The 60,948-nt window shown below is 41.7% G+C and overlaps 3 protein-coding genes and 1 long non-coding RNA gene across 7 annotated transcripts in view; 2 read left to right on the top strand and 2 right to left on the bottom strand.

Annotated features, from left to right (window-relative positions):
- Positions 1-9,262: 9,262 nt before the first annotated feature.
- IL21 (interleukin 21) lies at positions 9,263-17,749 on the bottom strand. 3 transcript variants are annotated; one of them, XM_042048597.1, is made up of 5 exons: positions 17,604-17,749; positions 17,440-17,475; positions 13,916-14,053; positions 13,401-13,481; positions 9,263-13,300 (listed from the first exon to the last, which is right to left on the bottom strand). In XM_042048597.1, exons 1-5 carry the CDS (start codon positions 17,736-17,738, stop codon positions 13,286-13,288), a joined length of 405 nt encoding a protein of 134 aa, XP_041904531.1. In that variant the 5' UTR covers positions 17,739-17,749; the 3' UTR covers positions 9,263-13,285. The 3 variants fall into 3 exon arrangements, with proteins under 3 accessions (XP_041904531.1, XP_041904530.1, XP_041904529.1); XM_042048596.1 differs by having other exon boundaries at positions 9,263-13,481; XM_042048595.1 differs by lacking the exons at positions 9,263-13,300; positions 13,401-13,481 and having other exon boundaries at positions 13,598-14,053.
- Positions 16,062-26,967, top strand: LOC121674332. The gene is made up of 4 exons (XR_006019553.1): positions 16,062-16,376; positions 24,967-25,098; positions 25,200-25,370; positions 25,747-26,967. It is a non-coding gene; the product is annotated as an uncharacterized LOC121674332 (long non-coding RNA).
- Positions 26,968-50,792: 23,825 nt separating this feature from the next.
- On the bottom strand, positions 50,793-55,365 carry LOC121674269 (caltractin). The gene is made up of 5 exons (XM_042048509.1): positions 55,278-55,365; positions 53,587-53,742; positions 52,561-52,689; positions 52,324-52,461; positions 50,793-52,135 (listed from the first exon to the last, which is right to left on the bottom strand). The coding sequence occupies exons 1-5, from the start codon at positions 55,278-55,280 to the stop codon at positions 52,046-52,048; spliced, it is 516 nt and encodes a 171-aa protein (XP_041904443.1). The 5' UTR covers positions 55,281-55,365; the 3' UTR covers positions 50,793-52,045.
- Positions 55,366-55,485: 120 nt separating this feature from the next.
- BBS12 (Bardet-Biedl syndrome 12) overlaps positions 55,486-60,948 on the top strand; it is a 6,354-nt gene continuing 891 nt past the window's right edge. The window contains exons 1-2 of one of the 2 annotated variants that reach the window (XM_042048496.1): positions 55,486-55,575; positions 56,902-59,033. In XM_042048496.1, coding sequence (XP_041904430.1) covers positions 56,918-59,033 — 2,116 coding nt within the window. In that variant the 5' untranslated portion in view covers positions 55,486-55,575; positions 56,902-56,917. Of the gene's footprint in view, positions 55,576-56,901; positions 60,457-60,948 lie in introns of those variants that run through there. The other variant, XM_042048497.1, reaches the window with a different exon arrangement.

The following is a 60,948-nucleotide window of genomic DNA, read 5'->3' as shown; positions in this document are numbered from 1 at the left end:
TCTGATTAGAGTTTATAGTCATGCTTGGTTTCTGAAATCTTAATAGAATAGAAGTCTATTAAACCACAGAGTACAAGTTTCAATTACACAGTTACAATGTGTTCTGGATGATTTGCTGCTTCAATAGCCAGATAGGAAGGTCAATAGAATGTACTGTGGAAAGCGAGGTTGAAATTCTAGTGCTGAGTTCTCACTTGGTGTCTGGACTTTCTTCATGACAAATTTGGCAATGGAAGCAAAAGCAATGGAGAAATTTGTTGGGTATTGGTCTTCCCACCGTTATTCAAATTACTGTACTTTTCATTTTCCATATCTTGCCGAAGGAAAGATTGACAGTGATTTATTGCTGGCAAGTGCATCATAGCAACTTCAGTCATATATTCCACAACCAAATGCATGAGAGAGTATGCATTTGGTCCCCCTGCGCTGTCCAAATCCCAGTTTAAAAATTTTAGTAATATAAAGGGTTTGATATCAGTGAACAGGAGCCAAGAAGTCCCTGAATGTGTCATTTTGTGCCTATTCAATTTCAAAGCTTTTTAGAAAAGCATCTTTTGGATTTGGCATATCAGAAGTACAGTGCATGACAAAGACTGGCTTCCATGAGGAAGAGTGGGGACCAGCGAATGTCTGATCAGTGAGAAGCTCCCTTTTTAAGCACAGAAAACGCCAACTGTGGAACCAAGTATGAAAATTACTGTGGTTTATTCTACTGTAATTGCCTAATTATGCTTCTGGACATGGAGCGACATTTGCATCCAAATGCTAAGGTGTTGCTTTCTGGAAGGGAAGAGACAAAGGTGGGAGAGGAGGATGGGATGGACCAAAGAAACCCATGTGAAAACAGGTAACATGTATGCACCTTCCACCTGGGGACAATAGAAAGCCAAGGATTTCAGTCTGCTGCAGAATGTAGCCCATGGATATCACAGAATATTCTCAGTTGCAAGGGACCCATCAGGATCGATTCCAACTCCTGGCAATGCACAGGACACCCCAGGAGTCACACCATGTGCCTGACAGCACTGGCCAGATGTTTCTTGAACTCTGTCAGGCTTGGTGCTGTGACCACTGCAGCCCTGGGGAGCCATTCCCAGTGCCCAGCCACCCTCCGGGTGAAAAACCTTTTCCTGAGACCCAACCTAAACCTTCTCTGGGTTCACTCAATGCCATTTCCTCAAGTGCTGTCCCTTGTCTTGAGAGTGAAGAGATCAGTGCCTGGGCCTCCACTGCCCCTTGTGAGGATGGTGAAGACCCCAATGAGGTCTCTCCTCTGTCTCTGCCAATACAAATAGGATGTAAATATCTTGGGACACTTGAGGATTTCCTGTAGGGAGAGTTACACCTTAGATGCTCAATACATGGAACTGCTACTATGCATTATCACAATAATAATAAAAGGACTTTTCAGTGTATTTATTTCAGATTTAGGCGACAGGAAGAAAAAAAAAGTGAACATGCAATTTTGTCATTATTTTGATTCTAGAAAACTATTTTATTTATGCTAAATTTATATAATTACTTCTTATTGCAAAACATTCTTTTTTCAGCCTTTAATGATGGCTCTAATGCAAGCCATCTGTTTTTAAATTGAGGTATAAAGATTTGAGCCAGATGCTGAAATAAAGTATCGGGTTTTTGTCACTGGTTCCTAATCCCTACTTTCCAGAAGCCTTTCCTGGTAATTAGCTTTCCATGCAGAATAGGAGCCTTTGATCAGCTTTTGAGTACCCCAGACAAAGCTCTATGTATTCCCAGAAGGAAATTAAATATTATTTCTCAGAAACATCTTGTATTCAAAAGATTTTGTGATTGTTTTGATGTAATATAATTTTTTTTTTCACATTTTGACATGCAGTTACCATCAGATTTTGAATATTGTTCTTCTAAAGAGATTTCGTGCTGATGGTTCTTCCTGATCCTATCAAGATAGCGTAATTAGTTATGGAGTATAAGCATTAGCCATTGTTAGCATGAGCATCTGAAAATTGAAGCTTATTGATCGAATGATATGAACTTTTGGTGATCTTTTTCCTTTTCTGGTGAGATGTTTTTGTTTTGGAATTCTGAGTTGGTAAAACACTTCATGTCTTAAAATTATATCCCCTGATGGCAGAGGCAAGTACACTTTGAAATACACACTTTGAAAAGGAGAGATGATATCAGCTGATAATATTAGACATTAAAATCTCTTAGAAATACTAAGAATTTAAGAAAATGAGAACATCTACTGCTGAATTAACTGACCAACTCTTTCCTAAAACAAAGAAGTAGAGGCAAGAAGCACACGTAATGGATAGAAAGGAGTTCATGGGAAGATGTCGCTTTTTAGGATGCCAACATCTAAGGATAGCAAGAGGATTCTCTGACTTTTTAAATCCAATAATCCGTTTCCTATTTTTTTAGTAGGCGTGAAAATGAGCCACTGAGTTTTATTGAGTTCTACTATACCTCTTCTCTTCTGTTTTTGTAGGTGTAATAGCAAAATTTTTACTGTGCTTTCTGCCAAAATCATCAGAAGTGACTGAGAAGTGATCAGAAGTCACGTTGGAACAACTGTGGTTTGGATTTATATGGAAAAGTACTCCACTGCTCTAGAAAACAGAGTAATAAGAGATGTACAGCCTTTTCTGAGGCATGTTGAGACATCAGTACAAAAGTTGCAAAAGGTTGTGGTTGATTGTTTGTTTACGTTTACTCCCAAACCAGAAATGTCACTCCTTAGAAAACGCTGGTCCAGGCTTAAAAATTCAGGAAAAGTTCCCTGCTTTTCCCTTCTTTAAACCTAGACTTGGGCTATATTGCCAGATTCATGGAAGAGCCCAATTATGTTGAGAAATTGTAGTTGATAAGGCACAGGGTAGTGGAAATGCAGAAATGGCACATAGTAGAGATTTGGATCAGATTTCAGGTGGAGTTTTTCAGCTTGAATCTTTCTGCACTTAAAATTGAGTGCATTTGTCTGTGAAATAAAAGATTGTGGCTTATCTCACGCTACTCAATGGCTGTAATTTCAGGAGGCTCATTTAGGAAGTGGATATGCATATGGGTGGTGTGTAATATAGGTAGCTCTAGTACAAGTAAAGATTTTGGGGGGTTTTGTTTGGTTTTTTGCACATTTATTATCCTTTGAGCAACCTGGTCTGGTGGAAGTTGTCCCTGCCCATGGCAAAGCGGTTGAAACTAGATGATCTTTAAGGTGCCTTCCAACCCAAAACCATCAGTGAGTCTATGTTCCTTGACCTAAACACCAAGAAAACCATCTGTTTAAAAGTTTGCTTCATTCCAAATACTTATTAGTGGAAATGTTAGGTTATCTTCCTGTGCCAAAACTAATCTCCCAGTATCTCACAATCTTAATGTGCAAAGCCTGTGTGATTGAGACAGATTTCTCTTAGAGCATGAGAAACAATAACAGTTCTGACCCCATTTCCTATCTTTTTAACGAAGAAAAAGTTAGGATACAGAATATCTTTTGTGGTTTGGATTATAATTTCATTATTAACAGATGTGATTCATAGGTAGAACATAGGGGTTTCCCCCTATGCTATGTAGTAGATCCTTGCTTGTGGTAATTCAGGGTTTTCCCTCTCCTGGTTTTTTTGCTGTTTTATATAGTCCTAATTCTTCCTGTTCTCCTAGATGACTGTATATTAATTTCTTCCTTTCTGCCCAATCCTGATGGGTTTTTGTAGGATTACCTAGTGTGGTAAAGCATGACCTTCAGCAGGGCTGTGGTTCAGAGGCTCCCATGTTGTCATTCTAGCTATGACACTGCCTCCCCCAGTGCCTGGGGAAGTTGCTGACTCTGCTTTAATCTTCATGAGTAAATGAGAGTGAAATTTCACTGCTGCATTTTTCAGGAACTTGGTGCCTCCTTCTGAATAATCCAGTGTTAATCCTGATCTCACAGAAACCAAGAAGTGATTTGCATTGATGAATTTCTTCATTTTAATGTACGGCTTTGAAGCACTTATACATTCTGTCTCTTGATTTTGGCTCGTTTTTCTCCCCCCAATGGAATTGGTGATAAAATAATTCACTTTGGCTTAATAATAGTAGTAAGGATGACACATAGTTCTGAAAAAACACATTCATCTCCAGAGCATATCTCCCTTCATTCCCAAAGTAATTTTATTACTATATTAAAATTAACTCCTCTATTGTCATGTAGCTAAATGATTTTTCCCTAATGCTGGTTTCTATATCCATATAAAATTTTATAAGTGGTTCTTTGGCTGGTATCTATGAAAATCTATACATTTCGATTCTACATTCAGAGAAACTAGGGGAATATTTTATGAGATATTTTGTGTTTTATCATGTATCTCATAGAACAGTATTATTACTGCCTCCAGAACTCTTAGCTATGTGTGGCTAAACAAAAATGTCAAAAGATTCCACTTAAATGCCTAAGGAAAAAACAGAGTGTGAAACCAAGATCTGTGGGAGAGAAATTTCTGATGTTAAACAGGAAGCACAAATATTCAGCAGAAATGTTAGCAGAGGCATCATTAATAACTCTACAGATGTACATGTGTTTGTTTTCTTACTCGTTTTACCCCAAGGATTATTATTTTATTTATGGGAAACTTAAAATTATTTAAGCCACTTAATTTAATAATTAAACTGGAAATTACATCAGTGAAAAGCAATAATAATAATCATCATCTTCGTGTGTGTTTGCTAAACAGCTGATAGGAATATCAACCAGTCTTGTATCCAGGTAGCTTAACCAATGTTAAAAAAAAAAGTTGTGTTTACTCTTTGACAACTTCAACACTAGTATTATATGAAGTTCGTGCTTTATGTGGAGTTTCTTATTCTTGATGTTCTGTAATAATACCCAACTCTTAAATATCAGTGTTAATTGGACAATTAGTAGTGGTTTTCTGGTTTTCCACATGTAGAATATGGACACAAAGATCCAAATATTCATTTTAAATCTATGTGTGCCTGGACTTCCTCTGCAAATCAGTAGGAGCAGAGAGGGGAAAAAATCAAACCAACAAACAACAAGTTCAAGATCATTGTATTTGGGAAAACTCCAGACGTGCTACGCAGTGCCCTGAAAATGAAAAGCATTTCCTTTGCTGCTATAGATAAAAGGATTGTGTGGGGCCTCTTGCACTGCACTACTCGTGAGAATCCTGAATTCTACGTAGAAGTGAAAGGACTTTTACTTGTGTTGAGAAACTAAGTTGATGTTTTTTTCCATTCAGAAAATGTTTGAAAGGTTGTAAGGACAAAACAACAAAAGAAAAAATCAGAGTAAGAATATGAGTAGGCCTTGACTCAATGTTTTATTATATTTAAAAAGTACAGGTGCATTAGTCATATTCTCTGAAGGATTTCTTGTAAAAGAACTTTGCTGTTTGTAGGCTTTTCCTGTGATTATTTTTTTAAAAAATAAAAGTGATTTTAAATTAGATGAATTGGTACTTTGGAAATTGATAATGATGAAAACTGAAATTATCTGCTCCTGACTTTCAGGGACACTTGAGTGCTGTGAGCAGTGTGCAGAGAGCTGTGCAGAGGAAGCTGTTTCTACCAGGGCTGGGCCAGTGTGTGGTTCTCAGGAAACCCCAGGAGGTGACACAGGACCTGTAGTGAGGCCCCATCTGCTGGTGCCTCCTCCTCTGGCTGCTGCCTGTGGCCATGTGTCAGGTACAAGGTGCAGTCTGTGCTCTCTTTGGGGTCACATCCCTCTGCTTTCAGTGAAGGGGACCTATTCTCACCATTTAAATCTTGCAGGATAAGGTAGGAATTAAAACCCGTGCAGTGCAAAATAAGGGAGAAGTATGGAGTAACAGGGAAGCTGGTTCCATGTTTGTTATGTTGCAAAGCAGCTAAACTACATCAAATCTGTGTAAATAATAATAAAGAGGTGGGCCACTCCCGGTATGATTTTGGGTATCAAAAGTTGGAGATCTAATCACTGTCAGACTCCTGTTAAGGTCATGTGGTAGAGCCCATCAACAATGGCCAATTTTTAGTTGGTCACCTTTAACAGCTGGCAGAATAGTTTTTTATATATAAGCAACATTCAAATAGAGCAACAGAAAGAAGTGGAATTTTTATCATAGTTTATGGTGACAATTATAAAGTAGTATTTTGCAAATGTATGGGGCTACATATCTGTATTAAACTTAGTTTAAAATATGTTTGTCGTATCTTTTAAGACATGGATCATTGTTCTTTAACTGAAAAACTGAGCATGAATTATCCAAAGCCATGTGACTGCTGATATCTGACTGTTGGTACAGAGCAGTTTCACTGCAGTGAAAGTGTTGGTGCTTTGTCTTGATGGAAAATAAGGAGATCTGTGAGGCCTGGGAAAGCACCCTGGGTGCTCTTGATTGTGAAATGGGTTATTGATGGATCAGTACTCATACAGAAACTTTCACTGAGGGAGAAGTTTTAAATGAAATTACTATCCATCTTTGTTCTCCCAGTGACTTTTCAACCTACGGTTTCTTTCATTCCACAGAGGGATTTACTGTTTGCTGTGTACCTCTGCTGCTCTTCATCTGACCTTTACTGCTCTGCTGCCCACTGAGTTGTTCTTAAAGCCTAAAAAAGGCTTATGTGTCAGATGGGGAAATTTGCCGGAGAATTGTCTCAAACACTGAGACAATCATATAAGAACCACATAGAACTAGCTAAAAAATACTTCCCGATCTCACAAAAGTGTCACGTTTTCAATTTTGATCTTTATCCCCCACTGTGTCACTCTGAAATGATGAAAACTTTCAGCTGTTTTAATAAAAAAGCAGTCAAAGAAGTGTGAGACTGATCCCATAGCCATCAGTAGCCACCTCTGGCACCTTGGTGGAGTGTGTCCAAATGGAAAGGCCAAATCAAGGAGAGCAGGGGTTGGAGCCCAACTCCAGTGGTCACTTCCCATTCCAAAAACCTGCCTTCTGCTCTGCTCTTACATGCTTTTGTTTTTAACAGAAATTCTGTCCTGGACCTGAGAAATGGTTTTTGCTTCAAGTTTTGTCAGACTGTTGCAGTGGAAGTCGTAAAGTTTCAGTTTCAACAAATCGTTATCCTCCAGTGGAAAAACTTGCGCTGAAAAATTCCCAACCCAGTCTGCTTCTGAGTTTGCCTTGTAACACATCTTTTTAAGGGAAGTCTTCTGATGCAGAAGTTATGCTTCAGGAGGATGTGTTTTAAAATGCAGAGAGACTGGGTCAGAGAACTGACCTAGAGCAAATATAATTTGCCTCCTCACCCTCTTACCCCCCAAAATGCAACTGTTGGGGACTGGTAGGGGGAAGAAGTGGGAATGGTTTAAGCCGGCCCTGTCCAGTGCAACAAGTGGAAAAGGAGCTCGAGGCAGTATTTTGTTCTTCAGTGCCATAAAAAATTCTTAATGCCAGTCAGGTTTTTGGGAATTTGTACTGCACCTTTCCCACCACCTCCAGCTGCACTGGGTGTTACCTGGTGTTTGTTCAGGTCTTTGTAGGGTGTAAAATAGGAAATGGAAAGAATTGATAAAAGTAAAATAGGACCCCCCAAAGCTATTTTTAACCAGAATTATTTCAGGTTTGAAGATGTGTTGCAGTTCAACCTGCCCAGCTGAGACTGTGAACCCAGGGAAGGGCTGGGATTGAGTGAGTCGGAAGAGTGGAGGAGGGTGGGGAAAGGAAGAAGAAGATACTCTCACCAAACAAAGCCTATTCATGTATGAGTGTCTAAAAGTATTCCTGTAAAGGTAGGGATGGAAAAAAATAGGTAATAAAGTATAGCAGCTGTCTAACAACATACAGGACACCTGAAGGGAGAGGCAGTAAGTCCATAAGGAATGCTTGGAACTGTTCATCTGCAGGTACTGGGTTAGCAATTTATAAATGAGCCAAGTGCTCCATGGCTAGAAGAGCAGCAGTGCTCCATGCTGAAGGGAAGTGTAAATCTTCCAGGAATAGCTCAGATCCTGTAAATTTTTTTGCTTGTTCTTTGTTTTCAGGTGAGGCTCCTCCTAATGGCACCTGTGAGATAAGGTGGGGCAAGATTTACCAGTGCTTGTCCTGTCTGGTGTTAATGCAAGAGTTGTCAGTGTCAGGCACAACTGAAGCGCCTTCCCTAAAGGAGAAAGGGAGGGTAGAAGGGAGTGAAAGGGAGTGAATGAGGACTAGATTGTTTGGGAAGGAACAGAATATAGGAAGAAGCAGAAATTACTGTGTAGATGGCATTTGAACCGTAAAAGAGAACACAGAAGTGGGAGTATTTTTAGTTAAGTCCCCTTTTTGAACAGTATTTCCCTACATTTGAGGGTTTGTAGATTAATTTCTTACGAACTGGGTGGGGCCAGGAGGAGGAGGAGGGAATGAAGATCTCCTTTTCTTTCTCAGCTGCCTGCTGCCCTCTTGTGCAATGATCTGCTTTTTACACTGATGCATTTCCTGGCCATCCCTAAAGGCTGTGATAAACTTGGATTTGCTTCTTGATTTCATAAAGTCCTGGACTTGGGGTGCCAACCTCACACACTTTTCAGTATTTGACCCCCAGCAGATCCTGTCTTCGTATCAGCTGGCTCTGGCCTTGACCCCTTTTTCATTCACTGTCTCTACAATTTTTAAAAGGATTTAAGGGAGGATGGAGAGAGCTGCTCTGTCATAGTGTTTGTCTGATCTTTTGTGATAAGCTTGGTGTGAAACATACTGTATCATCTGCTACAGCTGGTTTGTGAGGGCTTCTCTCACTTCTTTGGCTTAAAAGTGAAAATCTTTCTGACTTCCTTGTAGTCAGGATGTTCTCCTGTGGATGGTGAGGAATTAAACTTTATATGGGCCACTAGCATTATGTTCAACTCTTTTTCCATTTTAATGGAATTGTGCAGCTGATGATCATGCACCATCTGAGTGTCTGAAAACTCCCGGACAACAGGAAGGAAGCTGGAGGAAGTGTAAGAGAAGGAAGAAAAATGAACTGAAGTTGGGAGAACAAGTATGGGAAATTAGAATGGGAGGAAGATGGAGAAACAGGGGTGGGCATGGAGAGAGGACAGGAAACAGTTGAGAAGTTTAATAATAAAAAGTGAAAAGAGGTAAAAGTCAGGTGGTCCTTTACAAAGAATCTAAAAAGAGCCGGGGAATTCCTGATAGGTTGTTGGACAGTTAATGAAGGGACGGACACATGGACACAGTATCCATTTGTAAAGCCCCTTACAAAGGAAAAGGAGCTGCTGAAGAGCCTAACTGATGTGGTAAGGGATAGTTTTAAACATGCTCTTCATGATGTTACAACAGCAACACAATTGGACCTTCAGCTGTGTAAACAGGGAAAGGGAAAACTAAATGGGAAGTGGAGAACTTAGTTGTCATGTCTGTGTGGTATTTCAAAGCTCACTGTCATGACAATGATAGCTTGCTTGTTTAATGTCTGGAACTGCTTTGAATTTCCAAACTGCCGTCAAAAGGTGGCAGTACAGCAGTGGAGATCAGCAGCTTGGGCCAAAGGTGTTTGAGTAGGAAATGTTCTCTTTCACCTTTGCTCCTGTTACAGCATGGATCATCAGCACAAGTGCAAACAGAGAACACTGTAGGGAAGTTTTGTGGTTATCTGAGAGAGCTATTCCCTGTGGGTTTTCCACTGGATGGAGGGATCCCTCCTGTCTTTGGGAGGGATCACGTATGCTGGGGTTCATCCAGAATTAACTGTTAGTCAAGTCTGAGTCATCTGCTCACTCGGTGAGAAGCAGAAATACTCAGGAACAATTCACCCCACTCCAAAACAGGTATATGGTACAGGTGACTCGAAAACCCACTGGGAATATTTCTCACACACATAACTTCAAAAATAAGTTTTTAAAGAAAATAACAAGAGAAAATCGTGTTGGCTAAAATTGTTTAATATCACAGGCGTATAAATTAGTCAGACCACACAGTCCTTAGTACAAACATTCCCTTTACAGAAATGCAATAAATAATTAAATTAGATTAGTCAATTGGTATAAAAATAAAGAATCTTCTCAGGAAAAGTAAATATTATACAAAATCTTATATACCATGCTAAAACACATCTCAAAGTGCCTACAAAGGGCGCTTATGATCAAAATCATAAATATATTGTAAAGCCTCCCTGGGAGGTAATGAGCTTTTATGGCTTACACAATGTACTCTGTTAGTGAAACACACATTGTTTCTGCAGAGTGCACTTAGTACAAAGACAGTTCATCTCATGAAAGGAAATAAAGCAAGAGGGTGTACACATTTGGATTTGGTCCTTCCTAAGGTCACAGGTTCCTCCTTTGGGCATCTTCATTTTTCCTTCTGAGAACGCCGGTGCAGAAAAAGATGAGGTCTTCCTGAACACTGTTTTGTCCTGCACAGATTTCCTGTTCTTCATTCGTCCTGTTCTTCAGATAGCACACCCTGAATAATACACTCAGTCTTTGATAACTCTGACAAATCAAAGAGTGAGCATGAGGCCACACATCTTGTAAATCAAAGCATATTTGAAGCGGACAGAGTTGCCCTCTGTGATTGTGCTGACACTGCCCAGAGGTGTGATGTTGCCCAAAATCAGCTGTGCTAATTTTGTGATTAATATTCTCCACGCATAGCTGGACTGGATTATCAAATAATTTCAGTTTTCAGCAAGATCTCTGAGCAATTAACCCTCTAAAGTTACATTTGTTACTGTTTCTCACTAGTTTTTTGAATACTACAAATGAGCGTTTTAAATTAAGTTGTTCTGCAGGTACAAGAAATAGCTTCAATTAATAAACAAGCATATTATGTTTAAAACAAGAAAAAATAAGCCTTAGCACTATGCTTGGTGTGATAAGATTCATAGTTAAAAACAGTGAAGCAAGTCACTAAACAGAAATAGGTGCATTACTTCCTGCATTACATGCTGCCTCTTGGACAAAACCCAGACATTGCTGCAGTGTAGGCAGGAGTACCTAGTTAGCTTATGACATTTGTGTAGGGAATTGTTTTTCATTCATAAAATGTCCATCCCAGGTACAAAAGTTCCTTCTCAATGCTTTATAATGATTGCTAATAAATATGTAATACGCAATGTTGTCTTTGTCAGGGCATGCTAATCCCATTTCATCTGCGCAACAAGGATTTTAACAGGCTCTTTTAGAACAGGGATTTCGATGCACTTAGTTACTGGAAAAGACGTTTACAAATAAAGAAATACATACTGTATTCTTTGTACAAAAAAAAAGCTCTTTCTCTAAAACCCTGCACATGCAAATATTCCATGGAACTGCACGAGAAGTGCTGGTTTATTTGTTAGACTTCTAGGACTCACCTAAAAAGGCACTTAATTCATGATAAAGGCATTCAATTAAACCCCTCCATAAAAATATAAATGTAGAAACATCAGCAGGCACACTGCAACCACAGGACATGCTTCAATGTTTTCTCAGTTGCTTTTATCCAAATCTGGAATTGAATTTTACCCTGACTATTACTTCTGTAACTTTAAAATCTGTTGCAGTAGCAGCTTGCATATTGCTCACCAACTGGTGATGAAGGGACTTTATGGGTAGGTGAGTCAGAGAAATGGGGATAGAAGGTGCAGAAAGAACATCATGTAAACTCAGTACTTTGATTACTTACATATGAGTGGTAGTTCTTTTTTAGAATGTTAATTCTGATGCAATAATGTGGAAACATTGAGGTATGAGATAGAATGTTACACAGAGGAAAAGCGGGTTTTGAAACGGAAAAAGAGAAGGAGAAGAAAAAGACACTCTAAATCAAAATGGCCATGACCAGAAACAAGGAGAGTTCCCTTAGTTTGCTCTGCCCTGAGGATCTTCCTTCCTCTTTCTGATGTACATTTTTGAGGAGGTTTACATTTCAGGACAGTATAAATGTGGAGGCAGCAAAGCTTTTTGTATTAGTTTTCCTTTAGGCCGACGACATTGGTAGGAATGGAAATATTTTTAATACTACCTTATTATTTTTGGAGGTAACTAACCTTGTCATTTTCCATCCTAACATTAGATGCAGTTTTCCAGTTTCCTCTCTCTACCGCATTTCTACTAAGTAGAGAGAAAATTAGATGAAAAGTTAATTTTTACTGGAAGGTTCATGCTCTTTTCCAAGATCGGTTTCCTCATGTGGGGCTAATATCTGTTTGGGGTAAATTAGCAGTTACTGCTCAGATGGAAGAACCCAGAGGTTCAGAATCACTGCAAGCAGAATATGGTGGTATATAATTAAGCTGCTGAAACTAGTTTTAAGTGCTGTGATACTCACTTCCATTTAAAAAAATTTCTGCGATGTTTCTGGCCATAGTCCCACAGAAATGTTCAGGATTCAGTAGCTGTCCAGGAAGGTTTCCACATAATAAAAAACTTGACAGATTTTTAAAGCAAAAACGGCAAATAAAACTTAAACTGTTACAATCAATCAGGAGGAGAGACAATGAATAGTGTTAATGGTACATGAATATGAGGGTGCTGTCCTCTGAGAAAGAGCAATATGCATTAGGGCTGTTTCACTCTGACTAATCATCAATTACTCTACTTATTGAACATTTTGTAGTGGCTGGTTGTACCAGCCAGTCATGCCTCTGCTGCATCTCTCATGTTAGTCTGGGAGAGTGTAGATGAAATTCCATTTTCTGAAACAGGATTTTCCCCCCAGAATCCTGTATCTCCACTTAGAGCATGTGAGTTACATTTCTCCCTATTGAAACCCATGGCAAATGTGCCATTAACTTCAAGATGTTAATCACAGCCATACAGTATGATTTGTAAATGTTTTTTCCAGTACTTAGAAGACAGTTAAATACAGGATATTTTCCCATAGTTAGCTAAGATACAATCAAAGAACTTATAAATAAATCTCTGTGTGTGGTATCATTGTAAATAAGGAAATCAGTCCAAGTAGATCCCTTTGAGGCTTCAAAGCCTCTGATAATTTTTCTGTTGATTTTCTTAGAAAAGTTGCAGAAATCTTTGCATGGCATTCAGTTAAGATCAAAGCAAAAATACAGAAGTAACCATCTCATGTATTTCTAGTTCAGCAGAAGGTGACAGTTGAGTCCCTTACAAGAGCCTATTTTTGCGAAATTAGAATTTAATTTTCACTGTACGGTGGGGCTAGAATCACTTCGAAAACAGCATCCATCTTACGAATATCCATCCAAATACGACTCCTTAATATTTTGGGAGAAGCTTTCACTTACCACACACAGAGAACACATCATAATAGCACTGGAAAGTATTTACATTTTTCACATCTTAAATATAACATAGTGTCTGCTTTAAAGAGTAGATTTTCAGTAGCCTTCAGCTCTGGTGTGTCCTATTTTAGTTCTTGAATAGCTGTAAAAACAACACACTGTTAGTAAGGATGTAAAATAAAGATATCTGTGATGGTTTGCAAAATGTCAGGAAGCACCCAGGAGGAATCAACTCTGCTTACCATTTGCATTAGGTTTGCAAAGCCCCTCAAAAACTCTTTGGGGGTTTTCTTCTCATAAGATTCACATGTAGACTCACACTGCTGGAAGATAAAAAAGAATCATGGCACTTCTAAACAGCACATCACAATCCTAAATCAAAACTCAAGCTTTCTCACTGAAAAATCAAGAGGGTTGTAATCAATGCCTTTTCTAGCTGGAAAAGCTTAGACACAAACTCTTTCAAAAGGGAAGGAATTTAGTAATGACAGCTTTCATTCACATTGTTTTGCAGTGATCCCTGTCCTTCTGCCAGCACATCATGTGGTTGCCAAGAACATGCATGCGATTGACTAGGATCACAGGGAATGCCTCTCCCAAAAGTGCAAAAATTGGGCTTTTTTGTTTCCAAAGTAATGTAAGGCAGATTGCTTTTTTGAACAGATTTGCTTTCTACAATTCCCCCATTGCAGGGGGCATCTGCTAGAGAAAATAAGGAGCAATGATCACGATTATGAGCACTGTGAGGAAATCCTACCTCTCCAGGGTCTCCGTAGGTGAATTTGTTCATGAGTCTAATGGCTTTTTTGAACTTTGTATTCTCCTGGCTGCTCACTGGTTTTAATTTCTGGATGCCCTTCTTGAAGCAGGTCACAGCTGTGTACAGGCATCCCTCCTAGGACAGGAAAAGAAGGAGCTGTTTTAAAGTTAATGTTGCAGCACTTTTTCCTGCATGCATTAAGTTGTGGTCCATGTGCAAAAGAAGGTATCCAGGATATTAACTGAGAATATTCAACTGTACCTTTTTATTTTATTTTTTTTAAGTTACTTTTACATATGCAAGAGATCTTGAAGCTTTACTTTGCCTGTTCTTGCATAATTACTCACGTATTTCTTAACAAAATGAATGTCCAAAATGGCAGCATTTGAAAGAAAACATTCCTGAAGAGTAGATCAGTTACGTGTAGTAGGTTTTCACCTACTAAAGCACAAGCATTTTATTTTTTAAAAATTGCAAATATCTCTCAGTGCTACGTGTGGGAATACAATTTTTCTCTTCCTAATTTTTGTTCCCTTTTTAATATTGCCTAGTCAATAATTATAATTGATGTAGAACTGCCTGTTTTCAAATACTATTGAAATGTTCTTACACAATAGCATCAGAAATGATATAGAAACTATCCCCAAAACTAACCTAATAGTCAACAGAGAAGGAAAAGCAACGTTTAATGAAGCCAATTTCTAAGTTGCTTCCTGTTTTCCAAAGAAGGAAGCATTTAGAGCTGCTGATTACACGTATTAGAAAGGCTCCAAAGCCATCGTCCCTGTTTTGCATACCTACTGCTACCCAAGCTGAGTCTCATCTGCCTTATGAGATGTTGCTGCAGTTTGCTGCTCGGGCAAGGACAAGGCTGCCTTCAGGGATGTTGCTTGTAGCAAATTTTACTAGCAACATTCTATGTTGGTCAGATAAAACATTTTATTTTCCTTAAAAGCCACACGTTTATGTTAGTTTCAAGCATCTTTACCGTAACCGGCCGTGGTTACTGGAAAAAAAAAACTACTCGTCTTTTAAAGAGATTGATTTTCCAGCTGAAACTGAAAACGTTTTCGGTCTCATCTGTGCTGAGCTGAGAAACAAGCATTTCTCATCTGTGCTGCCTTTTCTGTTTTGCTGAGCTGTCAGTTGTAGCTGAGGCAGCCAACGGTCAGGGCACCACAGGGATTGTGGGGCCCGGCGTGTTGTCACAGGCTGAGCACTTTGGGGATGAGGCATGAAAGGGCACAGGCCATTGGAAATGTCTGAGGGGAGCTAGAAACATGTAAAATATTTGTATCAGAGGCAGTTGGCAGCAGTACTCTGCATCTGACTCAAACTAACTTTACAGATGAGCCCATAGAGCCCTCACTTCTGGAATTAGTGATCAGCAGGGTTAGATATGGATCCGGGGTACATCAGAATCGTGTCGCTGAATGCCACTTCAGCTGCAGTGCCAATCACCAGCAAGAGAGCTCATTTGCCCTCCAGGCTGGAATCACCTCAGCCTTAACACTGTCTTGTCAGCCTCAGCCTGTTATCCCTTGAGTTGATGTCCACTTACCTCTCTTTATTCAAAGGAAAGAATACTTCATTGTTGAGGGTACAAGGAAATTGTGTGGGATTGAATTGGGACTAAGAGTCCACGCAAAGGAACCTCAAGGAAGCCAGAACAGATAGGGATAAACCACCTGATTCTGAATGTTATAATAGGTAGTTTTCTCTTTGAATATCCAATACCAAATACGAATCTGGCATGAGCAGGTTATAATAAAATAATTTCAAATATTTTGATACTTGAAATGCAGTTATATGAGTGACTTTTTATTAAATTGAGTTTCACTAGGGTGTGATGGCACCTAATCACCCTGAGTGCCACTTTGGCACACTGTAATTCGTATCTTAGTCACCCTGTAGGATGACAAGTTTGTTCATTTGGTTGCTGGTGATAATTACTATTAGCAAACTAATATTTTTTACATGTTTTTCATCAGAAGCTTAACCTGTATCAACTTAATGCCTTCTAAATATGTGAATTCTCCATCTTCTCTAGTATTCAGCAGAGGCACTTAGGACCTCCCAGAATCAGCCAGTAAAGCCCTAAGCTGCAAGTGAACTGCTGTCTTCCTTCCTGAGGTGAGCATGACTTTTTTTAAGAAAAAAACCCCAACAACCTCACTAAGCAGTTAGTCGCTAGTTGTATTTGCTTAGTTTCAGAGGCAGTGGCAAACACTGGAGTAAAATGACAGCTAATAACCTCCTCCTTTTCACTTTGACACCACAAGTTAGAAAGAGTGTTAGTGAAAAAAGTCCAGCAATGAGTCTGTGCACTGCAGTTGTTTCTAGCAATGTGAAGAAATGTGTCTGCTTTGGCCATGTTTCTGTATATTTTTTGGCCCGTAAAACATGCACCCAGCTGTAAAGCCTAGGAGGAGGCTAACCAAAACCTGTGTGAAATGAGGTGAGTTTTTTTTCCTTTCTTCTTGTAGTTGCTTTGCAAGGGAGTTTACAGTCCTGAGTAGATAAATTTTGAAGAATGCCTGCAGCTTTACAGAGTCGTAATGCATAGTGATCATTTTTATATGTCAATCAAAATTGTTTGTGCTACGAAATAGTTGCTAGGGCTCAAAAATTTAAGACAGCTGATAATACAAGTATAATATTAGATAGCCACAGGTTGCTCTAGACCTTAGTTGCATGTTGGGGGATTATCAAAGTAGGATGTAGTTGCCCTCTAAGCTTTTAAGACATGATGTTACTGTGGTTGGCATTTAATTTCACAGTACATCCTGCATCCTGGCACTTTGGAGAATGCAGAGGCTTGGTGACTGCTACTGTATATCAGAAGTTCTTAACCTTGGAAGATGCCAAATGTCAGCACTAAATGATGTATAAAGAAGTATCTGTATTAAAAAGTGATTCACTGGCAGCTGCTCTTGTATTTTAACTAGTTATAATCTGAAGAGACAATATTTGCAGATGCAGTTTTGTCTTCCCGTTGATAGCACAACCCCTGCACAGATAGTCTCAGAGAGAGCAGTGTGACTGCAGATGACAGGAAGCACTCTGTGACATGGCCTTGCAGTGCCACTCTTGGCATTTAGCTGCACTGGGAGGCAAGGGGGTCAGCTCAGCCATGCTGGAGCTCATGGCAGCTGAAGGCACTTCCACTCCAAATACCTGCATCCCCAAAAGCACTGCTGCTCCTCTGGCTCTTGTATGAATCCTCACTTTTAGCAGTATTCCTTGAGTAAATGGAATATGTGCAGCTCTGGATCTATTGGTGGGTTATGGTACACATACAATAGCAAAATAGTAATTGAGATCCCAAAATAGAAACACTTTTGCCATTAAACATCAAGAAAAAAGGAACTTCTATGAAGTATTTTCTTATTCAGTCTAGCTTGCATTAAGAGTACTAGGTCAGAGACGTGAAGAAGAAGACATCTGCCATTTGTCAATGGAATAAACCCATACAAAATCAAATTGATATAAATAGCAATAAAATGTTAAAGCAGTCTCACCACAGTGTTTTCTGGTGTATGCAGGAATTCAGCATCCTAAAATAAAACAAATCTAAGTTAGAAAAGTTTTAACATTTGAAAGTGGTGTCCATCACAAGATATGTACTAAGCAATACATAATGCTCAAAAGAAATTTCAATATTATGACAAATACCATCACTTACCTTATCTTTCACCATGGTTTCTAATTGCTCAATTGTTTTGAGAATCTGTTTGTATTTCGCTGTTCTGGGTGAAGCTGCAGTCAGCACCATACTGGAGCAGAAGAAAAGCATGCAGAAAATAATCATCCTCTTCATCCTGATAGGTTCTGTTTTAAAATGTGCTGGGAGCAAAGTTGTGCTGTTCAAGTGTAACACTCCAGTTTGAGCTGTGCTCAGGTATGCTCTGCACCTACCTATATATTGCTCCCTGCTGGAGATGGAGAACCCACCCATTTCAGTTTGGAAAGCTTTGTAGAATGGATTAATGAGTAACCCTTTTTTCTTTTCCACTGGCTAGATGCCTGTACGCGACCTTGTGCGTGGGGGGACAGGGATTGATGGAGTGAAAGAAAATGTGCCCGATCTGCACATTGGACAGGAAAAGAAGAGAAAAGGGTGAATTCCCATTTTCACTTTGAGTCAAGAAATGAGCGTACTAAAAAGTTGGTACTTAGAAACCACAGGCCTAGGTAAACAAAGATTCTGCATTTTTTTTCCTGTGTCATACAGCAATGAATCTCTTCAGTCCATCTGCAGCTCTTCTGTACTGTTCTGGAGAAATATGACAGGACTTCTTTCAAAATGTAAATGTATTTATCTTACTTTAGGGCTCCAAGGAATGTTAGCTGGTTCCTCCTGACATCTATGAACCTTGGCTTTTTCATTCCCAGCTTGGGTTCTGTTAGAGCTGTGAGTAAAAGCTCATCTTAGCATTTAAATCAGCTGAGATCTGCTTTATACTTACTTGGAACCAGTAGCAGATTCATTAACACCATTGTGGAGGCCATATCCACTGGGGGTGAAGGTTGCAGGGAGAGACATTGTTCTGGGAGAGATGAATCCCTGAATGACGCCCATTACCAAGATGGGAGCAATACTGGAAGAGCAGGGACTAAATCCTGGTGAGTCAGTCCCAAGGGACACTATTACTTGTGACAGCTAAACACATTCAATTACATCCTTCAGCAGCTAGGTTCAAGGTTAGTTTCAGAGTTTATTCTCTTCAAAGAAGATGTGATACTGAGACCTGAGAATTCTCTTGGGAATCTAGAAGTGCACTTGTTCTGGGTGAAATCCATACAAAAGTCTCTGCAGGGATAGGGACTTACTGGACTGCCAGCTCTAGGAATCAGTTGATTTTAAAATCACTGATTGTAATATTTTATCACAAAGAGGAAAAAAACAACTTTAAATGCCTCTTACATATTATCATTAATTAATTATTATCAATTCCATTAAAAGGTTCCTGTTTGGAATTAGCAGAAGGCAGTTAAAGTCACTTGGGCACTTTCACTGTGGGGAATAAAAAGATGGTCATGTGTCTTTCAAATTAAATCTTTGTCTCTGAAAATCTGAAGATTCCAGATGGTTTTGGAGATGCTTTACAAAATCTACACAGAGTTTGGACAGCAGCTGGGTGTGTGGTAATCTGTGTAATATGCTGACATTGTATCAAATGCACCTGCATCTGTCTGGTGGGTGAATCTGGGCTGTCAGTCTGGGTCACTTGTTCATTGTTCATTTAAAAATGAGTGCTTAAACTGGTGAGAGCTGTATGTGACATACTCTGGCACGTCTGTTTTCTGTGCACAAACAATTATTTACTCTATGCTGTTTATGTACTTAAGTAATTTTTCTTCTTTCAGAAAATGAATAGCTTAAAGGAATGGATTTTACAGGTGTATGTAGGTACACATATGGCACACAGGGTCTCATGCATGCACACACACAACCTCTCCTGGTGAAAGGGGTAGCTAGTCACACCCAATAGAAGAGAAATCCTGAAAAATGAGAACTGAAACAAGTAAGAAAAAAAATACTTTCTTCTATCACATAGTCTGAAATTTTATTTCCTGAAGAAAAGGTAGTGTGATGATTTTTTAATCTTTTTTTCTATAGATGTGTTGTGAAATAATGTTAGATAAGCAGCAAGCTGCACTGTGCGGTACAGAGGATCTCAGTAGGTTTTATTTGAAATGACTGTTAATTTATAGCTAAGGTTCATTAAAGGAAATCAACAGCATCTTTGGTTTGAGCAACCACATGGTCACCAGTACTTCTTTTTATCCCTCCTCCCTCCATCCCATTCCTGTGACGCTTTGTAAAACTTTTTTTGTCTGTTATCCAACAGCTCCCTGAGGCTGCTGAGAACATGGAGAGATTATTTCCAATAGTGGTGTTCTTTACATGAAGAGGGTACTTGGCTCTGCTCCTCTTTACCATAACTTTTCTGTAGTTGTTGTGTGGTAACGTGGATGAATGTTCATTTATCCTTAATCCACTTTTTGACTTGCTGGTGATAATGCTTGCTTTTACTTCTTATTGTCAGTATTTCAACTGTGGATTCTTTTGGGAAACCTCTTTGAGCCCAGCTCCAGTAGGTGGTTGTGCTTGCACTGTCAGCCCGTTATGCATCTTTATTTGGTTGATAGGTTGGGAACTTTTCATTTGGATGTGTAATATGACAAAAAAATATGACAAAAAAAATCTGTGTTTTCAGAAGCACAGGACTTGAAGGGACAGAGGCAGATCTCCACCAAAATCATGGGAGGTGAGACGGCTCTGTCTGAGCTACTCCAAATTAAATCAGTTAGATCAGAGATCGGTTTTAAAGCTGGTGGAGTAAATGGGAAGTTAAACAATGGGCATTTGACAATGTGGTAACTTGTGTTTGCATATCAGGTCTCTAAAACTGCTGTATAGTCTTCTGGTTTGTGTTAGAGGCTGTAAGGCCACAATAATTGCTTCAAGGAAGGCATTATAACAGAGAAAGTGAAATGCAAGGACAAAGGAGGACTTCCTCTATTGTCTAGGCAGTGGAGAAAACTCCTTGATATCCCTCTTATCAGATAAGAGTGAGCAGCAAGTTTTTTATATACGTCACCTCTCTCTTGTGGCTTAGGAACATGCTGAGTCAAACAATGACACCCTCATTCACGTTGTCGCCGGCTCAGCCCCACAGGGATGGCTGAGAAGTGGAAATGTGAGAAACCTCCCAGCCCAGCCCTGCCAGGCCGAATCCTCCTCTTTCCTCTTCGCTACGGTGCCACCCAAGAGATGCATGACTTCGACCCCGAAAGCCCGGTTCCCCCACCCACATTTTCCTTTACAGGAGAGCTGAATGGAGGCTTTTCCCATGGCTTAGTCATTGCTATGGCTCAGCCAAAAAACTCTGTAATGTACAGGGCTGCTTTCAAAGAATTTTTATAACTTAGGTCTGTGAAATTTTGTGTGTGTACTATCTGTGACTTGGGGGGATTGTAGGAAACAAGGGGAGAGAGTTATGCTGGAAAATGGGAGACTTAGGAGGAAGATTCCTGTAAAACAGATTTAGAAAAACTAGTCTTTGAAATATTTCTGACAACTTTGTAAGTTAGTTCTGCCCCCTTGCAATCTTATTTTCCTATTATAAACTTTGGTATAATTCTTTGGTCTTTTAACTTTGCTTTGAAGAGGGAAAACCTAACCTGGGACAAAATCTATTCTTAACTTGTATTTGCAATAACAAGCAGAGTAAATATAACTCTGAATGGGGAGACACAGGTACTAAAATATTACTAGGCAACAATATAAAACCATTTACATTCTCCATAATGTTCCTCCAGAGTTAACTTGTAGCTGATTTCTTTCCCATCCTGCTCCTAGGTAAACCCAGTAATCCTTTTTAGGCACATAGTTCAATGTATTTGTGTTCTTCCCAACCACTGATAACAAACTGTACTGAGAAAACTTCCTGTTAACACCCAGAGCCTGAGACAAGCTTAGACCGACCCTGCACAGTGCCAGATATTCAGAACTGTCCTCTTGTGGGCACATCCTTTTAAGTCTCCTTTAGTGCTGGGAGCAGCCTCCCACCTCCTGGGTCACACCTTTCTCTGAATGTAGGATGGAAGAAGCCTCCCTGGGTCACCAAGTGTAGTCTTCTGCCACTGCAGGCATCCACATCATGCAGTTCCTTTCATATCTCAGCTAAAAACTCCTGCATAAGGCCTGAACAGTTTGATTTCTGTAACTAAGAGCTTAGAGCTGTGCCTGGGCTGTGTTCCAGCTTTTATAGAGAGCTTCATTCTTGTTAGCATTGCAGTAGTGCTCATAATCTTTCCCCACTACCAGAGGACAGCCACGTTCAGAGGACAAGGCAGCAGCTGACAGGATGTTCAGCTACCACAGTTCTCTTAAAAATTTGAGGGCAGAAAGGAGTTGCTCAGCTGAAAGCCACAGGAGGGGAGAGGTTGGGGCAATGAGTGAGACGAGTCATTGCTCCTGCTCTGTGCGGCAGCCAGGACTTCTGCTGCTCAGGGGTTTGATGCATGGCAGGTCTGCAGGTCTCCTTGTGAAGGATGGCCCACAGCCTTTCTACCACAGAAGTGTTGTCTGTTTCCCAACATTCCCAACACATTTCCCAATGATTCCACTAAGACACAGGCCTACAGTGTGAAAGGCAGGGATGTGGTAGTGCTGAAACCCAACAGTGTGTGTGTCATGTTCATCCTAAATGTTGAGAAAGAAAAATCAGAAGAGATACATGCAGGTGTTGGACTGTGAATGGAGGATGCAGAATGGGCACAATGCAAAATGCTTGCTTTTTAAATTTACTAATATTAATGAACAGAAGGAACAGAAGTCAGAAGAGAGTCACTTCTGTGCTACAACATCAGTAGTACAAACCAGATAACCTGCAAAGCATTATAGGCTCAAGATGGATGTGCACAGTCTACTGCAGCCCGTGGGAATGCGCTACATAGGTAGCATTCCACTGGCAGCTGGGGCTCCCTTTATCCTGTCATGCCTTGCATGGTGATCAGCATGACACTGCAGCTTGAGTTTGATAACAGAATTAAAGGTTTGATGCATTTCATGAGGCTGCTGTGCTGGTGTGGGATCTCCACAGCAGTGCAGTTGTTCCCCTCTTACACAGTCTAAAGCTGAATACAGGGCACAGCCGCTGAGGGGCTATGGCCCCTTTTCCCTCCTTCAGCAGATCTGTCCTGATTTTGCCTTATTAATACATTCTATATAACTGTATCTTCAAAATAAAATGCAAATCTCTCCTTTTTATTATGGTTATTGCTGGCAGATGACTGAATGCTACTTATTTCTAACTAGTTCTGCTTTCTGGTTCTCAGGTACTACCACAATACTACAGATCGTACTCTCCTTCATCTATGTATGTGTGTTTACTGTTTATACACAGTTTCTATTAGAATTATTTTTAATGACAGTGTTGATTCCAAATCTTATAAACTCAGTCACGTTGTTCTCCTGCCCTTTCTTTTGTGTCTTCCCAGGGACAATGTCCTGTCTTACGGTGCTGGGGCTCCTGTGGCACAGCAAGAAGTAGTGAGGACAGAGGAGCAGTGTGACATTGCACTGGAGGATGCAGCCTCCCTTTGGAGTGACTCCATGTCCCTGCTTGCACACCAACTCCTCAGCTTGCCCTGAGCACCACCCCTGTGCGTGCTGTAGACCACTGGATCAGCCACCAGATGTGCTGTACTTCAGCTCCTGCAGCGGAGAAGAGGCTTTGGTGTCACACTGTGTAGCCTAAGAGAAGGCTGAGGCAGAAGCCACCTCTGCAGTTCTCAGGGTGTAGTAATGCAGGTTTTTTCTTCAGCTGCAAAGCCATTTAAAGAACCTTCTCCTCAGGTCACTGCTACTCTGTGTCACAGTTTGTCAGCATCTGAGGAACCTCTGTTACAGGGCCTTGGGTCATTAAAGTGAAATCCCTCTTGCAAAGGCCTTGAGAGCTTGTTTGTTTAGCTTTGTTTTGATTGCAATCATTTCACTATCAACCCTACTTTCTCCTTAGCACACCTGACAGATTTGCAAATAGAAATGAGTTGCCAGAAGTCCAAAACTCCCCTTCTACTGCCTTTACTACTGAACCCAACTGTGATCGCCTACGCAACAAGTGCCTCCTTAGCACGCGAGGCTGAGGGGGCCAGTGGCTCTCACTCAGCATCATTGTTCCACGAACAGCAATCTGGTGCCAGTGCAGACAGCATTCAGGCAGAATCATTTGATGGAAGAGTATTTAGGGGAATCTTAACTCTGCACCCTGATCTACATTTAAGACTCCTGTAGGTATGATGGTATTGTGCAAGCAGGATTTGTTGTTACTTTTCAGGCAGTTTTATCAATAAAAGCCTTGCTGCAGAAGTAGCTATACCCATCTGGAATTCTCTTAAATAGGAATACTATTCTGTTTCTCATACATTAATTGCTCTGTGAATGTAATGCTCTTTGTTACGACTTTTAACTTCATAAATAGATCTGCTATTTAGTTGTTTACAGAAGGTTAAAGTCTGCTGAGGTGGCTAGCTCATGCTATCCTTAACAGATAAAACTTCAAGCTAGTAACTTTGTAAAAACAGCTTTTTGTAATGACCTTTTTTTCCAGACGTCTCTGTCTTCATCTCTAACTAGACGTATCTAACGTAGGAATGTGTGTGCCGGTGCATGCAGGTTTATCTGTTATGTGCACACACATACAGATTTGAGAAGCTGTATAGCACAGTTGTTTGCATGATGAGTTTCATTTCTCTTCACAGGTCAGCACCTTAAGCGAACTTTGAAAAAACTACTGTGTGAGCAGTCAGCACACCAAGGCAGCAGCACCCGTTGGGTAGAGGTTGTCTTGGATAAAAAGCTGAATGCTGTGGTTTCAGTGACTTGTCGTTGAAACCTTGCGGTTTCTGTGTAGGAGGCTGTATAGGCTGGACACGTTCGACATCCTTGTTTCTGAGCTGTGAAATCTGTACATCTAATTTATGAAAATTATCTCTGGTTCAATTTTATTCTTTTTTTTTAATGAAGTCAACATATTTTCCTTGCATTCAGTGGAAACGGTAATGGAAATGTTTTAAGATGCACTGTGAGCATGTTTTGACCTCAAAAAGCGAGACAAATCAAGATACTCTTGGTTATGATTAAGGTCTAGGAAGGAAATATTAAATTAAATACAGAGAGCCAGATGTGAGAGGAAAGCATTCTCCACAAGTGTGGAGACAAATAGAGTAAGTAAATGTGGGAAATGACAGAGGACTTATAAAATAAAAATCTTCCACCTGAGAATTTGATATAAAAAACCCCAAACAGCTAAGTAAGGTAATTTAGAATAAACTATAGTACTGGTACCATTTAAGGTAACCAGCAGTATCTGTAGTCTTTCAGGTGGTCTAAATAAATAAATTTACATGTAAGGTAAATCCAAAACTAAAGAATGTGAAGGTAGGACAGAGAGGGAGCTGCAGCAGAAGTAGTATCAATCACAGCAAAACATAATTGAACCGTTGATCAGTTATTTGCTTTTTTTCTTTTGTAGTTGAGTTCCATGCAGAGTTCAGTGAATTGATTCACAGGATCACAGAATCATCACTTAACTGGAGCCAGGAGAGCCATGGACTCACCTGTATGAGCCTTCATTCCTTCCCTAACTCTCCTCCCTTCTGCTCTGGTGAGTGCCTCCCATCCTGTAACTTCCCAGAAAGCTGAGCTGTAGCAATACAGGACACCTGAGCCTCTAATAGTGGCAAATCCCATTCCCTTCACTCTCAGGACCAGTGACTGCCCAAACTTTTGAGTTTTCAACAACAGCAGTTTTGCCTCTGCCACACAAGTTCCCAGAAGCGTGTACGCCATTCCCTCTGAGTGAACCTATGGGAATGTATTAAAAAGGAGCAAAGACCTCTTGCTAGAAAACAGAGGAGAAGAAAAATAACATTCAAGGTAATATAACAAAGTTTCTGGCTGAAATATAAATGAAATTACTATTTGTGTGAAAAGAATTACTTAATGTGTTTGTGGGAGTACCAAAATCTGTCCGAAAACATTAGTCAATGACTTCTGTGTGAATAAAGATTGAAAGTGTGATCACCCACTTAGCTATTTCAGAGGGGTGACTGCAAGATTCATCTTAATAATTTTCAGTAATTTCCGTATCGAAACATCAATAGAAGACCATAGATTTTAATTCCCTATTACTATCTCATTGGTCCTCTCAGGAGAGTTCCTTTTCAAGGAAAAAAAATAACCAAAAGTATTACTCTAACATCGTACCTTTGGAAAATTAAGGTGTCTTGTCCTGCTTGTATTTTCTTTTCAGAAACCTGAGGTAGTAAACATGATGACTACATCTGTAGATGAATATACAAGAAAAGAGTACAATTGGTCTCAAAAATACTCTTCTGGACAAGGACATTTTTCTTGCCTGTTACTTAAGAGCTTCTTGCAGATTTTACAATTGATACCCATCCCTTGAGCAGGACAGTGCTATTTCTCTGAACTAACTCGAGGGAAACCAAAAGGCAAACAAGGAGGCACTGAAGATCCTAGCCTAGAACAATGGAGGCTTTTGAAAATCACATTTTTCCCATTATCACTGCAAGATATGCAGGTAGGCAGATAACCAAGGGTTAGCTTTCTTTTGAAGCACCCAGACTTTACCTAGAAGCAATATCATAGGATTCATAATTCCTTCCCATATAGCTCAGTTTCCACTCCTGGATCCTCCTCTTCTGATTATCATAAGGATTACATAATTACTTTGTTATTCAACCCATGGAAAAACTCTGTCAATGCTTCTTTTACTTGGTACCTAAACCTCCCAGGATAGTTGCATCCCTTAAATCTCACCTTCTGCAGGTTTGGACCCTGATGTTGAGGGAACAGCTGAGAAGTCAGAAGAGATGCTGATGGCACTCCAAAGGATGCAAAATAATTGTACTTGATACTGCTGCATAAAGGGCAAAAACGTGAAGGGAAATGGAAACATTGAACCTGAGAACAGGAAAACTCATGAGAATCTCAGAAACGGCCTGAAGAAAAAAGGAGACAAAGATGTAATTTCCAAAACAATACCCGGAGATCAAAGGAGGCTGATGTGCTTTCAAACACCGTTTGTGGCGGATCTGCAGGGAAAGGTTAAAGAACATTGTTTTCAAAGGTGCTGGGAAAATGCAGTGTGGCAGAGAAGCATTAGACACTGTAGATTTTTTCTTGTCTCTTTTCCTTGCCATTGCCCTCTGCACAACTGATTTGGCCTCACTGAGAGAAATGTCACCGTTCACTTCACTTTAAATTGCGTTTAAATTGAGCAGAGATAAACAGTTCTACCCTCTGATATAATCATGTGCCATGGAAACTCTCCTTACTGGTTGTCTGAGCTGCCTTGTTTTCTTCTTTATTGCTAGACCGAGTTCAGTGCACAAACTTACCCTCTCAGCTCTGTTCATGATATCCCGATTGATTTAATTAAGTTTGGCCAGTTTCTGTCAAAGCTAATAAATAACTAGAAATATTAAAATGTTCCGTGCTGACACGTTCATATGATCATTTCAATTTTCCATTAGTGATTTTTAATTATGATGTTTTATTTGTAATAGTTTTAAAAGCTGGGGAAAAAACCTTTCTTCATTGTTTGATGTAGAATGTCCAACCTGAAGTGAGCTTTTTTTTCTTAGCCATCTCAGTAATTGCAGTGTGGTTTGTGCCACTTCATATGGTTTCTGGCAAATTAAAAAATCAGATGCTCTCCCTTTTTTAGGTGATCAGTCTAACATTTATAGTCATTCTCTGTGCTTCCTTAGATCTTTATGATTCAGTATACATGCTCTGAAAAGTTTTTGTTTTTTCACAGGTGAGAAAGAGTGCCAGGATTATATACAGTCAGTAACCAGTGTTCCAGAAAATGGAGGACTGAGGAAGTAACTGTAAAAGGACACAAGTAAAACCAGACTTTTGGCATAAAAAGGCTGAAGTTGGTCCTTGTCCTTCCTACTTGATGCAGGAGGGTTAAGTGATCTGACATAAAAAAGGAAGGTCAGTAAGCCAGTGTCCCAAAGTAGAACTACCCAGGCACTTCAAGGCAGTTCATAAGGGGCAGGGATAGTGTAGGTTAAAGGTAAAAGAACTTCTGTCTTAATAATTTTTGTCTGCTTCTAACAGAGCCAGGGCAATTTTAATTAACTTACCAGGCTAGGGAATCTGGATTTGCCAGCTGTTTGGACAGGTAGTAGTTTCCTTTTTCTGTGACAAAAAGATAAGTACTGGAACTTTCAGAATTCAAACTGTGTCTTTATATTTATGCTGCTCCTTGATGTTTAAAGAAAGAAAACTTCAATGTTTTTATTAAGGCTATGAGGGTGGTCAGGAGAAGCCAGTATTTTATACATTAAGTTGCCTTCTCTATATAAAATTGTATTTCATACGATACATTGTCTTCTCATTAGTGTAAATCATTCTTCAGTGTTACTTAAACTCTTCCATAAGTTAGTGGAAAATGGCCTAATGTGGCTTGCTGTGGACTGCTGTGCCTTAATAGTTCTTTAGACCTACACAGCACTTTATTGCACCTACTGAAAATGGGGTAAAATAGCCTTATTTAGCTATTTTTCTGTTCCCATTTTATCCATTGACTGGAAAGACATGCCCTTTGGCTGCTTCTTGCTCTAGACTTTTTCCAAAAAATCTGTGTATTCCTTACTGAAGGAATTTAAGGGAACTTTCGCCTTCAGGGTGTTGATTTACTTTTCTTCTCTTATGAGCTAAGATTTCTTCAAGAATGACACTGTGCACGAACAAGAGCAGCTCGGTGCCAAGGCTGAGCATTCACATACTCAGGTATGAATCAGAGCAGCTGAGTCCACACCTCCATTGCCTCTCAGTCTAGTACTGAGAAAGCTTTCCAGGGCTGATTAGTCATTTGAGTGAAGTGCAATAAATGTCAGAGAAATGAATTTAAAAAGAGCCTTGCTGAGTGTGAGGCATAGCTGCTCTCTAGTGGACTTGTGAATAGTGTCAGCAGCTCTGAGTACAGTTATCCCCAGAAAATAATAGTGTAGATACCCTGCTGAGAGACAGAAGATGAAAACTCCCTACACCTGTGAGTTCAGCTGCTTCACTTTTTTGCCACCTCTTCCCTCTTTGTAGCTGACTTACACCAGAGCTACAGTGAAAAAACAATGCAGGAGCAGCTTTAAAAAATATCTCCTGTCCAGTGCTGTGGAGAGACAATATTTCATTGTCTCTATGTTGTGGGTTTGTTTGCAGAGGACAGTGTTTCCATTTAGCATCATGTGAGAGTGACAAGTATCTTAAAGCTAAGGAAAACTGTTTTATCAGAAAAGGGGGAGGTGTTCAAAGCACAAGTGCTTATTTCTTGAGGCAGCACGGAAAGCAGAGGAAAAAATACCTGCTGCACAGAGAAACTTCACTTTTGGGAGCGTGAGATCGTCTTGGGCTTTCTCAGGAGAAAAGTTAATGATTTCCATGGGATTGAGGTCAAATAAGTGCATGCACACAGAGGGCCTTGGAAAGACAGGTCCTGCCCAGCACAGTTTGGGGCTGGATGTGGTACAGAGCAGTGCTCAGCCTCCAAACACCCCCGGGGAGAGCGCTTCTATTCCTCACCTTCCCAGCAGCTTCATTGGCTCACTGTTTAGCCTGCTGTCCACTATATGTCAAGGAACTCTCCTACATCCACCAAAATGCCCCAAGCAATAACCTTCTGCCTCTATTGATTTATTGATGGGTAATCTTTAAAAGAATTTCAGAACAAACCCATCAGTTATATTCTTTTATTGCAATAATTTCAGCAGAGTAAGTGACACATTTCATAAACAGCCCCTGAAATAACTTAGGGACCAAATAACAAACCCACTGAAGTTTTATTGGAAAGACTGAAAAATTAGTCTTTAATACTATGGCCAAAATTAAGTGTGCAACAAAATGTCTTCTGGAGAGAGCCTTGGTGCTGTGCAAGAATTGTGCAGCCACAGAGAAAGCACTGGTGAGTTTGTGACTGTATTGTAGTCACAAATCCAAGCCACAGCCTCAATGGCACTGCTGTGAAGGAAGTGAACTCCATCCTCGCTGGAACTGGGACACTCACAGTGATAAAACTGGTTTGATTATGGATCCTCTGCTTACACTAAATCACATTCATTCTTTTCTGGTGGGAACAAAGTCTACAATTTGTCATTGCTAACCTGTTGCTCATCAATAATTATTTTCATCTTCCACTGGGAAGGAGTTCACTGAGTCCTTCTCCCATCTACACATACCTAACAAGAGGGGTATGTGGTTCTGTGCCTGAAGTGGGGAGCTAAGCTAAGAGTCTGGAAGGGCTTCCACGTCTGGAGAGCAGAGGTATTAACACCCTCCTTTTACTGAAACTGAGGAAAGACTTACTTACCTTATTAAGTAAAAAAATCTGAGTTTTGTAGTCTGTGCCCCAGGTAAATGGGTATATTGTCCATTGTCCCTTCCACTGTGTACATGTTTGAACACGTGCTGATCTTTGGCATTACACAAGCACCCAACCCTCAATATTGCAGTATGATAGCAGAGAATGGGAAGAAAGTCTGACTTTTGCTATCCTTATGGGCCATCATTTCCATCCTTTAGTGGGGGTGAGGTAATGGTTTAAATGAAAAAGGTTCAGACTTTAAAAATAGGATATGCATTTTGTCTCCATAGGGAACTTAACAGGTACATCTGAAGGACCACCTTGATCTGTGAAAATATGTCAGTCTGGACTGTGCAGAAGTGAAAATACATACATGAAAACTAATATTTTCTATTTCCTTTTTGTTCAGCTTCCTGTATGCAGAGCCCAGGTTGTTTATTCTTGTGAATGATGCAATGGGTTAACGGATAGTATGTGGGTTATCAGTAAGGAAATCTGAAGGTACAAGGACCATAACAGTACCTAATGTTTCACTTTGATTAAACTGGTGGAATTCTGTCTCAATGGAAAATTGTGAAGGCGTACAGCCTTCATTTCATCAAGAGGATACGGTAGGAAGTAACTCAAAAGACAAATTGTCATATTATTTCTAAATCGCTGTCATATTATTTCTAAATTATTAAATGCCTTGAGGGCTTTCAATTCAAAACCCATGCAGTCTTTTTACAAAAGATAAAATTCATGCATAGTCTTTCCTTGCCAAGGCTGAGATTTAGGGAGGGAAGGGGCTCGGGAAGGGTTTGGTGGATTTAGTTAGGAGCCAAGAGAAGTCACCAGGAGGTTGCCATTCTCTAACTGAGCTTGCGCAAGGGAATGAGTGTGTTTCCTTTTGGATACTGCTTTCCATGAGAAGCAGCCTTGTATAAACACTTAATTTGCTTTAGAAATCTAAGGAAATTTAAAATATTTTATATCAAAATTAAAAAAATATATATATCTTCCTTTTTGTTTCTTTGCTGCTTTGTAGGATGTACAGCAATGCAGGATAAGCTCAGTTGCCTTTTAGAAATAAAAAGAGCTGGCACACAGGGAAGCTGCCCATAATCCCCCACCCCTGAAAGCTTCAAGATGCATGGCAGAGCTTCCCTCATGGGGATGAACACCAGGCCAGCTGTCACCCAAACCCTTGTGCAGTCCCATCTGCTCCCCTCCAGGTAAGCCAGGAGAGAGGCTTGAGTATCCATGCACAGGAAGCACAGCAGTAGGACCATTTCAGTAGCTGCATTCACCATTCTCAGTGGTTCTGAAATGTGTATGCATGACCTTTTTTGTGTCTTCTGCAAAAATATTTGATGCTTTTTGTGGGCAGCAGTCAAGATTTTCTTCGAGGTGGGTCTAATAGACATTGTTTCTGTGCCCAACTGGTCTTGCTTGAATAAAGATCAAGAATAATGTTTTGGTAAAAACCACTAGGCAGGGAAAGCCCTTGGGTTACCCCACCTTAGCACTGCATGTTGGTGTTTTCAAACTAGGGTGGGGTGGTTTATATTTTGATAGACCATTATCTAGGAGGGAAGCAAATAAACTGAAACTTGACCTGATTAGTGCCTTGTTCCTCACCAATGTTGGTGTTGTTTATATGCTGCAAAACAGCCTGTGAGGGCAGCCAGGAGCTAAAGACAGTCCTTTACACTAAAGGCTGGCAAACAGTTTTCCTGGGATGACTTCACCAAATACATTAGTTTACCCAAGGCTCTGAGAATTAAATACACAGGTAGTATTTTCCTCCTAAATTTATAGGAGAGAGGTACCTGAGTGAGTGCCTTGAGTGCCAGCCACGTACCTCCTGCTGCAAGATGCAGGACCTACATGGTGCCAGCGCTGGTAAGAATCTCTGTGGCATTAGTCACAGCTAGTGGCTACCCACAGTCACTCTGGCTGGCTGAGCAAGAAAACTTGTGGGTTTGTTTCAGCTTCCTTGCTAGAAGTCTCAGACCCATACATCCTCATTTTGGGCAAGGGATACACTCCCAAACATGACTTATCCTGCTTATTTCTTGCTATGGCCTGTCCACATCACAAGCCCTGCACTCCCCTGGTGGTGAAGCAACAGCTTCCAGGGCCTCATTGTTTGTAAAGCCCATATCTCCCAATTTCCTCTTTTTCACCTAATACTGACCATTTCCACTCTGCCTTCAGAAACCTTGGCATTTTTTAAAACAGATTAATTTTGTTTGCCTTGAGAGAGGCTTTTTTGTAAAACTCTGCCTCATTGCTGCTCCACTCCTTCCTAAATCTTAGACAGAAAATGCCTCCTTCTGTGCCCAGACTTGTTTTTCTCTTCTGGTGAGAGTGATTTAATTCTTATTCTGCTCTTCCAATATTGCTCAAAAGATGTTGCAGGAAACAAAGTTGTATTGTATTGAAACAGAAAACGATTTCAGAATGGGATGAATCACCCTATCTTCAACCCCCAGCTAAAAATAATTAAAAAAAGGATGATTCACAGTAGAAAGTCTATAGGAGGTTTCTCAAATTCAGTTCTGGTTTATCATCTGTGAGGCAATTCTGTGCTTGTCATTCTGGCAATGTGGTACCATTTTACTTGAAAATGGCTTGGAGGTTTTACTGATTCATTCTGGAAGATGACTTTGTTGGTAAATTAGAAGGTTATTTTTGCTTCTTTCATGAAGTATTTGAAGCATATTTCAGACTATAGAAAATTTAAGTAAATAAAAGTAAATATATAATAAAACATAACAATAAGTATAGTCAAAATGCAACATGCTTAAAGCCAGTGTGAGGCAGTGCTTTTTTTATGTGACACAAAAGCTGTTAGAAGCTTTTGCCTCAATATCATCAGGGGCAAGACCTTTGTGAGGTTGAGTACAATTAGGCACACTGGTAACATCATCTCTAGTTAAATTACAGAAAAGGGATGAAAAGAAAACATCAGACCTGGGGCACAGCGATGCCTGTCATGCATTCCTTTGGATGAAGGAGTAGTGCCTGGTGCCACAGGCAGCCAGGGCTACCCCAGCTGGGTGCTGGGGCTGGTTATCAGTCCCCTTAAACTGGATCTGAGCTTGCAGTTCCCTTCACCTGGGCAAAGGCTGTGACTGTTTCTGCAGCCTCTGTAAGGCTTGGCAAGCAGGATTGATGCCTGGACATGGTGGTGCAGTGGCTTCCTTGGGGCTTTAAAGGACAGTGATCCCCCTACCTACACCAAAATTCCTGTCCCTCTTCATCAAATCAGGCCAAAAGTCTGGTCTGGTGTGAAGTCTGTTTCCAGTTCCACATGGTGAGCAGAATGAGTATTTTGTAATCTGGCTGAAAATGTACCTAGTTCATATTCATATGAACATCATATCAAATGATCCCCAAAGAGGGAGTCCACAGAACAGCTTTGGTGGAAGTTGAACTGTGCATCAGCTGCAGGAGCATTCTGGAGACCCAGCAGTGTTTGGTGGACTGGCAGAATTGGGTGCATTTGAGGGATTGGTCCATGAGGGTAATGGAAGTTCCCAAGCTCACAACAAATTGCACTGGATTTAAATACAAAAATGTAAGTGTAGTACTGAATAAATGGTACTCTTTATTTCCATTTTCTTAACAGGAAATAGTTTTTTCAAAATTATTGCAGGGAAGATTGTGAAGTAACCAAGCTTTGCTACCCAGGCGAGAGCAATGGAGCAGAGAAATGGCCCAAGCCTCCTCCTGAGCCCCTCCTGCTTGGCTGCCAGCTCTGGCTTCTGCAGGTCAGTGCAGTGCCTGGTGACTCCAGGAGGAAGGGTGACTAAGAGGGTGACAAAAGTTAGTGGAGGCTGCCATGAAAGCCTGTCACAGGAGGTGTGAGATTTATGACAGTGCTGACATACTTGATGTGAATTGCAGAAAAGGCACATGAGGTCAAATGGCCAAGCTCCTTGGCTCTCTCGCTGAGGGCTGTGTGGACTAGAAACCAGCTGCTGCCTGGTGAAAGCTTTTTATGAATCACTTTTAATTAATACTCATGAAGGTGGTGGGAGAGGGCAATGTGAAGAGGGATCAGTGCTGAGTGTGGCCAGAAGCAGTGCTGCTGGCAGGGCACACTTTCCATGCTGGCACAGGCACAGCAGCAGCAGCGCTGTTCTGAGATCTGCAGCTGCACATAAACTCCACGTGCTGACAGTTTCCCCAGATAGTCTCTGCTAGCACTGCCAACCAAACTGCCTCTGGAATGAGTCCAGAGAAGTGGCACTGAGTTGATTACAGGGCTGGAACACCTCCCCCTTGAAGACAGGCTGAAAGACTTTGGTTGTTCAGCTTGGAGAAGGAAGGCTCCAGGGAAACCTTATAGCCCCTTCCAGTATGTAAAGGTACAAGAGAGCTGAAGAGGGACTTTTCACAAGTGCATAGGACAAGGTGGGATGGCTTTAAGCTGAAGGAGGGTCGGTTTAGGTTAGATTTAGGAAGAAATTCTTTACTGTAAGGGTGGTGAGGCACTGAAACAGGTCGCTCAGAGAGGTTGTGGACTCCCCATCCATGAGGTGCTCCAAGTCCAGGTTGGATGCAGCTCTGAGCAACCTGGTCTGATGGAAGGTTTCCTGCCCATGGCAGGGGTGTTGGAACTAGATGAGCTTTAAAGTTTCTTCCAACCAAAACCACCCTATGATTCTATGGATAACTGAATTTTCACAATCTACACACTTTTTTTAGAACTACATTTGATATACCTACCAACCACATTTACTGTTAGACAGCGAAAATTGTAGACATGATTTGTTTATGATTTATTTAGAAATCATTTCACATGATTAAACTAGTGTGCTTTGTTTGGGGGAATTTACTGTTCTTCTAGTGTATAATAGATAGACTTCCTTGCGTTCTAAGAGTAGTCATATTCATGTGGGGAAAAATGAAATCCCCTGTCCATAACTGAATTTCAAGCTGAATACATCACAGAGAGAAAATAATATGTATATTATGCCTTTGGTGTACTCTATGAGCTGTCACACCAGCAAGCAACTACCTCTTAGGGGCAGAAATGAAAACTTGCCTTTACAAACCTGGATTCACTCACACCCATAGGTCACCACAGCTGCAGCAACATGAGTACTGCAGTTCCTACCAGGGTGCTAACCATTCCTTTCACATGCACATTGGTGCCCCCTTTCCTTGGTGACAGGAAACCTGCAACCAGCCAGGAACTCTCTGTCTACAAGTGTCAAAACCTGCCCCTCCAGAAATCCCTCTGGGCTCTGTGGTCACTGAACTCACACCTGGGCACATGTGGGTGTCAGTCTGTTTCCTGCCAGCACATGTCAGTGTGAAGCTTGTGCTGCTTTCTCACAAAAGGGACCCTGGGGACATTAACACATGCTTTCTATGGGTATCCAGGCAGAGTCTTTAGTATAGAAATGTACCTTTTTAATGTACATCTCTACCGAGATGATGAGTAAGATATGACCAAATCTGTGACTACCAACAAGAACATTAAGCCTGTGAATGACAATAAGGCAGTGTTTTAGAAAGAACAAGGCAGCATGATAAGGGATTTAAAGATACCTTGTTTTAATGAAGTGAAATATAGAAATGTAGGCTGATTTCTTGACACTTGTGCTGTTTTGCCTTATGTTTTGGAATCCCATACATGAATAGCAGTAAATTTTAATTCTAACACCAGTTTGCTCCCAGACTTGTATTTTCTGAGGGTAATATAGACAGGTATTTTGTAGATTTGGTCTTAATTACAGGCAAAGACGAACTCATCTGCCAAAGCAGTGTTCAGCCACCGGAGAGTTTTCCAGCAGCAGGTAATTCACAGGTACTGAAAAGGTTATCAGATGTCAAAGGTTCTCATTCAAGGTTGCCTTTAAAATGATATTGTCTCTCTAGTGCAAATGTTTTATTCCTGAAGACTTTGTCAGAGGGTGTTTCCTTAGGTATTATTTCTGCAACTGGGAATGGCATAAGAGAGGTTTTTGCTTGGTTGCCTTCATAGAAAGTTGAGTTTCACTAAGCAGATGAGGACTCAGATATTCCATGAAGTTCTGAATTGAATAAAGTGACTTAATATCAGTGAATGTGAAGTGAATTTAAAATTACATTTCTATGAATCAAAGGTCTAGACAACCTAAAATAAGAAGTTTACATTTACGAAGTAAAATAAATAGCAGCACTCGCTGTGTGGTTTGGAAAACTGTTCTGTTGTGTAGCCAAATGAATTCCTTTCCTTTGCACCCATGGTCAGGGTTAGGATAGAAACTTTGATTTCAGACTAATTATTTCCACTAAAAACTTCAGAGAACTTAAATTTTTAAGTTGATCTTTGTAGTTTGCAGTGCTGCTGCAGTTAGCATAATGTGGAGTTTACTTTAGTAATTGTTCTTATAGATCTGCCCCTTGCTCCAAATTCTACCTAAGTCACTTGCTGTAGCAATGATGAAAATTTCTGCAATTTTGGTACTCAGTGTTTAAGTGGTTGGACAAAGTATCAGAAACCATCTGTATCGTACACACAGTAATAAACATGAGAGGGATAGCAGAAGGTTTCTGCCCGAGCAATGCTACCTATGTTCTACGTCCTAAGGAATGACTCAAACAATGGGACATGTTCATGAATACAGAAAAAAGCTGTTGAAGAAAAATGTCTTTATCCACATACTCATGGAGTAACATTATAACATGGCCAATCTTACCAAGTTTCATAATGAATCGTGGGTGGGAACTGAAAAAAGCAAACTGTTGCCCAAACATCGTTACCGTAAGTGTAAAGGAAAAGAAACATTGTAGGTGGGGATTGTAGTTCTGAGCCATTCCTTTGGTGTCTTATATGTAACTGTCCCAGAAAAACCCCAACAGGACTTCACCGTCACAAATCTCCTGTTCTGCAGACAGCCTGCCTGTTCTTGCCTGGTTGGCCACAACCCCCGAACACTTCTGACAACAAGAAAAAAAAGAATGCCATTTGACGTATTTCACGTTTCCACTCCTGTTCTGTGATCTTTTTCCTTCTGTCTGCGGTTGTTTAACCTTGATCCAGTCATTCAGGTGAGAACAGAGAAAAGTGGAAACAAGGCTGTGTGTTTTTCCTCCCGTGTGTTGAGACACGGCACAGTCAGGGATGGACTCAGTGGCCTTCGACCTGAAGCGTCCTTTGAAAACAAAACAGTATTTTGACTACGGCTCAGTGACATTTAATTTCTTCAGCCAATAGTAATTATTTTACTGTCTGGAATAGTGACTATTGAATTTTCCCCTGGGGATGGCTGAACCACACAGGAGGTTGTGGGGAAGCACCATCCAGGTGCCAAGCTCCAGAATCCACGCTGCAGCCAAGGATCAGCCCTACATTTTGCAAAATCATCCTTTGCCTGTGCGTGCTTAGACTTTGTTATTTGCAAGCTGATCAGCTGCAACAAAAATTTCCGTGGAGTAGGGAGTGGGCAGGCATGTTTTGGGATAAAATCCAGGCTGCTGTTTCCAGCCTGTGAACTGCCTACATTGCACCGGCAGCTACGAATTAGGTGACTCAGTTCTGTGTGGTCACAGTCAGTCAAAAAATAGCAATGTTTGTGGCACACAGGGTGCTGTGGCTGGTCCCATCCTATTGAGCAAATCGATGTTTACAACGACCACTGCACTTTTCCTTTCCCTAGTGCAACACCCAGACCGGCCTGATTTTTCAGTAGCCAACTGTATCAATGATACCCGGGCCCATGCCTTCAGAAGTGAGTCTGGGAAACAGTGGGTGAAAATTGCCGCCTCCATTTAGACACCTAAATAAAATGCCTGCCTTCAGAAACCCGTTCTGAAAGCCCCGGACCTTATCATTAGTGACATTTCACTGAGATCTGTTATCTGTACAGTTCCACAAGTGACCTAGAATAAGAAGAGAACAATTCTTGTTTTTAGAAATGGAAGAATTTGCCCTTTAGGGAGTCCTCCATGACGTAGAAATATTCAGGCGATCTGTTGGCCTTTGCTTTGACTATCATTGCATGGGATGTTCTTTCTAAGCAGTGTGGAATTGCCCAGTGGCAATCAATGAGCAGAAGCAGCTGGAGATGATCCAGGATGGTTTTGTTGGCTGTGCTGCTTTCCCAGGAGAGCAAGGTTGGGGCAGAAAATCCACTGCAGCGCGACTGTGCAGCGGGAAAGCAGAGCAGGGGGAATTCATGGCACACCACAGCAGTAGTAGTGACTGCTGTGGGCCACAGCCACAGTGTGGATTGAGGTTGCCCTCGGGTATTTCACTGATTTCTTTCAGTGTATCTGCAGCCAAAAAAATCAGGTCTGGCTTTATTTTAGCTTCACTTTAGCAGGACCAAAACAGACTTCCTGCTGTCATCTGCAGCAGGGTGCAAAGGCTTGGGACAGGGTCTATTCTCAATGTCAGCAAGTAGCACACAGGTCCTGGGTACTAAGCACAGCCAGGGGACTTGTGTGGACAGCTGAGGGCATCAGAGGGGTTTGGGCTGTGTATTTCTACTGTTTTCATGTTGCACAGGGTCTGGCTGCAGATTTATATCAACTGGGAGTCAGGAAGTATGAAAATACCACACAACATTTGATTTTATCATTATTATTGAAGACAACACCCGAAAGACCATAATTCTATCTTACAGGAATAACTAGACCCTGCCTAATCTCATCTCGGATTTCACTTCAAGTTAGCTCCAATTAAGAATACTTACTTTTCCAGTGGTAAGCTCTTGCCGGAAGGAGTAGTTTCCTTGAAGTCACTGGACTTAGATGGACGTTATAGGACTCAATCCATATGCTGAAGTGTTGGTCTAAGTGGACAAAGGAAGGGGTCTTTAACTTGGATTTCTATCTCTAGCTACGATCTAGGCAGTTTCTCAAGCATCATCCTTTTCCAATTGAATAATGAAGGGAAAAATGGTTTCCTGAAAGAGCTTGTGAGAGGCAGAGCACAGTCTAATATTTAATCTAGCCAAAGTTATATAAGAAGAAAAAAAGACTTGCAGGGGACTATTAACCACTTTTTCTGTCAGAAATATGCAAAAAGAATTGCCATGCTAGGCAAAGTCTGCCTACACATCCTAGAAATTCAATATTTAGTAGAAGTAATCACCCCTGCAAGATCTTTTTCTCTCTTTTGGTAACCTCCACAAGAAAGAATAAAAATGGATAAGCTATATGGGACCCATCAGTCTTAATCTAGAATACACCTGTCTGCACATGGAGTTACTCAGAAAGATCTGATCTTCAGCAAATCCAGATTCCACCCTTAGAAATGCACAACAGGAACACCACCTTAAACAAGAGCTAAAGTCTTCCCAAAACTAAAGAGACACTATTCTGTAGTCTTACCTTTTTTTAGTGTGCATTGTCCTTCCAAATTAATGATCCATAAAATTGCAAATGCTAGTACTGAAATGAGAGCTGTGCAAGGGAAAAACTGGTTGAACAATTTGCCTCTGTCAATGGCTTCAAGACAAAAGGCTGTATCTGCAGTTCTGCATTTCGTTGGTATAAGAGGAAACAGGTCTGCAAAGAGGCTTCTTAAAATAAAAATAATTCTGCTGGTTCTGACTGTGTATTAAATACATCTGTTGGCTTGTGGGGGCTTCTCTTACTCAAAATTGCAGTGAGATTCACAGTAACATTTTTTCCCTACATATCTGATCAACCACATACAACCTTTACTGAGGCAACTAAATTAGAAAGAAAAGAGCAATGCATTAGGATAGTACTGGCATTTGCAACATAGCTTTTAAGGTCTGTTGAAGATAAAAAACATACACAGGTCATAAGCATGTGTTACCGGAATGCAATTTTGCAGGAACCACAAGACAGCTGCTTTTTCAGGGCAAAGATTGCTAAAAGGCATGACATGACACTGAGAAAGATTATATATGTAAAATAGAGAATATCAGTACAACAAGATACAAACTGAGAAGTCTCCAGCTACAGGTCAGAGACTTTACTGCTTAAATCGATTGTGCTTGATTCCTCTAGATTCAAATTTGCAATGTTGGACTTCAAAATTCCCAAAATTTGCATGAAATGGAATATGTGCAGCTGGGTGCATATATATCATGTCAAATGAAAAGGAGTTCATAGTCGAAGACCCTGCTGAGAAAACCTGGCATCAGCATCAGGGAATATTCTTTCCTAAAATCCTTAAGCCTGTTTTGGAGTGATTTATTCTAAACAGAAAAGTAAGGGGGTTTGCTTTTAGTGGGTAGAAGAGGGGTTTTTTTGGGGTGTGGATTGCAGCCAGCACAGGTTGAGATGCCAAGCATTTTGTTTGCAGCTCACACTGGCCAAAGCTTTTATGTCAGGCAGCAGAGTGATTATCACTACTGTTAATCTTGACTTCCAATAATTTTCCTGTACTTTATGAATAAAATAGGGAAAGAGTGCAATATTGCCTATCAGCTGTCTGAAAGTAACTGTGTTTGTATTTGTAAGGAATGAGGACATTTGGATGAGTACAGAAAGTGGATCTTTTTACAAAACCTCATGCTTATCTGGTGCACAAAATAATGCAAACAAGGAGAAAGATCAATGAATGGAGTGCTTTTTCTGTCAGTAGCAAGAATCTGATGGGAAAATCTGCAAGGTCATGCAATTAAAAGCTAAAGGAGCTCAGGAACATGCTGAATGAAGGTTGAACAAGTGAATATAGCTGCTGCTCTTTTAATTATGAGAGTTAGGCTTTGCAAGTGTATTGCCCTTACCTGGCAATTTTCCGTGCCTCCAGAGAGCTATGGACTCTGTTTGAAGACATGAAATGAATTAATCATGCCTCTTCTGGATTCACAGAGAGATTTGTTTGAGATTCCAGTTTTACTCTAAAAGCAAAATGGTATTCTCTTACATAAACCTTATGGTATTAAATCAGGGCATAATGAGATCTAACAAAGTGGGAAGTATAATTCTGAAATACTGTGGGTTTTCACTCTTGCTCTTCTCAAGATCAGTTCCAAAATCTCAAAAACTTCTCCCAGCTCTCCCTCATTTTCAATTATATTGTTCAAATTTTGCCATTCCTGTCAGAACCTTCATTTTGGGGTCCTTTGAACTGCCTAAACTAAAACTTGATACATTGTGCTGATATCAGAGTCTTTGGTCTGTGAGCTCTGAAATGAGATTTGTCCTCTTTGAAGGGAGGAAGAACCTGTGGGTTCAAAACTTCCATCCCTTGCAGAAACAAAACCTCCAGATACATCACCCAGCATGCTGTAGAAATGCCTCTGTAATGAACCAGATTGTGCTGATGTTGAAGCTGTTCTGTCTCTGGCTTTTCTCTCCAAGCTGTCTAACCTCATTCACAGCTGAGCCACAGACAGAGGTGTGATGCATGCTGGCACAGTCTGTTCTTATAAACTTAGTTTCTGCGTTACTCTCTCACTACTGACTCATGTTTTTCTCCACCTGTCCATGCTTTTGTACCAGAGTAAGTCTTGGTGTTGAGAGACAAGGACGGAGAGGAGGTGCTTGGAACTGTTTCACAGGGTTTCTATGTACAAAAGCATTTCTGAACCACTTAAAATCCTTTGGTTAAGGTTGATCAGTATCTGCCAAAAATAAGCTCTCAGGTGCGTTTCCGCAGCCACATGAAACAAGCAGCCACCTGTGACTGAGTTGTGCAAGTTGCATAGTACCAACAGGATCCTGGTTTTCCTCATCTTTTGCATCCTCAGCTAAGCCATGGAAGTTGTATTTGACAGCAAGTGCTGTGATGTGATGTAAATAAATCAAACCTTGCTTTGGTTTGCTGAAGAAGAAATTATTTAAGGGCTTTGTCCTGGTTTGAGACATATTTGGAGGAAAACATCCGAAATGAACGTATCCTCTAATAGAAGGCAGATTTCAGCAGCCCCTCCCCCACCAGGTTTAGAAAGAAACACCTCAGAGGAAAGTGTAAAAAATAAAGTTATTTATTTAACAAGCAGGGTGCACACAGGCACCAAAAAAGAATGAATAATATTAAATAATAAAACCTCTCGCTGTGGAGAAAACCTGAGTCCTTTCTGTAGGTGTGGCTTTGCTCTCTCTGGAGCTGGGGTGCAGCTTGGGCCCCTGCTGGGGCTGTGGTGCAAGGCCTCCTGGTGATGTTCTGGTGTTGCTGAACAGTCCAGAAGAAAAGAAGAAGCAGCCAAAGTTCCAGGGAAAAAACTTTCTTGCCTCAGCTAACAGGCTAGCTAAAAAGCAAAGAATTTTAACTCTCCATCTCTCACCTGAGAAAAGAGAGCCCAAAGCTGGTTAAAAGCAGGAAGGTTCTTTCCCCAGCTCTGCCGCAGCAAGAACACAGGGGAGTGTGTGTGTCCTTGAACACAAAACCACTCTGAAGAATTCACTCTGCTTTTTTTTCGCCTTTCTCTTGGACCCAGCCTAAAGACACAGGATTCATGTCTGGGCATAGAGCAGGCGTTAGGGGATACGGCATCATAAAGTCACCCCAAGACAGGCTTCTATCTTTTGATCATTAATGGTGAGAGACTGACTTAAATTAGAAAGGAAACAAAGAGCATTGATGGAAAATTACCACTGAAAGCCCCATTGTCCTGTATGCCTGAAGACTTTACTGGGTATCCAATGAGCTGCTGAGTTACTAGTATCAGACTCTGGGCTGCAAAAGTCTCTGCACAGACTTTGGACCAAGGCTGTGTGCTGGTGTTTAAAAAGTCAAATAGAAAGCTTGACGACTCATAAATTTATCACACAAGCGTGCACTTTTGTGCTTAGTCTTTAACACTGCTGTTAAAGCCTGCTCCCCATCCCTTTAATAATTGAAGGCAAACCCTTTACTGCACATGAAAGAAGCTGCCAGCTTGTTATATACGAATAAAGAAGTGTCATTGGAGATATCCAAGAGGTGAGCTGAGCTGTACCATGCCTCTGCTTGCTGCCAGATCAAAAGCCAATCCCTGAAGTCGTATGGCTGCTGTTAGTTTCAGAACAACACCATGTTTCCCTGGGCTCTGGCTTGTGCATACCTGAATGAATCACAGGTCCCTGGGCTCAGTGGGCAGGGAAATACTGGCATATGGGCAATTACATTGGAGAGGTCATGCTGGAGGCGATCATCTTAACACAAAGCAGGGAGGAGGAAAGATGATACTCAGCTGGTTAGATTGTGTCTGCCAAAAATACCTCTCATAGCTATTCCCATAGTCACATAAAAAAAGCAGCCACCTGTGATCACATTGTGCAACACATCCTGTGTTTAAAGATGTTCATTCTTTTGTGCCAATCTGCCCATTGGGAGGGATTGGGACACAGAACTTGCTCTCAAAGCCTTGGAGGAACATCCTCCATTGCTCTCTGGTGTGTGCCTCTCGTTTGTGCCTTGAAATGGTCCTCTGTTGTGTTATTCTTCAGTTAAAGGTCAAAATGCATCCAAATCTCTTAGATTTCGGCTTTTAATCTTTAAAAAGGAAATGTGGAAAAATGTTGAAAAAGTTCGACGACTTCGGCGGGGGAAGACATTGCAGACAACCAATGTGATTGATAAAAGCAAGCTCAGTTTATTAGCAATCCAGAGGCACTTATATAGTATATCAGCTTGTTAACTCTTTATTGGCTTAAACCTATCAAAGTGCATTTCTGCTTCTACATAATTAGACTACATTGGCAAGCTTCTACTAGTTATGTTATGATTAAAGAATTCAGAGTTCACCCTCCCTTCTCATGGTCAGTACATCTTATCTGCACAGCTGCACATCCTCAAAACTCCCTTTTTGTTCTCAGGCCTGTTTCTCACACAGGTGCTTTCTTATGCAGGCAGTTTCTCACACAAACCTTTGCTTACAGGCCTTTTGCTTGTACAGTTCTTTTATTGATCCCATAATTCTATCAATGACCCATGCCCCTGATCCTCTAACCATTCTTCAACAGAAAAATGGTGCAGATATTTACTATTAGAAGTTAGACTGAGGATAAGCATCATCTTTGTCTAGGACTGTTCTGTATCCAGATCTGGATGTGTGTACTCAGTAACGTGAAGATTTTATTCACAAGGTTAAACATTCCTCTTGTATCTCTGTTACTGCAGGATTCTTTTTGGCTTCCATGTAGTCCTTGCCTGCTACTGCAAAGCTGATTTTCCAAGCCTACCTCTCTGCTTCAATAATTTCTGTGATGTCTCTGCCATATTAGGTGCCAGTGAAATGCCTGTTCCTCCAAGGCCAGCTGTGAGGTACTCTCAGCCTCGTGACCATCTCCCACTTCCTGTTGGTAGATTCTCTTCCACCTCTCAGTGACCTGTGCTCCAAGGCTCTGCCACCTTCCTGTTACGTATTTAAGAGCGCACATTTTTTGGTGTTTCCAAAGCATCCCAATTTCAGTCATCTTCAGACGGCTTTTCTAAGAAATGACTATTGGAAAGATGTTAACATTACTTGGATTTCTGGCCAATACTGTCTTATGTGTCATCTGTCTTCTGCTGAGGCTGAAAGCTTTCTAGGGCATGGGGCTATTACAGTTCTGCCTGGATAGTCCCTAAAACAACTCATATGCAAATAAAAAATAGTGGTAATTGTTAGGAACTCAGTGAGCATTATCAAGCAACATCTACTGAAGTTGATGTAATGTTTTTAAAGAGATGGTGCCTTGAACAAGCCAGCCTCTCAATGGAAACTGCTGAAATAAGTGTGAAATGATTTCTTTTTGTCTAAGATTTATGCCACCTTTTGAACTGCAAAAGTTTCGGGATGGCAACAATGCCACAAAAATTACTGTTCAAACTCCATTTTCCATTAAATACCTAGATTCAGTTTGAATCAGTGCTTCACTCTTGAAAACAAATAATTTTGTATCTTAAAAGGAGTTAATCTGACACCTTGACATTTGCAAGTGCTATTCAAAAACCACCTTAAACTTTTGAACTCCAGGACAATGAGCCAGCAGCTCACATGCGATCATTGATATAAATTCATTCTGACTCCAGCACGTAGAAGGAAATTCACTCCAAGAATGCAGCTGTAGATATTTAGAAACGTCCCAGGTGGCCATGATGTATCTGTAAACTATCACTATAAAACAGTTTGTGTGAAAAGGGACATGCTGAACCCAAAAAAGGGGGAACCTGTGGTGTAAGCAGGCCTATGGTGGAGCCAACCTGTGACACCTCCTCAGAAGAAAATGCTGGTGTTGAACACCAGTGTTAAAACATCCGAGTGGTGACCCAGTCATGGTAGAGGATGTGTGGGGCCTCGTTCCTCCCTTGTTGGCATAGATTACAAAGGCAGGCTCTGGTCTGCCCATCAGGCTGGGCCAAAAGCACTTGGTCTGGTAAATGGATGCATGCACAGACAGAGCTAGGAAGGGCTGGTTTGTTTTTCCCTTGACACATAGCTGTTTTCTCCTGTCTGTCCTTTCCTGTGTTTTGGTCAATATGGGCATGGAACAAATGTGACAGGGAATGGATGTCAGAGGAAGTTTCCTCCCTTTATTTTCTGCATGGTCTTGCTGCTTAACCTTCCTACGCAAAGTTTCAGGTGGCTAAACACAAGGCACAGGGGCAGCAGCTTTGCTAAGGAGGCACAAGGAGGAGGATGAGAAGCCTTCAAGGAAGCACGGCACTGGTGAGGAAGGATTGTGCTAGGGTTGTGGGATTGGCTGGGGTGCTGATGCCAGTTCTGATCCAAGTGGCCTATAAGCCATTGGAGACTTGGGGTGGAAAGGCTTGTACTGCCTAGGCTGTTTGATTGCGAAAGCAACCTTTCCCAGTGCCAGCAGAGCTCTCTGGTTTCCACCTCAGTGTGGAAGCGCACATTTAGGGATGTCAGGTCTCTTCTTGTCCCCTTTACAGGAGCAGCTTCTCAAAAGAGCTTTTGTTTGGAGCAACTGCCTAGACTGCTGGGCAAACCCATGCCAGTCTGTTCCTGTGTTTCCTTTCCCAAGAGCAATACTCAACCTGGAGCTGGAGAGCCAGGCATTGGCTGCCTGACCCAGGATGCTTGTGGTCTTCTCAGAATAACACCACCCTTAACATGAGCTTGGCAAGTGGCACAGGGAACACATGGAAGGAAACAAGATGGATTTGTGAGCAATGTTTTGGATTGCTCTCCCAGCTGGATGCTTGCAGAGCCATCATCTGAAGCAGCATTGGCAGTATACAGCCAGTACTGGAAAATTCAGGGTTTGAAGCCACCCTGGCTCTGCAATCATGGAATATGGCTGGGGGTTAGATGGGTGGGAAGTGAGAGCAGCACCTCTGGTGATCCTCACTGGAGCCACAAGTGCTGTGCTGGCCACAACAGCATGGCAAGAGCCGAGACTTCCGTAAGCCCCTGCGCTTGAAGGCAAACAGCCTGGGCTGGGGAAGACCAGGAAGGGCAAGGTGTGACTCGCTCCTCGCCAAAAACCAGAGTGACAGGATGAGGTGGGACAGCAGAGTCCATTTGCTGGTGGCCCTGGCAGGTCCCCATGCGAGGAGGTAGAGCTGGTCACACACCTTGCAGTGTTGGGGTTGGCAAACCAGCGGGGCCGTGGGCAGGCAGTGCTGGCCCGGGCTCCGCTCGCAGCTCCCCAGGATGCTGTCAGTGATGTCCTGGCACGCTGGCCCTGAGCCCACAGTCACCGCCTGCACCACAATCTCCCCTTTGTTTTTGATGCCGACACATCCAGAGGCTGTAGCTGCGTTTCCTACACCCACTGGGAGGATGTGGGATTTTCCTGGCTGCGAAATGCAGCAGCAAGAAGCTCTGCAGGCTGGGCTAGTGACTCAGCTGCCGGTGATGGGCAGAGGACAGGACAGACGGGCTCTCCCCTCTCCGTGTGTGCAGCAGCCCAAGCCACGGTGGGCTTGCAAACCTTAATCCTTTTGTTTTCCACCCCACTCCTAATTTTGCCACACTAGAGGAGAAGAAATTAATCTTGCCAGCAGGAGATACCCCAACTGGTTTGGAGAAACAAACACATGATTTTTATTTTAAAAATATTTCATTCCTTTCATCATAGTCATTTCTGCAGAAACACAGTCAGAAGTTGCTGTGTAGGAGTATGGATTTCTGGTAACAAGGCCACCTACACAAATCCACCGCAGGAAATAGGAAGTCCATACCTAAAGCCTCTATTGTCTAAGGCCGAGTTTTGCAGAAGTGCTGAAGCCCCACTTAGTCCTGCTGCAGGCAATGGGAATAGATGTTGCCGAGCCCTTGGCAGGAGGGGGTCAGGATTGCACTATCCTAGATCTTGACTCGGTGAGTCACGGCATTGCAGGGCGTTTGGTAGTCAGGAGAATTCTGAATCTCGGCACAAAAATCCCCACACAATAAATAATATCCTGTTTAATTCATCTATTGCATCTTGGGTTGGTACTAGGAAGAATAAAAGTACCTGTTTCTTCCCTCCCGCCTTCTAAAAGCTCTTTCATTTCTGGGAAAAACTCCTTTAATTGTGATACATAAGCATTTTCAACTCATATTTTCTCTTGGATTTGTAATACTGCTATTTTTAATGCTGTAAGCAATAATAGAGTTGTTTCCTGCAGAAAGATCCTAAGCATTTAGCCCACCCAGACACTGACCTAGTTTATCAGGACTTGACAAAAATATTTATATATTTTGCAGAACAGAGATAATATTCAAACCTGTTGGCCATTTTGATGAATATTTCATTGGTTCCTAATGTTAAGGAGGAGGATGAGAAAGAGCCATGTAAAGGGATATGTTTACCCAACACTAGACTCAGCTATGGTAATTTTCTGCTTAGAGAAAATAATTGTAGTTTTAGCACCTGTTTCACCTGATATCTGCTCTAGATGGACTGTACCTTCACTGACATGGATTTTTTTCATCTAGGAAAAAATCTTCCTTTTATTTCTGCAATAGGTAGCTGTTGTTCCACGACTAACATCAATAACTTCATCAATAATTTAATTAACCTGTTAGGATAAAAACCCCAAAAACATTGTTAAATTGATGTCCTTTCCAAAAGAAGCTATTCTGCATCAATTCTCTCCAGCCTCATGAGTGCATTATGGACTGATTTAAACAAAACATTCAAAAGATGTGTGGAAACCGTGCTTCTGTGGATTTCTTTGGCCAATCATGTCCTAAGCTCTCTAAAGAGGAAACATGGAGAACAGAGTTAAACTGAGATTATCTGGCTCTATTTCTTTAAAAGTTGGTAAAATGTTGCTTTTTTTTTTACTGGAATACCTTCTAGGGTTTCTAACTCAATCTACAATGTTCGTGGTCACTTTTTCCTTCATTTTTAGAGCTTTCATGGTACTTCTCATTTGGATGTCTGAAAAAATTTAGAGGAAAGTATGTATCTGTTTTCTCTATATTGAGGTAGAGAAGGAACCATACTAGGAAGCTATTTCAGACAATAGCATGGATGTGTGAATTAAGCTGGTTTTGTTTCATTGCATTAAGCTACGTTTTTTGGTAGAGAGTGGTTCAAAATAATGTTGGAAATGGGTTAGGTTAGCTGTTGCATTTGCTTCCTATGGAAACCAATTTTTATGGCGTTATTTATGTGGGGGGGTTCTTTTCATGGTGAAACTTATGTCACTGCTAGAACCAGTTAGAAGCTTTCAAAGGAAATAATGTAGCCTGAGAGCTAGGGAATTTTATACCTCTGCAGTTCAGGCTTAACAGTTTTGCTTTGTTAATATTCTCTGTGTTGAATCTAATTCAGACAAGCAAAAAAAAAAAAAAAATGCCTTGAGCAATTTCAAGTGCAGTAATTAGTGGCAGCCAGGACTGCAAAGAGGTCAAGAACTATAGGTTTAGGTCCCCACAAGGCCATTGGAGTTATGCCACATCCCTAAAGCTCAATACACTCACCTTGGGGACAAGAGTCTAATTCTCAAATCCTTGTTCCTCTTGACTCGAAGCTTTCACATATCCCAAGGGAGGGCCACAAGCATCCTGCAGCGAGCCTGGCTCTGTCTCTCTGCTGGGAGTGGTTCCATTTGATAGCAGTATTCCCAAAGGGAGACAATAACTCTACAGAGTGATCAGAGCACTCGGGGGGACTGTGTGAAAGGCGAGTTGAGTTCTCTGCTCTCCTGAGAGCATGTCTGCAATTATTGATACAGAGTGGGAGTTTCAGAAAGTGTGGTTTGGGGGTTTAGCTTTGAACAACTGACTAATAATTACAGAGTTGGGAACACGGGTTGTGAGAGAAGCCTTTCAGAGAAAATAATTCTGTATCCAACCACGTATTTCAAGCCCAGTCTGGATGGTGTTTGTGAGCCTACTTTCTCTCGTCATTGAAAGCCACAGAGGACTCAAAGAAGCGTCAAAGCCTCACTCACCTCACACGTCAGTAACTGGATGCCCTCTAGCGAGGCTGCCACGCTCTCAGATCTATCGGCCCTCATTTGTATTGAGATGTGTGACACAAAGGAAGCTGTCTTTGCAGGATTATCCCCTGAGGGTGCTTTTCCTCAAGTGCCAAGGCTCATCTCGGCCTGTAGACGGAGCAGTTTGCTGCCCTGTGCCCTGCTCAAAATCCACTTAGGCTATCCGGGGGCATTTAAAGCTGTTGTAGTGTGGCAATATTTGATTTATTTAACTCTGTGAGGAGGTTTCCAGGGAATTAGTATTTAACATTTCAAATACGTAGTGTGACTTCACCAGGCAGTTTACAGGATGTGAGAGTTAGTCTTCAAAACTGTAAGTGACCAATTTAAATATTTTAATATTAAATACGTCATCAGTTTATTTAACTATTTGGGCTCTGTTAAGTAAGACTCCTGGTATGTGGAAGTACACAAATGTTTCCTCTGTTGCTTTCCCCCATCCTCTTTTAAATGCCAAGATTAGGTGTACCTGAAAAGAAGCCTTTTTTCTTCTGCAATGTTAGAAGCTGATCCTGTGCTCATTGCTCTGAAAACAAACTCGCACGTAATGAAGTGAGAGCACAGCACTCCTTGGCAGTTCCTTGGGTCTTTTTTCCCTAAAGCCAACTGAAGATTTGCCTTAATGTGGGACTAGCAGGATTGTGGGACTGCACTGTGGGCCTGAGAGATGATAAAGAACTTAGAAGTTGCATGTGAGAGGTAAAACAATTGCCATGCAATTGTCGTATTTTGGAATATAACTTGTAAGCAAATTTTTTTTTTCTCTTGAACTACTTTGTATTTTATTAAAAGCCTGGTACTTTTTCATTTCAAAACATTTTTCATTTGAAGTAATTTGCAGTATTATCTCCCAAGAAGCTATTTATTGCCCTTAACAATGCTTTGATATTTAGGTGTTTGCCAGACACAAACTGCAGTTCCACTTTCCTTTCTGTAAAGTATCTGCCTAGAATCAACACTCAGAGTGAAAATCAGGTTTTGCTGATGGTGCAGAGGAAGGATCTCAGCTGGGTGCACAAAATGAATGTCTGAATTGCAGGCCTGAGGGGAATCTGCCAATGCCAGATATTTAAGGACCCACTCTCCATGCCAGCATGAAGGGGAAAAGGGATGCAAAGGATGGGCTTTGCAGCCAGCTGCCAGGCTGAAGAGAGGATGATTTCCTTCACTATCCTGCAAGCTAAAGCACCACGAGACACTTGTTAACACTTGCAAGTTTTGTGCTCATTCAGACACTTCTTCACATTCCAGACTTCAGAGATTAATGGGCAAGCCAGAAATAACATTTCACCATGGTAGTACACATGGCAGGTATGATTGTGTGGCTTTTTCCTACTTTCAGGGTAGGTAATGAGATTAGAACAGGAAGAGAGAAGTGACATGCATCATAGGTAAACCACAGTCATCAATCTCTTCCTGTGGCAGCATAAAAAAAAGTACAATCACTCTAATAGGCTCTGGGATTCCCCATAATCAACTAGAACTTCAAATTTCCCTTTCTGAATAGATGTGGTTAGTACTAGAAACTTTTAATTAGCAGAGTGGAAGAGGAATTATGTGGCACACTACTGCACCTAAGGATTCCTCTCTTAGAAAGAAGAGATAAATGGAAGTGAAAATGTACTTGGTGAACCATTTAAGACTTTAAAATAATTTTTAAAAAAACAGAATAAGCACGAGAACTCCGTAACTTGCAAAACAGTTTTATTTCACACTTATACAAAGTTAAGACATTTTAAAACACTTATGGTACTATAGATTACATCTACTGCCACTATGTTAACACGGGACTTTTTGGGCCTCTGGAGCTTTACAGGATTTGAAAGTTTTGAAGCTGATTGTCTATAAAGGATAAACCCTCCTGCAGAGCCACATAATCAGGTACCAGGCTGTGTGTCACTGCTCTATAACTCAAAAGGAGATGTGGCTCTCCAGTAAGTCCTAGACTGACAGTATATGTAAGAAATACTAAAGAAAATGAAGGTACTCCTAAAAAAAACCACCCCAAAACCTGTGACGTGCGAAATGGATTTGGACTGCGTGGATCTAAATATATTCAGTGTTCCACAGATGTCCATGGTGAGCTACTTTTTCACTTCAGATGCAAATCCCCTCTGCAACATAACTGTCAACAAGACAAAATTTACTCTAGTGCACCATGGAACTGGACTTTTTAGGTACCTGAAATCCTGGAGTGACAGCAGCTCTGTAATGTCTGGGGAGTGAGAACAACGGCACAAGGTGTTGCCTGGTTATACAATAAACTTTGGTCACCCAAGCAGGTTACATTCAAGTTTCATTCAGGTTATCAGATAAACACAAGAACATCTATGAATGGCACACAGCTCCAAAGGAAGAACCAAATCTACATTTGCTTTCCATTACATCCAAAAACAACTTGCCATAGGAAAACTGTTTCATACAGAAATACAGATAGATATGCAATTCATTTTAGAGTCTTTCATGGAAATAAACAACAGGAGACAAATACCAAAAGATAACCTAAAAAACCTTCAAAGGAATAAAAAATACTGTGCTTGTCCCTTCAATCTGTAGCCTTAGGAAAGGCAAAGTAGCCTTTCCCAGCAGCAGTGGGAATCTTCACATCTCAAGTGAAATATCTTTTAGTTAAATAGTAAAACACAGCAGTTTTTATCCAAAAATGGCTATCAGGGAAGTTGTTATGGTGGAGGGGAAGGGACCCTGCCTTGCAGGTTCAGTTCATCCTTCCTTTTGACTTCTGCAGTATCTCATTTTGGCAGTTTTGGATACTGCAGCCTTCCTTCCCCAATTATCTTTGTTGAAAAAGAGGAATAAACCAAAAAATCTTTCCTTTCAGACTTTCTTTACATGGCAGAAAACATGCAGGAGGCACAAGCCCAGTTTTTAAGCCTTTTCCAGGTTATCTTTTGGACCAGCTGTATAGCAAGGCAACAAACACTAGTATAAGCTAGTTTTCTTCATGATTCTCAAAAATTCTTGCTCACTTACTTCCCCATCTCCATCTCGATCAGCTTCATCAATCATTTCCTACAAAACACATTGTACATTTGATCAGGCACTGGACTCTAACCACAAGATATTCCACTCATTAAAACAACAATAAATCAGAGGCACTTCATGTGAAAACAGAACCATGTATTTGACTGCTTTTCATATTTCTGACCTCCCACCCAATCCCTAGGAGCTACAGGCTTGGTCTGTAAATCAGAATTTACCTGAAGTTCTTCATCTGTTAAATTCTCTCCCAGCTCCTTGGCAACCCTTTTCAAGTTTTTGAATGAAATCTTTCCTGTGCCATCATCATCAAATAATCGGAAAGCTTTCAGGATTTCTTCTTTTGAATCCTTTTCGCTCTAAACCAAGAGTAAAGCATATGTTAATCAGAAAACCCCTGACACTGAGATGATCCTTTTTCTTATGCTGTCACAAGAATTTCTGCTAAGCATTCCTACCATTTTTTGTGTCATCATAGCCAAAAAGTCCTCAAAGTCGATGGTGCCACTTCCTTCCTTGTCAATGTCTGCTATCATCTTCTTAATCTCTTCCTTCTTTGGCTCAAAGCCTAAGGCACGCATTGCAACCTGTGCCAAAATAGCAAAACCAATTCTGTTAGGAGGCCACCAGAATTTTGGTGTAAGGGCTAAGCTAAAGCTTGTTTCATTTCCTTGTCCAGAACTGTAGTGACAACTCACTGCCATGAAAACACCTTGGTGTCCTCTACCAGCTTCTTTCATCTTGCTGAACAATAGAAGTGCAGGTTTAATATTCTTAAGATGTCATTTTTCCTATATGGTCTAGTGGAAATCCGAAGTTATATTAGGCAGAGGTAAATCATGCTTCCAGGTTATGTATGCAGGAATTGAGCACAGTGTGTATGCGAGAAATCAAGGTAAAGGAGAGAATTAAAAGGGTTCATGCTTACAAAAAGATCAAACACATAAAATCACAGGGAGAGAACTGAGAACAATCTTCCCCCTTTACTACTGCGTGTATGCAAGGGCCCACACACTGCCTGAATTGTTACTGAAATACAACTCTGATCTCTGTTTTGCTCTTTTTTAAATCAAAAACCAGGTAATTTTTAGATTACATATATACAAATACAGTTGTAACTTTCCTGAATGCGTGCAAAATCTGCGTTTAGTTCACAGGTGAAGAAAATATTTGATATTCTGATGCTCATCCCAGAACAACAAAAGTCCACTTCCAGGAACAAGCACCTTAGTCATGAAAACTGAAACTGTTTGGTTTCTCTAATGCTCAGCTATTCAAAGCTTTCAGATCTAAACATCCACATGGTAGAGAAGCCTGTCTGCTGTGAACCATTGCATGCAGAGGGCACCCCAAATTCAGCCATTACACTCCTTCACACTCCAAAACTATTTTAAAATAGGGTTGAACAAACAGAAAAAGCAGCTACTATTTTGAGATCAAAGATATTTTCACCCCAGAGAAAAAAACCCAAAAAGTTTGAAAACCTTCAGTTCTTTTATGTCGATGCTTCCAGATCCATCAGTGTCAAACAAATCAAAAGCTTCTCTGATCTCCTGCTTTTGCTCTTCTGTAAGTTCAGGTTTCAAGCCACTTTTCTTCCGCTGGGCTGTACCTAAGCCAGGTTTTCTATAGTTGGATGCCTTCAGAAAGTGAGGGAGAGAACAGATAAGAAACAGTGCATTCCAGGGAGAATTCAAAATACACAAAATTATAAATGACATTAAAGCTGTAGCAGAGGTGAGAGACATTCCTTGCTGCAATTGGTAGACACCTGGTCTCTATGCTAATTTTCTTAGGTTATTCTAGAAAGAAAACAAGCCAAGACTTTGTTCCTGGGGAATGTGCATTTGGGCTTCCTGTTTTCTGCTTTAAACAGAAAGATCACCCATTAAAGGAGTAATGACAGAAAAACAGGTGGGCAGCCTGAAAATGAACACTCCACTGAGGTGACCGCGGCCCTCTGCACCTTCTGCCAGTTGCCTTTCCTGCAGGTTTACCTGAAAAATACGAGTGCAACATCCTCACAGCTAAAAAGGCTGGTTGCTTAGGGTGTTGGCTGTAAATGAGACTCAAAATCAGCCACTCCTGATGGAGTGAAGTTTAAAGGGAGCTGAGTAGCTCCAGGCTGCCTGTCCATTGAATAGATGTGGAGCCAGGTAGCAATGTGCCACAGCAGAGAGATCAACACAATCTCTCCCATAAGAACTAATCTGCTTGTGCTGAGCTGGTGATCATTATCCAGGGCACTTCCGAGACCCTTCCTGCCTCTGCTGTAAGCCACTATAGTACTGTGTTCCCCCCGCCACCTATAAAGCAGGACAGATGCTTTCCTCAAGTACAGTTTTGTTTTTAAATCAGCAGCAGACAGATTTTAGTCCTGCAGTGTTGAATCTGCACAGAGTCGTGGAAGGAAAAAGGCAGTCTCTTCCACCCCCAGCTTCAACTGGCTAGGCTTTACATAAGTAAATAAACACCAAGCAAGGAATTTGTTACCTAGCTACTGTGGACCAGTCTCCTGCCTCTGCTGAATTGTTACCATTTTCTGGGCTGGGATTTCTCTTTTAAATACCCAGTGTGTAATAGAGAAGAATCCATTTTCTTGTATTTGGAAATGAAATTTCAGTTTTTAACGTGATTTGTCCCTCCCAGCTTGGATTGCAAAGCCATTTGTCTGGCTTTCCTCTGCAATTAACAGAGGCATGAGACTTTTACTAAGAGTATACGCTGCTCTGGGAAGAAGACACACGAGACCTTTTCCTGACTATGGAGACTTATTCCATTTGTTTCACATCTGAATTGTGCAAATCCCTTTCAGGTTCCACCTCCGGGCCTGCCCGGTGCCGTTGCAACAACGCTCCGGGGCCCCGAACGTTGCGGAGGTCCGTGAGCCGTGCCAAGAGCTGAACGAGGCGTGTTTCCTCCGGCTTGACGAGCGCAGGTGACGTATTTTGCGAATCCCGGTGTATTTCCGGGAGTGTTTTTCCCGTTGGAAGGGGGGGGCCTCTCCGGGGTGCGTTGTGCGAGGTAACCGGGCAGCAGCGACGGCCTGGGCAGGGGTGGAACCTGAAGGGGATTTGCACAACTCCTGCTGTCGGCGGGAGGGGCGGGAGGGGCCGGAGGGGCTCGGGGGAGGCGGCGGTGGGAAGGGAGCCCGCGGCGGGAAGGGCGCGCTCACCATCCGGCCGGGAATGCCGCTCCGGGATGGGACCGCACCGCACCGGACGGGACGGGAGCTCCGCACCGCCGCGCGCAGCCGACACGCGCCGCCCAGCCGGCCAATGAGCGGGCGGAACGAGAGCGCGAACCCGCCTCCCTCAAGGCTCGGGCCAATGGCGGCGCGGCGTGCTCGTGAGGGACAGCTGAGGGAGCGCGGGGGCGGGCCCGCGCGCGGGGCGCCTGAGGGAGCGGCGGCCGTGTCCAGGCAACTCCGTGTCCAGGGAAGCGGCGGGAGCGCCGGGAGCGCGGCCCCTCCGGTGAGACACCCGCACCGGCCCGGCAGGCACCCTCCGGCCTCCAGGAAGCGGCTAGGCTGTCGCCAGCGCAGTTCCGGTGTGTCCGCTCCAGGCAGCTTCCCTCTAGGCGTGTGGGGCCGGCGGGCCGGGAAGCACTTCTTCCCCCTCGCAATACTACGACATAATATTGAAGTGGACTTTCGGTGTGTGGGATGGAAAAAAATCAGCATTTTGGATTTGGAAAAAGGGCCTTTAGGGGAGCTGGAGAAAATGATGTGAATAAATTCCAGTACCTGAAGGGAACCTACAGGAAATATGGGGCAAGACTATTTACAAGGGCATATAGTGACAGGACAAGGGGGAATGGGTTCAAACCAACAGACAGTAGATTTAGATTGGATATTAGGAAGAAAGTCTTTATTGTGAGGGTGGTGAGGGACTGGAACAGGTTGCCCAGAGAAGTTGTGGATGCCCCATTCCTGGAAGTGTCCAAGGCCAGATTGGATGTGGCTCTGAGCAACCTGGTCTAGTGGAAGACGATCCTGCCCGTGGTAGGGGGATTGAAACTGGATGATCTTTAAGGTCCCTTCCCACCCAGACCATTCTGTGGTTCTGTGGTTTGAGCAAAAGAGGTACAGGACTCATGGTTCTCAATTCTTGGTGTGTATAACTTTGTTATTCAAAAAGGGTGCTTTATTTTCATCTATGTGGTGTGCCACGGGACCGTGGTGTGGAAGAGATTTTGAGGGAAAGAAGATTTGTTTTTGGTGTGTTACAAATGAATAGTTGGTCAAAACTTTAAAGTCTTGGCAGTTTGTAAGGTATGAAAAGGTGGCATTGCTTTTATTTCACTTAATGTATTCATGCATGCTAATTGGACTAAATAGAATTAGAATAAAATATGTTTTTCCAGACTTGAAGGTTAAAGTCAGTGGCATGACTGTTGTTACCAAGAAGGATCTACACAAAGCTCTTGAGTTTTGCATGTGATTTGTCTGTTTTGCTCTAGTGAAGTTTTGCCCTAAGTAAGGCAAATAACTGAAATTCCAGATAGCAGGACAGGAGGGAGGTGGTAGTTCCACACAGCCTGTACTGATGGAAATGTAAGGTACCATGGGAATTAACAACTCTTTACTATCAGCCAGCCAGAAACAATTCCATGGTTTTTTAACAGTGCACCATTTCAGCAACTCTGCCCATTGATTTCTCATAGTAGATGCACAGGATGAAGATCTGCTTTATACAGAGGAGAGCTGTATTCAGGGCTAGACTGTTAAAATCATTCTTCAGAGATTCATGCTGTGGTGTGCTGTGAGGATGGGGCAGTAATTTGTGCTCTGTTCACAGATGCTGCCCACTGCCCATGGCTTTCAGGGATGTGAATGCCAGGAGACACATTGGACTCCAGCAACTCTCATCCTTAGCATCCATTGGGAGAACATTCCTGGGGCCAATGAAATCACATAAATTCATTGTGGATGAAAGCACCAACCAGAGCACATTGATTTGTTCTGCTGTTAGACTGATTGAAAGTTTGGATTTGACAAGTGCTGCTGGACAGCTTCTTAATGAAACCATTCAGGCTCAGAACAAGGAGTTTAAGACTGGGATGAGTACCCTGTTGTTCCTGGTTGGAGCGTGGAGCAATGCTGTGGTAGAGTGCCTCCAGCAGAACGTTCCTGTTCCAGCAATAGTGTCTGTGATGTCTGAGGGGTTGAACTCTTGCTGTGAGAGAGTCCAGTGTCTTCAAATACCAATACATGACGTAAAGAAAGAGCTGTGTTCTAGCAGAGTTAGGCTAAAGGCTTTTGAAAGCAAAACTGGCCAAGCTGGACGTGATGGTCTTACAAATCCTTGGAATTTGCTGTGTTTTCAGAGAGATATTTCTGCACCAGAAGAAATAATTCCAATAAATTCTAGTTCCCATCAAGGAGATGATTGTCATTTTAACAAGTGCCTGGTTTCATCTTTGGCTGGCTTTGGTTCAGTGGCTTCTCTTGTCAAAGCAGCGGGTGACAAAAGTTCGTCTGTGTTGTCTGGAAGTGGTGTTTCTGCATCCAGCTGTATCGCTGTCACACAGAAGTTAACCCACAGCAGACACTTCAGCACCCTAGGGAAAAGCCATTTTTCAAGTCAGCAAGGTAATTTTCAGGGATACCTTTCAGGACCATCAGCAGATCCATGTGGATGTTATGGTTTAGGACATTTGGCAATGGCTCTGAGCCACGGAAACCAGACCAGCGTGAAACTGCTACAAAGCATTGCTGCTTATCAGCAAGAGAGAGCAGAATGCAGCGGCTCTTCCCAGATTAACATCACAGAGATTGTGACGTGCTGCGTGCTAGGCCTGCCTGAGAGCTATTCCTGTGTCTCCCCAGGCTTTGTCACATTAGTGTCACCAGAGCAAGCCACAGTCATCAAACACTTTGCAGACAAGCCCCTTCGGATTCTGCTGATGGATGGTGACCTCACGGAGCAGTATCGCCACTTAGGTTTTAACAGACCACAGAATGTAAGGACCATATTGGAGCATCCGAATCCACAGGGAGGCAGAGCAGGAGATGCGTGGCTAAGCAGAATGCTGGATATTCTGATGACCTTTGAAGTAAACCTGGTTTTGGTCAAAGGAAACGTGTGCGAGAACTTCATGGAAAGGTGCATCGGCAGCAGGATATTGGTAATTGGTTGTGTGGCTCGGAATGTGCTGTGTGCCTTTGGGGCGGCCACTGGTGCCCAGGCAGTGACGTACCTGAGCCAGCTGAACGCTTCCTGTGTTGGGAACGGGGCCCGGGCGGAGCTGTGGAAGGCCAGTGACGGGCGCGCGATGGATCTGGGTGAGCTGGTGCCAGCGCGGATCAGCGCGGGAGGCATCCCCCTGCTCACGGCCGTGCTCACCACTGCCCTGCCTTGCAAGGTGCAGCTCCTTGAAGACCAGTTCTGGACTTCGCTGTATCGACTCCATCACGCTCTTAAGGACGGGAAGGTTTTCCCTGGGGGTGGCGCGGTGGAGCTCTTGTGCCTCAGTCACATCCAGGTGCTCGCAGAGCAGCCCGAGCCACTGGGAAATGACAAACCTGTGAGAGAGTTTCCCAGTCCCTGGCTGGCAGAGTATAAATCCATTGTGCTCCAGGCACTGGGAAGTGGCTGGAAGTGGTACCTCTCCGTGGTCCTGTGTAACACTGCAAAGGCCAGGTCAGAGCTGGAAGCGTGTGCTGCAGTGGATCATCACCTCCAGAAAGCGGCAGCCTGTGGGTCTCCCTCAGCTTATATTTTGGAAGAGTTTAAGAGAGGTGGAGTGCTCAGAGGTGGCTCTGATCCCTTCCCTGACCAGGTCACAGATTTAAAAGTTTGTGATAATGTTGCAGCCAAGACAGAGGCGTGGAGGAGAGCTCTGGACCTGGTGCTGCTGGTGCTTCAAACAGACACTGAAATTATCACAGGCCCCACAAGGAGCCAGCTCTTGAACTCGCCTGTGTCAGGTGAATTTATGTTTTTATAGGACTTTTCAGGATTTTTAAGTCCATGAGTCAGTGGGAGAAGCCCGGGTGCAACTACTTGTCTTTATAAAGCAAACAGTGAGATGTGATTGTGACTTTAGAATGTAACAGCAGAAGTCAGAATGAGAGACAGCTGCAAGGTAATTTCTTACTTCTAGAAATGGGAACTAAATAACAAACAAAAATCTCTTGTGGGCTTACCTCTAAGCCCAGCCGTGCATTTCTAGCTAATGGTATTGCCTGTACGGATGTCTCCTAATGTCTTCTAAAGAAAGGTAGAGATCTCTTACATAACATGGCTGTACTTGTGTTACATGAAAGAATATAGTGTAATTATTTCTAAATTAATACCTTTTTCCTAATTTCTCTGCACTGCAAATGTAAGAGTTAAATTTGAAATAATGTGAACGTTACATTTTATACTGAGAGATTGTATGAATCGACTCTATTTTTGCATATTTATGTGCTCCATATATCTCCTGTTTCCCAGTATATACTCTCTGGAATTTCTCTGGTTTTGACCAGTCCAGGCTGAATCCTCCTTTTGGTATTACAGACTGGATGCATCTCTACACAGAATTTTCTTTTAAATTGCCAACTGGATTTGTAGATTATTTCCATGGGGTCTTTCAGCTATCCTTGCAGAGAGGAAAATGTTGCTGTAAGTTTTAGGTGTTGGCTAACAACTGGAAATGAATCTATCCTGGTGATTGAGGCAAGGCATTTTTGCTGTGTTACAGCACTGACAGTTTGAAAGCTGGGCACTGGAGAACTGGCACTTCATTGCAAGAGAGTGGTGTGTAACTATGGAGATATTTTTTTCTGAACTTGGCATTCTGAGTCACCTTGAAAGTGAAACGTCTCACCAGTCTGGTGAAAATAGAATGGAAAACGAATGGAAATGGTGATGCTAAGGAGGTTCCTTGACTTCAAGAACTTTCTCTAAAATGCTCATGGCTGGCAGCACAGATAATGAAATTCATACACAAATAAAGTTGAGATCCTTATGGGGGTGTCTGTGTGTGTATTAAAGTCGTGTTACGTTTCTGACCTGAAACGAAACATTTTGGTTTGCTATCAGACCCCAGCATTCAGTGGATTTTGGCAAAATCTCATCAGTACTACAGGGGTTTATAATTTTAATTTGGAACAGTAGTTCCTAACAGCATAAGGGTCTTGTTATATTAAAGTTCTGATCATCCTGAAGTTACGTGTTCATTATTAATCAGTTGGCAAATTGATGTGTAGCTGCCTGGCCACATTCTTGGTGTACCAAGATGTGAGAGAGAAAGAGACTGGTAGATCAAAAAAGGCAAAAGGAGCTGGGGGCTGTTAAGTGAGAATTAAATGGAAACACAACATATAAATAAACAAACTCTGCTGCTCTGCAAGAGTTTGCAGCTCATGTTTGGCTTCACACTGTTTTTCTTGATCCTCCTGTGCTGAACATTGCATAACCCCTGTTCCCAGGAAAAAATTTACTTGCACTTTATTTGAATAATAGAGTGAAATGTGTTATGGAAAATCTGTGGACATGAATTGTATTGAGGTGGTCCAACATCTATTTATGGGCTCTTAGACACTGGGAGCTGACGCACCAAATGTTGAGAAAGTCCAAAATGACGTAATTTTTCCAATCAGGCTTTTAAAAAGCACATAATGATATATTTAAATGTGATGCCAAAACCAGGACAAGAGGTTTTCTAAAAAGCTGTTGGATGTTACATTTTGATTAATTAACGCTTGTTTTTCTACAGTGAAATGGAACATTTTATGAACTAGGTAGATCCTGTATCCTGGGTTACTTAAAATTGTCTCTTTGGTATGCACAGAAGATTAACATGCATGTCTCCTCAAGACATCCTCTCCTCCAATTTGGAATACAACATACTGGTGT

The sequence above is a fragment of the Corvus kubaryi genome, unplaced genomic scaffold (assembly GCF_017639235.1).
Source record: "Corvus kubaryi isolate FWS band 111438036 unplaced genomic scaffold, C.kubaryi_AGA036_p1.0 67, whole genome shotgun sequence".
NCBI lineage: Eukaryota > Metazoa > Chordata > Aves > Passeriformes > Corvidae > Corvus > Corvus kubaryi.
Note: the sequence above shows the minus strand (reverse complement) of the source record. Positions and strands in the feature narration are given on the sequence as shown.

Excerpts from the sequence above, each read along its gene's own strand:
- IL21 (XM_042048595.1), bottom strand. The coding sequence starts at position 17,738 with ATGAAGAGGATGATTATTTTCTGCATGCTTTTCTTCTGCTCCAGTATG. Across the intron at positions 17,476-17,603 it reads AAACCATGGTGAAAGATAAG|GATGCTGAATTCCTGCATAC; the intron begins GTAAGTGATGGT and ends GTTTTATTTTAG. Across the intron at positions 14,054-17,439 it reads ATACACCAGAAAACACTGTG|GAGGGATGCCTGTACACAGC; the intron begins GTGAGACTGCTT and ends TTCCTGTCCTAG.
- LOC121674269 (XM_042048509.1), bottom strand. Across the intron at positions 52,462-52,560 it reads CTATGATGACACAAAAAATG|AGCGAAAAGGATTCAAAAGA; the intron begins GTAGGAATGCTT and ends CTCTTGGTTTAG. Across the intron at positions 52,136-52,323 it reads TAACAGATGAAGAACTTCAG|GAAATGATTGATGAAGCTGA; the intron begins GTAAATTCTGAT and ends TGTGTTTTGTAG.